Source organism: Mustela erminea, chromosome 4 (genome assembly GCF_009829155.1).
Source record: "Mustela erminea isolate mMusErm1 chromosome 4, mMusErm1.Pri, whole genome shotgun sequence".
Classification (NCBI taxonomy): domain Eukaryota; kingdom Metazoa; phylum Chordata; class Mammalia; order Carnivora; family Mustelidae; genus Mustela; species Mustela erminea.
The window spans coordinates 4,671,188-4,743,276 of NC_045617.1; the positions used below are offsets into that span (position 1 = coordinate 4,671,188).

At 42.9% G+C, this 72,089-nt stretch overlaps 1 protein-coding gene across 5 annotated transcripts; it reads left to right on the forward strand.

Moving 5' to 3' along the window:
* The first annotated feature begins 16,425 nt into the window (after positions 1-16,425).
* LOC116587697 lies at positions 16,426-38,326 on the forward strand. 5 transcript variants are annotated; one of them, XR_004284577.1, is made up of 4 exons: positions 16,426-16,755; positions 20,609-20,805; positions 35,561-35,784; positions 38,174-38,326. XR_004284577.1 is itself a non-coding variant. In XM_032338311.1 (3 exons), exons 1-3 carry the CDS (start codon positions 16,428-16,430, stop codon positions 38,213-38,215), a joined length of 567 nt encoding a protein of 188 aa, XP_032194202.1. In that variant the 5' UTR covers positions 16,426-16,427; the 3' UTR covers positions 38,216-38,326. The 5 variants fall into 5 exon arrangements, 2 of the variants coding, with proteins under 2 accessions (XP_032194202.1, XP_032194201.1); XR_004284578.1 differs by lacking the exon at positions 38,174-38,326 and adding an exon at positions 37,557-37,595; XR_004284579.1 differs by lacking the exons at positions 35,561-35,784; positions 38,174-38,326 and adding an exon at positions 21,703-22,923 and having other exon boundaries at positions 16,426-16,781.
* Positions 38,327-72,089: the final 33,763 nt, after the last annotated feature.

Below are 72,089 nucleotides of genomic sequence, written 5' to 3' on the forward strand. Positions count from 1 at the left end.
ACTCAACCTCTCTGTGCTAGGTTATGGGAGTCGTGACCCCATCGGCTCAGGCCTTCATTTTCCCACCTTCCCGAGTAGCTCCTTCTCCCACTGATTCTGGGCTGGGCCAGGGCCCGGCTTCCGCCCATGAGACAACGGTAAGGGTGACGCAGCTGAGACTTGAGAAGCTCTTGCTCATTAGGACATGCCTCTCTTGCTGCCCTGGGAGCCCTCCCACAGCCCTGCTGGAAGAGGTGGTCAAAGTGGGGTCACCCTTGTTGCCCATTCACCCATCCATGCCCTGAACAGGTGCAAGATGTGATCTTGCCGAGTGGACCAGAGAACCACGGGCTCTATCCGTGGTGGTTGCTGAAAGCCACTGAAGTCTGGGGGCATTTGCTGCGTGGCAGTCCACAACTGGCATGTTCTCTAAGCCTCAATATCTTCATTGCTGAACCGGGACAATGAAAGCACTTCCCTCAGAGAGCGCTTCGAGGATTAAGGGCGGTAATGCCGGGCGTGCTGACACAGGGCAAACCCTCCCCGGCAGCGAGGACCACAGAATGCGCATCGCATCTACCACAGTTTTAAAAAGCAAGTGTAATTAATCCTTTTCCTAAATCTCTAAGCTTTAAAAATGACCGAGGGGCACTTAGGAAATACCAACTGTAACACGTTAAAATATTTTTTCAGACCAGAGAAAGTTCTCCCACCCTGTCCTCCCCAGGGACCACAAGGGGCCTAGCATCCAAGGTGAACACTTCGGGCAGGTTGCGCACCCCTCCGGAACAGAAACTCGCCCCCAAGAAAGTCCGATGTCATTTGCTGGTGGCTCAGGAAACACAGTACCTGGACACAAGCTCACCTCAAACATGCCATCCGTGACTCACTTTTGTCACCAGCTTCCCAGCCCTGAGCAGGTGGGGGAAACCCAATGATGCAGAGGACCCAGACCAAGACTGAGGGAGAGGTGATGACTGGGGGGCAGGGGGTGGGGGGCATGTGAATAATCCACAGCCAGTCCCCGGAGCTAATTCCTGACCAACGGTGGAGGGGCAGGGGTGTGCCCTCTCCAGGAAGAGCCACGCTGCGGACCGATGGCAGCTGGTGTGTGGGGCTCTGCGCTCCTGGGCAGGTGATGCCAACTCACGCACTGCCCCTTTACTCACCCGACAGACGCTCTCTGTGCTGCATTGCAAGGAAATATGGGGAGGGGGGGCAGAAGAAGGGGGAACAGGCCTGGCATCTCTTGGGGGCCTCCTGGATGCCCAAGCACCCGCAGGCTGCCACGAGAGAGATACTGAGGGCAATTGTAGCTGAGGAAGAAATGTGAGCTCGGGTCTGCACCCAGCCTTTCTGGCTCCAAAGTCAGAATTCTTTCTGCTCGTCTGCACTAGTCAGAAAGAGGACTACAAGGGTGCCTGGGTGGCTCAATGGGTTAAAGCCTCTGCCTTCAGCTCAGGTCATGATCTCAGGGTCCTGGGATCGAGCCCCGCATCGAGCTATCTGCTGGGCAGGGATCCTGCTTCCCCCTCTCTCTGCCTGCCTCTCTGCCTACTTGTGATTTCTGTCAAATAAATAAATAAAATCTTAAAAAAGAAAGAATGAAAGAGAGAGGACTAGAAAGTGTGACGATGACGTGGTGGGGGAAACAGGAGCAAACCCACGGCGTCCTGAGGGAAGGCTTCAGTTCTTGCAGAGTGAGGTGATTTGGATAAAAGAAGTAGAAAACCCAGTCCCATCCCTGGCATGCACAGAGAATTTAGGAAACAGAAATCTAAAACAGAACAACAAAGCACTAGCATAATTGCCACGATAAAGCTCCGTCTGTAGGGATTATCTTTCTGGTATTAAGAGAAGCTGGGGTCTACCCCCCCCCATAAGGATTACTACAAGAGCCATTGGTAAGATCTGTTATTTTACAGAAAAACGGGTTTTGAACATGTTAGTCAGATTGTAGGGCTAAATCTCCTGAGTGTATGACTAGAGCTTCTGTTGGAATGACATTTTCATTCATTCAAGAAACAGTTATTAAACACTTGCTAAGAATAGTGCACAATTGGGCGAGGATGCGAGAAAACCCAGAACTAGAGGACTCTGCCGCGCTGGGAAGATGAGGTGCACAGAAGGGTGCATCATAGCCCAGAGTGAATGCCCCCGAACACAGACGCGAGCAGAGCCAGCCCAGATCTATCCAGAGAGAGCAGGAGAGGCGTGGAGGGGCTGGTGCAGAGTGAGCTCCTGTCAGGCTGGCACAGCAGGAGCCCACGCGGGGAGGAGACCTTGTCTTCCAGAACAAGATGTCCTGTGTGGCCTCCATGGATGTGCCCTGGCCACGGAGACCCTGGCTCTGGGGGGCGCACGGAGGGGCACTGAAGCCTCTCTGTAGCTCTCCAGAGAAAGTCCAGGGATCTGCTGGGTCAATCTCAGTGTTCAAGAAAAAAAAAAGAAAAGAAAGAAAGAAAAAGGTTAAGCTTGTTGTTTACTATGAAAAAAATTTTCATTTGAGTTACTCTTTCTCATCTCAGAATAAATGTTGTAGCTAAAAAATCCAGTGCAGGGAACCTCCAGATGAATTCAAATTTCGGAAAGGTCGCAAACACTTGCTTCAGAGAAGTCTGGCTGAAGTAGCCGGGGCGTCCTGTGCTGCGGCTGGGACCCTCCGTGGAAGGAGCCGGGAGGAGCAAGACATCCTTCCGGGATGGTGGGATTCGCCGCCTTTCACTCGCGAGAGAGCAGAACACAAAGAGGCCCGAAGTGGACCCGTGGGCATAGCAGCTGTGCGCCTAAAGAGAACCTTCCAGTCTTTTTAATATCCGTCATATTTAGAGTGACCAGAAACTTTCTGTTCAAAGGAATCAAATGCGTTTTCAGAGTAAGACTATTTCTGTAATGGGAAGAAGCAATTATCTAATAAACGTTTATGGATTTGATTCAAATCTGATTTTGGATGGTCCCTTTTCTTAAAGGAGAAATGCATGAAGCAAAGCTTCCTGACGATCAGGGCTCTGAGGCCCTGAAGAGATGACGGGAAGTGACTGAGAAGGCCGACAGCCGCCTTCTGGAAGCTTGGGGTGGAGCCCTCCAGGGCCCAGAAGGACAGACCGCCCACTCCTCCCCTGTCCCCATATTCCGAGGCGGAAGCAGGAGCCAGTGTGGTCTTCTGACCCGGAATAGCAGGGTCACCGTGGAATTTACAAGCAGCTTCAAGACGCGGCACTGGGATGGAACATTGAGGGCTGGAGAATGAATTTTCGTTTCCTCCTGAGTAAAGCAGCTCTTTTCCTAAAGCCGAGAATCCTTACAGAATGAATGTACCCAGCGGAAACGAGCCAGTAAGCACTGCATGACCCTAATAATTCCAATCACTTTGTGCCACATCTCGCAGTGGCCTAAATTAAGCAGAAAGGAATCCACATGACACGGTATTCCTGAGAACAAAGCTGGAGCTGCGGGTCGAACGTCGTTCCCTGGGGGGGCTCGGGCGCTCTCCGCCAGAACCTGAGAAGACCGGCCCGGCGCTTGGTTTGTGCAGGGAGCACTGTTTCCTGGGTGTAAGTGTTTTGGGCGAAACCATAACTGGAGACCAGCGACAGGGATATCAGAATAATGAAGAACACTTCTTCATTCAAATGGAATCTAAACAATTAGAACCTTGGAGCTATTTCACATAGAAGATCCGGCAAAATGACAATTTTCTCCTAAGATTTTGTGTTTTCAAGTACATAATCCCCTTACTCAGTTACATTTGCAAAAAGATACCCAATCTGCCTATGAGCCCAGAATATTTTTAAAGCAGGAAGTTCTAAGAGAAAACAATTGTAATAGTTATCAAGATAAAATACCTTTCTTTTCAAACGTACTTTGGTTTTCTAAGGAGGGTTTTGTCCCATAATACCTGTATGACCTCAGTTTTTTGTACACAGTATCAATATTTCATTTTCCTACAAATCTAAGATAAGAACAATTCTTCAGCTTTATTTTCAATCGCTGCACATTATTAACACAAAGCATGTCCATAGAAACTAAGGAAAAATAATCTTTATAAAATATGAACGAGCCTAGGTCTAAACAAAGATATTGATAAGGCTAGCACAAACATTAAACAAAGACACAGGCTTGACGTGAATTTATAAAGTCACAAATGCAAAGTGCACTGTCCCCAATATTTAAAAACAACAACAAAAAAAAAAAAAAAAGAAAGAAAGAAGAAAGAAAAGAAAAAAGAAATCATCAGAGGAGAGCAAAAAAGAAAAAGACACTCACACATACTGATAAGTAATAGTCTTCAGTTTTCTGTACTCTAGTAAAATTAAAATATAAGTAGCGTGAAATAGTCTTACAAACAAAACTCTTAGAAAAAATGAAAAAGGAATATCAATGGACTTCCTACACTGGTATTCTATGAAATGATTCAAAAAATATTAATAAATGTGTCACAGAATCAATACCCATGGTCAAACAAGTTTAGGGAAAGCAATCTGTGTTGTTTGAAATTCTCTTTTCATATTAAAGGCTCTGAGAAGTTCTGCAACAAGGAGTCATATTTAACCCACTATTTTCAAGACTTACTGGAAAATAGGACACCTTTTCTTCTTGCACACCTATCAACAACCTAAAGAATAATTTCTCAGGAAATACTAATTTGATAAGCAGTCAGTGATTTAAATAGATCAGGGTCTCTGCCTTTATTCCCAAACTTTCAAAAGGAAGTGAAGTGCTGTTGAAATCCTTTGAGATCATATTGACTTGTCCTGTCAGTCAAAAACAAGTCCTCCATTTCTCCACTGTGTTGATTATCTTCTAACTGGTCTCCCCGCCCTCAGGAGAGACCTTCCCCTTTGCATTGGAAATCGGATCCCCAGAACCTCCAGCAGGGGGCTCTGTTTGCTAGCCCTGACCGCCAGGCGCTTGACCCGTCAAGGTTAAGATGGCTCAACAAATAGCAAGCCAGGAATGTCATCTGGCCCATTAGGACACAGCATTACAAAAAAATGTAATCATGGTTCAAGAATGTTGCATGAGAGAAATCTGTGCTCAGAATTTTATTATTAGTTTTTATCATGTGTGCATTTTCAAATATAGCTAAGAGATCCCAAAGGGGGTGGGGGGAATAGAAACCAAGGAATATTTTTTATAAAATCGTTATCGAATTATAAAGCTTACTTTGGAAATTTTTAAAGGACTTAAAAGCTCCCCTACATAGTTGACAACTCAAGTATGCCAATTTCCCGTCAAAAATAGTGGAGGAAAACAAAACCTGTGAAAGTACAGTTGAAAGTAAGTGGAAATAAATGACTTCCATGGAGATGAGGAGCAGATACGTCTCTCAAAAACAGCCCCTTCAGCTAAGGAAAGCACATTGTGTTGGCAAAGTTGTACTTTGGGGAAGTTCAGAAGCGAATCTGGATTATCTTTTTCATAAACCCTTTCTCTCAGATCTCACTCAGCACACACCTACCCACAAAGGGACCAAAACAGAATAGAAAGAGTATTTTAAAAAACGTATAAATTGGGTTGTAAACAGATACAAGTATTTGGTTCCGGGTGAAAGCAGTGCCACTTGAACCAGAAAAGCTGGAAAGAGGAGAAATAGAGTAGCCAGACAAGATCAAGGACCAAAAACAGACTTCACGGCCGCACACGGCACTTGCTCTTGCTTTATTCACGGCAGACGGAGGCTCTTCGGAGGGGCCCATATTCCCACTGGGAAAGATATATGCAGCATGACAGGTGCAAGAGGCTAATTATGGGGCATCTATAAGGGGGGAGGGACTTAGTCGTTCCCAAGCCTTAGGAGGGTTTATATGTCATATGCACACGCGCACACACACACACAGGATCTCACCAACAAAACAGCCAGACTTTTGCCATTCTCTCATTAAAATGCCAGAACTATCTTTATAAATAAACCGTAAAGAATTCATAAGGTCGGCCCTCTAATTTCCCCACAATCATGTGTAGATGGGTCCAAGAATGTGATTACTCTCATCCTACGTTTTGATCTCGTAATCAAAAATCACTGTTCCGTTGGGACACCTGCGTGGCTTGGTCAGTTAAGTGGCTGCCTTCAGCTCAGGTCCTGATTTCAAGATCCTGGGATCAAGCCCTGGGGGTCGACCTCTGTGCTCAGAGGGGAGTCTGCTTGAAATTCTCTCCCTCTGCCTCTCCTCCCCTTTGTGTGTTCTCTCTCTCACTCTCTCTCTTTCAAATAAATAATTTTTTTAAAAAATTAGTGTTATGTACAGATGGGATTCCCACATACTCTCTGCTATCATGTCCTTTTTATTTTTCCCCAGACCAGTGACTCTGGAATGTGTGGAAGGCGCACCCTGGGAACTGTGTGCAGGAGGGTGCATGTGGGGCAAATACAACGTCAGGTACGTGAATAACCCTGAGCGTTTTCCTGCAAAGGGGATATTTGCTGAGGTGGTTCAGTCCTGCTCCAGGGGCAACCACTGCATTCTTCTGGGCGTTTCTCACCCAAGTGGGGCTCTGCAGGCCACACGGCGGCTATTTCTAGCAGACAGTAGTGAGAACCTGGCTGGAATAACAGGGTCCAGGAAAAGGAGAAACAGAACCTCAGAACTCACCAGAAGCCCAGGCATGCCACCCCCGGTCCCTTCACCAGTCACACCTGCCATGAGGGGGGGCTTGGAGACTAACCACGATTTTCCGGAGCTTATGTCACAGAGAAAGTGGCAACTGAGAGCTAAAAGCAAAGTATTCCTCAGGGTCAGATCATCACAGGGTTTTCAAATAGAAAGCGCCCTAAACATCAGCTAGAAACGGAGGTACGCTGCCAAGTACTCAAAAATAAACACTAAATCAGGGAATAAAGGCCTGGTTGGTACCATTTGCCTGTATCTGTGGTATAAATACTCCCACCCTGGCCAGTTTCAAGCCACCCAAGTAAGGTCATTGGATGAAGAGTTGGGAAGAAAGATGTCCAACTGGCCCATGGGAGCAGGTCTGCACACAGCACTGAGCTCAGACGGCCCCGGGCAGGGGATGAAGATTTCCGCGCAAGCGCAGACTCCAGGTCCAGGGAACAGAGTTAAAACACGAAAAGTATTAGGTTCAGGAATTTTGGGTCCCATGCTGGAATTGCTTCTCTTTCTCATAAATTAGAATTTGTTTAAAATAGTTACCTAAATCATATCCTGATGGTTATTAAGTCCTATAAGCAAACATATTTTGTATCTTGAGAAGTAGTTTTCTCTACCTTAAAAATAATTCTTCTGAAGCAAACTACAACGTTTGTTCAGTAATGGAATACAAAAAAGAACATCCGTACATTCCTGTACATTATTTTGCCATAATTTGGATAATGTGTACTCGATAAATTTTGAAGTCAATTTTTTTTTGCCTCTTCTGCATTACTACTAGAGACATCTCAATTTTAGCTTCACTTTTCTCCCTCAATCTGTCATTCAGCGCTATTATCCCTCGTTCAGAACCTTTCTGGACTATGGGACGGGGAGGCATGGGTGCCAAGTGGGGGATTCAGGAAGCGCAGACAAAAAAAGCGAGAAGCACCAGAAGGGTTTGCTGAGCCCCTGGCCCACTTACCAAAAACAAGGAGCTGGTCTAAGTTATCTCCATATGTTTCCATAAGGCTTCTATCCTCTCTTCCCTTACTGCCAAGTGAAAATGAAATTTCCTCTCGTGCCCAAAAGACGTAAAGCTCTTATATGGACAGACGAACTTCAAAGCATTTACATTTCTTATGGATCTTATGTGATTAAATATGCAGCCTGCCGAATATCGAATATGTAGCTAAAGAAAGAGCCAGCGTTGAGAAAGAAACATATAATGGCTCTAACGTACAATAGCAAAAAATTGGTTTGGACCAGTAAGAACCTTGATACTATACTTTTGGTGTGTGTGTTCTAATCAAGAACCACCAACGACATGGAAATTTGCAATAAGCCACCTCCAAATAATGAGTGTCCTAGATGAGTGAAGTTGAAAACTTTTCAAATTCCCCACTCATCATTTTTATTCATTGTGTTATTTCTGGGTTTATTTCATTACTTCAATCAGTAGAGTGCATGGAAATAATTCAAGTATATTCTTCTTTGTGTCTTGGAAAGCTCCCCAGCGCTCTTAAGCCTTTTTGTGCTTGGAAAAAATATTTAAGGTTGTAAATATTCTGAACATGCTGAGGTGATATGTTCTTTTTTCAATTTGACTATAAGTTGCTGATATAGACCAATTTTGTGAATTTTAACAATGTCATTTGGAATAAAATATAAATGTGATTGAGCTCAAAGGATTTTGCATATTCAAAGTGCTGTACTCAATAACTCCAAGAAAATGGAAAATCAGTCATAAAAAAAGAGCAAGATGAACTCTATAAAAATACAAAAATACAGTATGTAACAATACAAGCACTGAGGAATTAGTAAAGGTAATTAAATAACAAGAACATTTTCAAAGGCAACAAAGAAGCAAATCAGGGTCTAAAAAAACTAGATACCTATTTAAAGAGGAGCATCAAAATTAGATAATTAGATGAGTGTATTTGGGAAACATGATTGTTTTGCTCGTAATTTATTTTAACTATAATTTGAAACAACAGTAAAAATGCAAATTTAAAAAATACAATTGAAATGTGGTCCACAGGAGCCCAATGATACCAACTTAGCCAAAGAATTTTCCAATACCGTGCAAAAATATTAAGGAAAAAATCAATAAAAAGGAGATGCCAAGAGACAAGCACTCACTGTGTTGCCTCAGCTCTGAATAATCAGCAATAGAATCAGCTAGAGGGACAGACACAGATCCCCTCAGTATTTACACAGTAAAAAATAAATCTAACACAAGGGGCTTTGTCCTAATACCTTTTCCCTCTTTCTCTTTTTGAAGTGCATAAAGTCAATTGCACATCTTTAAAGACTCATTAGAAGATGGACAAACCCCAGCAAAAGGAGTATCGCTGACCACAGGGCTTGGAAAGAAGCTTCTGTTTTGTTAAACATCTCGAAAGCTGGACAGTTTTATGTAAATGCAATTTGTTAACCTCTGTTCTAAAAAAAGACATGCTGTCAACTCATGGGAGATGGTGGTTCTTTGTTGTTTAACAATGCAAACCAGCCACAGTAGCTCGAAAACTCTAAGAAACCAGAAACAGAACCAAAGGTAACTACTTATAACAACGGCTTTGTGCATGTGGAGAGGAAGTGTTGGAAGATGAGGGGCAGGTGGGGCGATCAGAGTGACCACTGCAAAACCAGGGTAAAATTTAGCCTGGATTCACTTCATCCAGCCTGTAACTTCGACAAGAGTGTGTTTAAGTCCAAGTGACAGCAGGTGAATCAGCAAAGGCAGAAGAGTCTGCGTGAATCGTAGGGTTAATGTAAACACACAACCTCAGAGTCATGTCCAGATATGACTCTTCCAATCCAGCGTTGTGGGAGATTACAGACCGGTGGATGTTTCGTACTCTAGGGAAGAGAATGCATAGTGTCCTGGAGAGGGCACGTGACCGATTTGGTGGAGTGTGTGGCTACTCTACAAGGATCTGATCTCATAAAGTCAGTTTGGTACTATATACAATATTTTCTGGTGTTGCCATGGTGATCGGGTGTCCAAACTGACCACCCAGACCCAACACTATTCCCCTCCAGCTCCGTTCCGTTCTGCCAGCACAGACATATTTCTGAAATAGCCACTCTGATCACGCTACTTTCTTACATATGCACCTCAGATGGTTCCAGTGTTCAGTCTACAGACACAAATAAAATGAGTGAAGGTATTTTACCAGATGGCCCCAATCTACCATTCCAGGATTGATGCCGTGCCCCCTCCCTCAACCCCAGCTCATTCCGTCTCCTTAGAAAGTTCTCATCTGCCTTCTGTACGCAGCTAACAAATCATCTTCCATTGGTTACTTCCAAGTGTCACCTCCTCAGGTCAGTGCCTCAGGCAGAATTAATTCTCGCTCTTTCTTGCGCCAAGAGCATCTCACTTGTTCAGAAGATTATACAGAGTCGAGTATGTATCACACCATATTCAAGTTTAGATCATATTTATTATTGTTAATATATGTGTGTCTAAGTTAGACTGAGGTCCCTTGTGGATAAGGACAAGGTTTTCCATATCCAGCAGCCCACCCACAGCAAGCACGTAGTTAGCAATTGTTAGTTCAATAAATAGGGTTTTGTAAGATTACAAGTTTGATTATTTAAAATCAGTGATTTTCCCTTTTGCAGACTCAAAATACAGACACAATGCTTAGACTCACCCAATGAGTTAGCAGCCATTCTATTAAATGATAGATAGATGGACATACAGATACATAGATTCAGATTGACCCAGATGTTATATATTCTTTCAAAGGTTCCAGAACTCTCAACTTTCCTTCTATAAGCAAGGTGATATATCAACCAGACTTGCTGTAGAAAAACTTTTATTTGCAAAATTCATAGCATAGATATTGCTACTGGGCTCATTTTTTACATGAAGAAACATCAGCATACAAAGGCTAGACTAATTTACAGGGCATTCTTGGTGAATTAACAACACAGCCCCAGCCAGGAGCAAGAGTCACTGAACCTCCAAGTTAATTTTAGTCCACTGAACCATTCCATGGCTCAGTGGAGCTAGTCCTAATGAGGAAGGATAAGGTTGAAACAGAACTCCCTCTGTTACCAGCTACTGGCAATAGAAGATGGCTAGAATCTACCTCATCCTTGTAGGGTAATGAGTCAACAATAGCCGTGTATCTCCTACTTATTTGAAGCAAGCATATAACAGCTGATCATGGCACCATTGAGGGCATAAGACCAACAGATAGAGCATTAAACCAACTGAAGTCTAACATTTTTGGTAAAACTCTACTTAGCTCCAATGCATAAGCATCTTTCCTGAGCACTAGATGCCTTGAAAATTATATTCTACGGGGGAAAAAATAAAACTTGCCAAGTTATGCATTGAATGTGACAACCTTCAGTACATTTGGATGTTTCTAAGAAATGTTTCCTAAATTACATTTGGATTTTCTGCATGCTAAGGGAAACAATTTGCATGTCATCAACAGATACATGAAAATCCCAAGCTGTGTTAGAAAAACTTTATAAACATAAACATTTGGTATGCCAAATTTTATGCCTAAGTATCAAAGGACTAGTAGCTTATTCATGGTTCTGCGTTTACAATATTGACTGGGTCAAATCAATGATGGGTGTGGTGCTCTCATTAAAAAGAGAGATGAAAATGGTAGGCAGATTTCAGAATGCATGAACAACCATACAGGGAAAAAAATGGAGAGAAGTATATGAGAGCATCTTAATCAACGTGAAATCACTTCTCTTTTGAGTTTAATGTTCATAGAAAAGCAGCACCAAGTAAACATACACACACGTGCGCGCGCACACACACCCACCCACCCACACACACACACACACATAACTCTAACGTGAAGTTCCACCTCAGAAACGTTGCAACTATGTGGCCTTGGGGAAGGCCCAGACTTTGAGCCTGGCTTCTAATGTACAAAATTAGAATGGTTATGTCTTCCTCTTCCTCACAGGACTCTTGCAGATATTAAATAAGTCCTTGAAAACTCATTAAAACTACTTTATAAAGAGGCATCAGAGAAAGCAACAAAGTTGACGGAACAAAGCCCAAAACATGAAAAACTGATGAGATGCAGACAAATGTAAAGGAAGGTGTCAGTGATCCATCCAGAGCGTAATGCTTTTGAAGTCAGGTTTCTGATTCTTGAATTATGACTTCATTTCCAGAAAGAAAACTAGATTATTGTTGTTTATACATAAAATGAGCCTATTAAGGCAGGCTTGTTTGCTCACTACCTGTTCTCAGGTAGCGAGCTCTCTTTGGGTCTCCGACCCATCGGCCCTACCTGTCCTTCAGAGGCCCATCCCCGTGCCTGTTGGTCTGCCAGCAGGAGCCACAAGGAGCTGCTGTGACCAAGTGTAGCAGGAAAGACAACCCCCTTCCGCCAGGAGCATCACTCAAAGACAGAGCTTCTGGAAGTGTCCTTCCGTTTATCATTCTTCGTGGCCATTGTCTGTCTTACCTGACTTTCCTGTTTTCTTGTTCTTTCTGCCATTTTCATACTTACATTCTATTTTTTGGTGAACTTACCGTATCATTTCCTTTGGGAGCTGTCCTCCCCCCAAGGTTACTTTCCTTTTTCTAGAATCTCTTGCCATGGTTCCCCTGTGGCTGCATTCTTCTCTTTCTCTTCTCCCAGGAGGAGGTGGACTTGGTGCCAAGGGCTTGATACTTCAAGGGGCCCATGAAGTGTTTTCATTTCTTTTCAAATCAGAAGAAACCATGAATTTTTAGGTCAAATAAAATGTGTCAGTAAACAATTTAACCTATCCATCTTTACGGAGACAAGCCATCAAATATAATGCTGCGTATGTTGTTTCTGTGGAAGGAAGAACACACAGACAACAGTCCTGAGGCCCACAAAAATCACAAGGTCACTCTACCATCTCCCACCACTAAGCCTACCAATCTGTCACTTTACTTTTGTAGTAAAACGCGCTCTGCCATTTTTGAAGTTTTCCCAACAACAAACTCAATGGCTAACATTCCTGCATTCCCACAGTGGCACGAATGTACACACCCATTTTTATTATAAAAATGATTATATTTTGCACCCATGATTATATCAACCTCAGTTAGCGTTGCGCGAACTTCAGCGGACTGGGAGCACTTTGGAAGCCTACACCTGTCTTATGTACCTTTCCAGGGGTTTAACCAATGTTCCACCTACTAACTACTCAGCACACGAATTGATCGATAGTCAATGACTTACTCTGTGCCCACTGGTACTGCTCAGTCACGAGGATGTGCCCACCCCGCCCGGCAGCCAAACACACTCTTGAGTGGGGAGGCGCCTGCAGGAGCAGGAGGGGCACAGCCATGGCAGAGATTCAGGGGAAGGAGGCAGAACCTTCCACAGTGTCACCGGCTGGGGGAGGACAGTGAGATCACAGAGACCTGCTTGCTCCCGCCGACGTGTTCACTGGGATTGTGAACATCTTGGTGTGTTAGGTCAACTCATGCCACATCCTGTTTGCCGATGAAACTTCCACTGGCAGATCCTGAGTACCCGGCGGTCCACAAACAAATGTGTATTTGGACCCAGCAAACTAACCCACATCCACACTCACTGAAGTTTGCTTGGCAGAAGCAGCGAAATGCCCAGAGGGGGGATTAAAAAAAAAAAAAAAAAGACCCGGAATTACGAAGTACTCACTCCAGCTTTATGTTCATAGAAAAGTGTCCCTGGTTCAGACGGAGGGATATTTACGATTGAAGAAGGAAACAAGAGCTAAAGTTAGAGGGAAACAGACCGGCGTTTCCAACATCTCCATAATTCCTGCAAACCTTGTCTTTAAGGCCAAAGTAACATTTCCTCATTTCTCATTCCTGCAGCTTGACATGGTCTAAAAGCACCATGTGCACGTTTGAATTGGATTGGGCACAAAGAAAATGTGGGTAATGTTACTGCAGAAAAGAATCCTAAACGATGATCTGGGACTCTTGAACTTAAGCAACTGTCTTGATAGGTGGATGGTTCAAAACTTCCCCGGGGAAGAACTAGGCATCACTAAATCAGGGCCCGTGTGCCCTTGTCTGCTGGAGAGCACAGTTGGGACTTTGAAAACTTGACTTGGATAAGAAAGAAAGTGCTATTTTCTCTCTAGAACTTTCGGTTCTCACAGCATCTTTTGTTGCTGTAAAATTATGTTCATCAGCAAAGCCCCGGGGAAAGCTGCATTCGCTGAGCAGCGCCCGAAGGAAGGCTGCAGAAAGAGAGTCAAATTGACCCAAAGATTGGCACAATCCCAAGGCCTCCAGAAGCTGGGAAATTAAGCAGCTAGGCTGGTTGGGCCACAGGCTGTGGTGCCGGGTCCCTCCCTCCCCACCCCGGACCCTGCCCCTCCCCAGGAGCCTGGCCTCCCTGCGCAATGTGTCATTGCAACCCTGGCCTCCAAGCAGGGTAGGGCTCACCCCGGCAAGCCTTCAAAGTCAAAATAAGAAAAAAAATGCAAGTCACTGAAGAGCCTTATCTTGCTATTCTGCTGAAACACTGAAAGCAGGAACTTCCCTTGATTTAGCAGACATCTTGGAACCCTGTGGGTCAGGCACGGCAGTCACGTGGGCGGAAGGAAATAAACCTAGGGAAGCAGTAACGACGGGCTCCACCACCGCAGGCTTGCACGCTCAACGGGGAGACGGAGCCTTAGTCATGGGGATGGAGAGCAGGTGACCCTGCAGCATAAAGACTCTGAGTGACAGAACCCCATTCCCAGGCTGGAAGCGGACAATGACATTGAAACTCTGTGGGCCCTTCTTCCTTCTGGTCTGTCTTCGGCACGCCCCCGCTTCCTCACGGTGACGCTGCCTTCTGGTCCACCACAGAAGTGGGGTTAGAGCTCACCCTCTCACTTGTCCTGCTGTTTCCAGGCCCCTCAGGAACTCACATGCTTACAGCTCCCTCCAAGCCCTGAAGGGCCTCCTCCGTGTGCAAAGGCGCCCTCTGAGGCGACATACTGCTTAAATGGAAATGGACGTCCATCCGGAGCCCCAAGTGTGTCTATAATCAGACCAAACATTCAGATTTGGAGGCTGAACTTTTCCCTCTCTTAAACCACGGATTTCGCAGGCTGGGCAGAGCGGACACCCACGGGCCTGCCCAGGAGAAGCTGACACCAATGTGCCATCAGAAGTCACCCTGAAATGGTCTCCTCAAATAACTAGTGTCTTCTTTTAGCTTTCTTCTTCTCTCCGGAAATGTGTCCCAAACCTGCCAAAGTCACTTTTTTTATGACTAGTATAAAAGTAAAAACCCCTCCTATGCCACTTCATTAGTTCCCTGGGCTTTTGTCTTGTTTTGTTCTGGTTAGCTCTGGACAAGGAATAGCCCACTGCGTTAACATATAACGACCAAGAGCTCTCTCGCTATAGAAACCTCAAAAATACCATAAAAAGAGAAGTTCTCTCACCCTGGAACACAATGCGGGACTTCTGCCAACACTGGTAAGAAAACTGTGGCCATATATTCACCCTTACCAAGAGATACAATGCCCTGGTCCTGTCCCTCAAGAATGGAGCTGCCTCATCCGCGTTTCTTGGTCGCTCCCTGACAGCTCTGGCAGGATCCCCAATACCCACCAACACCTAATGACTCTGCACCGATGGTGACAACTTATATCTGCCCTGGAGACTGGTCGGTACCCCTGCCTGTCTGAGGGCACTGATGCGGTGTCACCAGATCCCAAATGCAAGCAGCAGGTGGCTTGGGGAGCCACAAAATGAGTGGCTCAGCCAGCTAGTGGGGAACTGCGTGAAGGAAGACTCCGCACCAGCTTTTACCCCGGATGACGGCCCTTTGATCCGCAAGGGCCTCTACTCAGAATCTCAGAGGCAGGGAAATTACTGACGATATTTCACAGCGCAAAACTTAGAATCTTTCATTATCTAAAACATTCTACTGGGGAATTTTGATAAGTATGTATAGTCTCCGATTTTTAAATATATCAGATAAGAGAACAGTGTCAAATAAATTCAGCAGTTCTCACAGAAAGCTAAACTCTTATTTTTTTATAAGCAGATTATTTTGTTGGAGACTATTATAGTAATTTACTTTCCCTTTAGAAAGCTCCCCTGTTTATGGATGTTAGCTAAGCTCCATTAGCACAAAAGGTTGCCTGTCTTTTTTCTAGAAAAGGTAAAAACATCCTGTTAATAGTTTTAAACTCTTTAACAACACAACAACAAAGCCCTAACCCTCTCTCTCAGCGATGTCCTAATGAAATCGAACTGAAAAATGCTAAAGCTATAGAAATCCCAGGCTTTGAGGTTTTTTTTTTTTTTTAATTGCCATTTTCCCCTTGCACTGAGGCATTAATCCTTCAAGAATAGAAAGCAGACTTGCCAGTAACCCAGCAGAGCAGGGGCATGGGAGTAAGAGAAGGAAGGAAGCTCAGAAGAGTGAAGAGCTCCCTCCCCCTCTCCCTCAGAAGCCACCACGGAATCCTTCCAGAGGCCAGCCCTACCTCCTGCCCTCAACTGGAAGGCAGCCCAGAGGAGCATTGGTATTCAAATCAGGCTGCCAATCTCAGCCTGGCACAGCTCTCGGTGGCCAGTCAGTACAAGGCTTGAAGAAAAGGTACCAGATCTCAGATCCGGGGAGATCCGGCCAGATTTCAAACCCGCCTGGAATATATGTCATCCGTCTGTAAAGCAAGTCACCCTCGAGGGCGGAGCATTTTCTTAGCCACAGTCTTTGTTTTTATTAAAACAAAAATAACCAGTAGACAATGCATCTCCAAAAGAGATTAAAAAAGAAAGAGGAAGGGGCTCCACTGAGTCAAGCTACTCATTCAGCGAAACACTGGTTTCTATGGGAACAGGAGCTGCTTTGTGCGGCGGGAGCAGTGGCCCACTGTCCCCGCCCCATGGACCCGGGCCACTGTCCTGCTATTGTATTTGTGTGGCCAACTTTTCTTCTGTCTCATTCACTCTCCCCGGCCCCTTCGATCCCAGGCAACAACACCCACTGCCAAGGAAGAGAGAAGAAAAGGAGAGCCCGTAGCATCTGGGCTGGATTAAATCACGAAGCACAAAAGCGTCCAGGCGATTGGAAGCCAGCATTCTGGGAGAAGGACCACAGCCCTCACGTTGTTTCTGGTCTCCTGGCGGATCACTTCCTCAAACAGGTTATGAGCACTTCTGAACTCAATTCACACCCAGCACACAGCAGATACATCTGGTCCTACATGAAATGTGGGCACACTGGAGAGTATAGAAAGGTAGTAATGGTGATGCCCTTTGTGGAAAATGGCTAGAGAAGCATGATTTAGGACAGACTTCACTCAGGCACTCTTTTAAATGTTGCTATTTTCTGTGTGAGTGTATGGGGGGGGGGGGGCAGCTCTTAGATGGTCACCTCTACCCGCCTTGATGAGGCAGGTGGCCCAGGGCTCCGAGACCCAAGAGTCCAAGTAAATCCCAAGGTTCATGTTCTCCACTTGACAGTGACCTTTTTCTAATTTGTTTGAACTTTAAATTAAAAAAGGGAAATGTTTATGAATCTATTACTCAGAGACTGCCATGCAAAAACATTTCAGCACATAAATCCTCATCATCTTACTAAGTGTCAGGACTCCTCTCTCTCTCTCTCTCTCTCTTTTTATTAAAGGAACGGCATATTTCTTAACATTGTTCATAAATCACCACTAAGATATTTAGTGCTACAAATTCCTCGGGCTTTCAAAGACACTCTTTTCTTTAAAAGCTTTGCAGAATGCTTCAAAGTCTACCCCTGGCAAAGCCCCAATGTTATTCACAGGAAAGCTTTCAAAGACGTTTGCATTTTGTTTGTAAGTGTTTATTTAGGAGACCCGCAATTCATTTTCTTTTGCAAAGATGAAATGCCCATTTCCATCATTTAGATTCAAACTTATAAAAACAAAAACGAAAACAAAACAAAACAAAAAACAAGTTTCACCTAGTTATGTTTAACCCAGTTGCAATCCTACGTTTTGAAAGGTATCGCAAGATACATGGAATGAAAGGAGTTATTAAAGACTGAGGGCCACATCAAGCTTTAATGAGTCAGAAATGCGATTTGTTCATAAGGGCCAGAACCCATCTTTAAATCTGTCTTTACCCCCCTCATCCTTCTCGCGGATGCACTGTCTCTTTATCACAGAGATGTTAGGACATCCGCGATCTGTAGGGATTTTACGTTCTCACAGCTGGCCTCTTCTGTTCTCTCCCACAGAACCTCCTGGGAGTCTCTGAAAACGTTATTTCTCGAAATGTTAAGCACACTGAAAATCCTAAGTGGGCCCCTTTACTTTCCAGGGTCACATGAACAACTTTTTTTTTCCCTTCTTTTTTCTATTCTATTCTTCCCTTCTCTTTTTTTTCCCCTCTTCTTTTCTTGCCCATCTTTTCGCATCATCCCCCTCGCCCAACCTTCTGTTTTCTCTTCTCTTCTCTTCTGTCCCTAAGAACCTTCCCAGATGAAGTATTCAGGATCCCTGAAGGCCAGGGACTTCTTTCTCAATAATTAGAGTTTTTGCTTTCCTCCCACATTCCTGGAAAACTAATCATCCCGTCCATTCTTCTTCAAACGCAAGTATCTTTCAAGTCCCCAGTCAAGAATGCAGACGACAATGTCACCCACGTTCTCGGCCTACCTCAGACTCCACTTGACTTGGTCTGACACACAATCATGGTCAAAAGAAGTAGACCTGGAGGGTGTGCCTGAATGGAAATCCCATTCTAGGGCAGGGAGGCTAGTTAACAAAGAATTAAAGGGGTATTTGTGAGATCACAAGTGTGTTAAGTGGGTGTTTTTCTACAGGGGCGTGAGGAAGGATGCCTACCATTTCAGCTTTCCAGTGCCAGGGAAAAAAATCTCTTCAAATTAGACTACCTTGGTGTTCAACCTCCTCCACCCGCCCCCCCCCCCCCACCCCCAAGCACCATCCTTCCCTGCTCCGGAACTGCTGCTACTTCTTTTTTTTTATTATTATTTCTTTTCAGCGTAACAGAATTCATTATTTTTGCACCACATCCAGTGCTCCATGCAATGCGCGTCCTCCATAATACTTCTTTTAATTTTTTTAAGATTGATTTATTTATTTGAGAGAGGGAGACAGAGAGAGAGAGAGATGGGGTGGACAGGCAGAGGGAAGGAGAGAATCTTCAAGCAGACTCTGCGTGGAGCCCGACAATGCAGGAAGCGGGTGTGGTTCATCTCGTGAGCCCTGAGATCATGACCTGAACTGGAACCCACATCAATGGACAGAGCCACCCAGGCACCCCTCTTGTCCCTTCTTCGTACTGGCTCTGTGGCCTCTTCCTTGAAACACAGGTACGTCTCCAAAAACCTGGGAATGTTTCCACCAGGCTCGACAGCATCCTCTGTTCACCTTCTCTAGTCACACAGCACCACCCCCATTACCCCCGCAGAGAGGTCAGAGTTACCAGGCAATGGCAGACTGGTCGGATCTCGGAGTTAGACTTGGTCGTGTCTCTCCTTTGCTCAGAGAGGAAATCTGCAGTGGGCACGTGTCATTCCTCTGACAACCTCTCCTTTCTTTGTCCAGCTTCTACAGTCTAACTCTCCTCCCTCTAGTGCAGCAAGCCCACTTTCCAGAAGTCTCCACAGGCAGAAAGAGTTGCTTTTGCCTCTTTATTCTGCTGCTCCCTCTGCCTATGCTCAACACCCTGCTCTGTGTTTGCATGCCACTGACACGTTCTATTGCTTCTCCTACCTGTTGGACCTCGTCCTCTTTTCCTAAATCCAGATCCTCTTTATTCTTTCTTCCTTATTTTCCGTCTGCCCTCAGCTCTCTACATTTAAATTCAACCCCAACTTCAAATCAGTTAGCATGTTCTGCCTTTTCTTAAACGTCTACAACTTCCCTTCCATTACACACCAGTCGCTGTTTTTGTAATCAGACACCTGTCACCCCAGACCTGGGTTTCTACAACAAACAGGTGAATTCTAAATCCAAAAGTTCATGTGGGTTCCAAGTAAGAAACAGACTTGAAAATCACAAGAATATATGGTCCTTGAACATAGAGACTATCTAATTTGACTCTGAATTTCCAGGGATGTCTACCACCTCATAGATCCACAACAAATCCATGGAAATTCTAGGTTGGGTAGACTCTAAAAATAAGCCATCCATTTATTCAAAAACATCCACCATATCACTACTAAGCAGGAGAGACACAGTGATAAAAGACAGACATGGTGGGGGGGGCTCTGCATTTCTGGAACTTCTATCTAGTAGAGGCAAAGAAGTTGAGCCAATAATCATTAAAGGAATTAATTACCATTAAAATACAAGGAAAAAGTATAGGACGCTGTGAAAATGAACAATAGCAGTGCCCACCTGGGGTCGTAGAGCATAAAAAAGCTAATTGGGAAGGATGAGAAGGACCTGGAATGGTCTGAAGGAAAACAGGTCGGATGGGAATGCTGGGCAGCACGTGTGGGCATAGGCAGCAGGAGCTGAGGCACTGAAGATGGCCAGTAAGACTGGAAGGACATGAGAAAGAGAAGCAGTGGTATAATATAGGAAGGGACTTAGGTCCCTTGGGGCCATGATGTCCACAGCAAGAATACTGGGCTTCATCTAGAACAAAGAGATACCATTAGACACAAATCACAAATGGTGCCTTTAGAACTTCTTCCCATCTACATTGGGCAGGTCATACAGTATCTCTATACCTGTTGTCACCATGTTAAAATCTTTGGATAGAAGGTTGGGAAGCAAGTGGTTGAAATAAGAAAACATTTTCCCTTCTCATTGATGGAACAGGCATACCAACAATAGGACAAGTTCAAGTCACTATCTCAGATGGCCATTCAGTGCCGGGGGAGACAGGAGAGAGGGATAGTATTCCACATGTCACCACGTGACAAGACATAAATAGCCAAAGATGACAAGATCGTCTGTCTTTGGAAATGTTCAGCTCCAGCAGCTTCAGGCATGTGGTGGGACAGGACGACCTTAGCCCTGAGAGAAACTTGTCCTGTAGGACCTTGGGGAAATAGGCCTTTCAAGGGAGAGCTCCTTAAAATTTTGTAAACATCTTCTAATCGGTATGGCAGCAAAACTTCTTGAGCAAGTAGCCCCAGAGCTTTCTGACAATACGTTGTATCCAGTGAACTCTCAGGAAACTAGCAGGGAACTTTCTGGAATGCAGCTACCATTTTGTGACCATGACCTCAAAAATAGATGCAATCTTACAGAGAAGAAAAGTTATCCTTTATGCTTACCTTCTGCACCATCCACCATCCATGAACTGGTAAGTAAAAGATGGCAAGAGTTTATTTTGACCTTTTCTCTGAAGTAATTTGAGGTTATTTTAGGGGTTTTTTCCCCCTTTAAGATTATTTATTTATTTGAGACAGAGTGAGAGAGCACAGAGGGAGAGGGAGAAGCAGACTCCCCGATGAGCAGGGTGCCCAATGTGGGTCTCGATTCCAGGACCCCGAGATCATGACCTGAACTGAAGGCAGACACTTAACTGACTGAGCCAACCAGGCTCCCCAAGGTTATTTTGTTTTTACAAATTCCCAATGCACAGCTCCTGCTCTTCCAATATTGGCTCTTAATGATGGAAAGCAACCTTACCCATTAGTTGTATCACCAAAGGTTCCTCTCTTTCTGACATCCTCTTTTGGTTTGATTGTCCCCAGGGACAGGTTCTTCAACATTTACTCAACCAGAATTAGCAAGTGAAGTATAGTCATTAAAATTCATGTTTATTAATAATAATGCAAGAAGGAAGGATTTCTGATAAGCTTGACTCCCAGGTCAAGTTACAGAAGCATGCTTCAAAATGTTTACAACCCTGTTCACTTACTTTATTTGAGCCACCACTCACTTATTCAGCAGGGCTAAGAGACCTGTATTCTGAGATTGTGAATTTCAAATCTTATTACTCCATTTTAATTTAATTGAGATAATGTTTTAAAAGTTATCAATGTACATGCTTGTTGGGATATAAGTTTAGCTGCTCTTACAGGAACCAAAAATGACAGAATCTAAATTAGATGGAAATGTATTTCTTTCTCATATAATTGTGCGATGAAAATGACCAGGTTAGAAGGGCAGTGCATTCTTCTATCTTGTTCCTCTGTCCTTAAGGTGTTATGCTTAGTTACATCTGAAGTGGGCTGACACTACGTTTGTGTTTCAGGGCACAGAACGGAAGAAGAGGGAAAGAAACACAAATCCCATCCATTCTTTTAAGAGCACACTCTGGGGATTTTACACATCACTGTGCATACTCTGTTAACCAGGACTTAGCTTGTGGCCAAAATCAGCTACAAAGGAATCTTGGAAATGTGGTCTAGCTCTACATCCATGTGGCTGGCTAAAAATTCTATTACTAATGCAGGATAAGAAGATTGGATTTGGAGGGTAGAACTAGTAATCTGTATATATTTTTTTTCTTTTTCCCTTTTCAATTTCTGACAGCAAAATAAGATTTTGCTGATAATGAACTCAAAAGCCAAATATTGTTGAGAAAGAAAGGATATCAAACTTTATCTCTTTCTCGAGCGAAGCAAGAACCAGGCCTAAAGGACTTACATCAACTTAATTTTTCCTAGAATAGAGCAGGTTACCCTTTCGGTTAGGAGGTCGAGACCTGTCCTTCTACTACTGGTAGTAAATTATATAAGGCAAGAAAAAGAAAAGGCTGATACTTTTATGGTATAGGACATGGTGAGGGACACAGAGAGTACAGAGTGGAAGGTATGAATGTCCAGGCTGTCCCCTGAAAGAAGGAGCTTCAGAAGACCGTGGGTAACACAGGAAACAGAGGGAGGCTCGTGGCTCTACCCCCATGTCCCGACTTTCCCCCCTAGGCTCTGGGAAAAGGTTTTCTTAAAGACTTCTGTGTGTTAGTCCAGTGTCATTGGTGCAGTATGATTTCAGAGAGAAGACTTGAGTTAAGCTATCTGGGTTTCCCTTAGCTGCTTTATGTTGTGAGTACTGAATTGAAAATCAGTAGATAGGCCATGGGGCCGGCCATGGCTGGGCCAGGTGACCCACACAATAGCTGAGGGCACAGGTTGGCCCGAAGGAAGGAAGTAGACACGACGCAGGAAGCCAAGTTGAGGCTGAGTAAACCAACTCCATCCGCGCCGACAGAGGGACCACCGGAGTGTGCTTATAGTCTTTTGAAATCTCATGAAAAGAAAATACAATTAGAATTTTCCCCCAGACTTTCTCCCAACCGTGCAAGAGAAAAGAGATTTTAAAACAAACAAACAAATAAATGAAACATTTGTTCTCAAGAAAGGTATACTGTAGTTTCCTATAATACATTATATGCACCAAGCCTGAACCCTTGCCAAACATTTATGAAGAAAAGACAGGAAAGATTCCACCCACCTTCTGGTCGAACTCTTGCCTTGCCTGACTAAAAAGAAACAGAAAACCAGAAGAAGTCTTACAACAAATGCAATTATAAGCAATACATTTTTCAAATGTGACTGGTCCCTGAATCGTAATTATTAAGCATTCGCATACCCTCGAGCGTTTCTTTCTTCAAAGGTCCCTTACTTTCCAGCGCACACGAATGAATTCCGACTGAAAGCTCGCACGCCCTTCTTGGTCTTTTCTGCAGTAGAAATGAGATCTTACCGGTAAGGAGCCCACTCCATCACCTTCTTCTGTCCCGCCTGCGTCTTGATTCTCCCTGCTGCTCTGCTGACAGCTCCAGTCTCGTGCCTCCCGAAGAAAACAATCTTTCCTTGATGCTGCCACATCCAGCAGGGAATAGCTCATGTTCCTCTGTCCTCTCACACCCATGCTTAGTGGCTGGTCTCTCCTGGCTTTCTCAGACATCCAGTCCACGCTCGCACCCCCTCTCAACACACGTGGGTTAATCCCTTGGAGGATAATCCTCACTTCTCTATTTAAAGTTCTTTCGCGTTTGTCGTTGATGATTTTCCAACAAACAGCATTAGCTGCCTCTTTGAAGAGGTCATCCTCCTTCAACTTGGTAGCACTGAATACAACTCACCAGTCCTCTTGCCGAAGATTCTCTGTCTTCGACAGCACTAACCTCTGTTCTCTTGGCTCTTCTCAGTCTTTCCACATGTTGTTCTCCCTGCTCCTTTCCTCTATAGAGGTCCTGCAAAGACCCATCTTTCATGGTTTTTTTTGTTTTTTCCCCCTCTGTACCCTGTCACTTCTATGACTCATTGAGTACATGTACAAGTTTCGTTAGGTCCTAGACTCTAGGGTATATACCCAGAAAGGACATTGGGGACCACAAGGCTTGCATATATTCAGTATTACTACTTATGCTGATTACCCTTCAAAGTGATGCCACCATTGATGTTCTCAAGAGCAGGGTGTGAGGGTGCCTTCCCTCTACAGTTGTATCCCACAGCAATCATGGTCAGTGTGGGGGTATCTAATCACATCTCATTGTTACTTTAATCTATAGAGAGATCAAATGGTTGAAGATTCTTCCATATTTTATTGACCACTTAGAGTTTCTCTTTGAAAATGTCCTGTTTATATGGCTTGCTTAACTTTTACTTATTTCATTTATCTTTTCTGTTGAATTATTGAATTTATAAAATATTCTAGATAAGCATCTTCTTTAGGATCTCTGCATTGCAAATATCTTCTTCCAGTCTTTCCTGTTGCTTGAAACCATCTTCCATTGTAGAAAAGTCTTCATTTTTAATATTGTACATTTATTAGTGTTCCCTAAAAGTCTGTGCTTTGCATACCATATTCAGCAAATTGTTTTCTACCATAAGATTGGGAATATATTCTCATATGATCCTCTAAAGGTTTTGCTGTTCAGCTGTCAATCTTTAGTTCAGCACCTTTCATTGATTTTTGATGCACAAGGGGAGGTACAAACATAACCTCGATTTTTGAAATTCAGTAACAACAATGACTGTCGTTTGTTCATGATCAGTGAGTTCTGTCCTTTCCCCACTGATTTATAATGCTGTTTCTGTTTTTGCTTTGTGTGTGTCTGTGTGGGGGTCCTTCACTCTACTCTACTCTGCTCTTCTATCCCTCCCCTCGACAACATTCCATTTGAGAAATGTTCATATTGGAACCTTTCCTTTATGTGCACGTCTTCAGTGGGACTCTATTGAGGGATTGTTGTGGGACCTTGGATGAAGGTATATAACTACAGGTCTCTTGTGTTTAATTTTACAGATGTTCTGGAAGTATAGTGAGCCCCGCATGAATTTTACATCATTGTTTGGCTTGGGGGGCCCCTGCACCATATAAATAGAATACATTTCAACCCCAAAAGTAGTATGAGGCCACTCCTGTGGTAATAAAACCTTAGAGGAGACTTTTTTTTTTTTTTTTAATGCAGAACTCTCAACAAGAAACATAAGCTCCTGAGTGTTCCCTTTCCTTGTAGGCACATTTTAAACTGTGAGTATTTTAAATTGTTCATTTGAGCATCTCAGTGTTATATGAATGGTCCCACTTCATTCATCGGAGCATAGTGTGTTGTGAGCCCAACACAGGCCTCATAATTTGTATATTTTGTATATAATCAAGATTGTCTAGGTGTTTCTTGAAGGGGGAATTCTGGACAACTTAGTCCAAAACATCACTGATAGGAAAGTGATGTGTATGGAGTGACCACTAAGCCGGGAACTGGAGCCACACGGAGCCCCTGCATCCCCATGTCACCTAACTTCAGCAATGTGACCCACAAGCAGCTCGAAATCAACAGAACTTCTCATCCCCTTCCAAAATAAAGTTCTGTTAACGGTATCACCATCGCTTTATACTCATAGATTCAAAACGTCAATCTCGATGCATTGATTCTGTGTCACTTTTACTTCAAGAGAGTGGAAAAAGTCAGGAGCTTTGTGTCTTCCTTCTTTACCTTCAAAATCCAATAAATTGTGAACTTTTGTTCAACTGACCCCTAAAATACCCGATGTCATTGGCTTTCCAGCTGTAATGCAGTGACTGTGAGTCTCTGTGCCTCTGTGCAGACCACTGCCAGAGATGCCCCTTCAGGCCCACCCGTCTTCTAGCCACTGTTTGCTCTGGGGCCAGATGAATCTGCCTGAAGTGGAGGTCAGCTTCTGCCTTCATTCTATCCTCAGAACATGAAATGCCTCTATGATTTGTGGAACAAAATTCAAACTGACCACCCTAGAATGGAAAGCCCTGCACGATCTGATTCTAACCTCTGAGTCTGACATCCCAAAGTCCCCTTTTCACGGTAACAACCTCTACACACAGATCAAACTTCCCACATCCGTTCTTTCCCATGATGGGGAGAGCACAGGATGAACTCTGGAGGATGAGATTTGGGCTTGAATTCTGGCTTCGTCCCTGACATGTAATTTGGAGAAGACCTTTTTCTATCCAAGCCTCATCAGGACATATTTGAAGACATGGCAGATATGACGAGCTGATGGATCAAACATGGAGCGTGAAGAAAATGAAGAGTCAAAAATCAGGCCAAGGATTATGGCCGGAGCTGTGGGAAAGACGCGTCATCCCTGAGTGACATGACGGGTCACCCCTGAGTGACATGACGCGTCACCTCTTAGGGACATGACGGGTCACCCCGACTGACATGACGGGTCACCCCTGACTGACATGACGGGTCACCCCTGAGTGACATGACGGGTCACCCCTGAGTGACATGACGCGTCACCCCTGAGTGACATGACGGGTCACCCCTGACTGACATGACGGGTCACCCCTGACTGACATGACGGGTCACCCCTGAGTGACATGACGCGTCACCCCTGACTGACATGACGGGTCACCCCTGAGTGACATGACGGGTCACCCCTGACTGACATGACGGGTCACCCCTGAGTGACATGACGCGTCACCCCTGACTGACATGACGGGTCACCCCTGAGTGACATGACGGGTCACCCCTGACTGACATGACGGGTCACCCCTGAGTGACATGACGGGTCACCCCTGACTGACATGACGGGTCACCCCTGAGTGACATGACGCGTCACCCCTGACTGACATGACGGGTCACCCCTGACTGACATGACGGGTCACCCCTGAGTGACATGAGGAGCTCCATGGGAGCTGGAGGAAGGATCTCTAGGAGTTTGGTTCTGAACAAGTGAAGTCTCAATGTCTATTGATGAACATTGTTCAAGACACAGCTTAGATGCGCGCGCCTTTGCGTAGCTGTCACAAATTCTGCCTTCAGCTGGGGTTGCCATCTCTGCTTTCCCGGCACTGTCTTTCTTCCCCTCCTACGTTATCACCTTTGCTAATCAGAGGATTCGCATCTGAGTCGCCTCTGTCCGCACCCCAGCTCGTAGGAGTCTACGTTACACACTGTGGAAGCTCAAAAATACTTCTGAATGAAAATGGAAAATGTATATGAAACTGCCCAATATTTATATCATGAATATCAATATTGATGCCATCCGCACAGTCTCCTATAGTCCAACAACATGCCGAAACCTTTATCACAGGCTCCTAGGATTTCCCCCCAGAGTGAGCTCTTCTAAACCTGCTTGCCATTTTCCATGATCTCATATAAGAATTTCTGATTATAGATAGCTACAGGTCAGCAATCCATTTCTGAACTTAGTCCTAAATACCCATTAATAGAAACCTAGGTCTGCTCTCCGTTCGTACAATAGAGGCAACACATTTACCAAGCAATTAGAGATAAGAGAGTGAATTGGAAAAAGAAAAATCACCACAGAGATCTAAGCATGGCCTTTCTAGCAGCATGTAACCATGTGACGGGTCCATGGAAATACTGAGCACCCCATGCAGAAAACCTTCAATCCATCATCTCGAAATCCTTACCACAACCATGCTTCTGCAGAAAAATATGTCATTAGTGAGAAGTTCGGCATTCCCTTTCTGAGCTCCTGTGAGTCTTTGTACTGACGGACACTCTCAGGAAAGAGTAAGAGTTGGAAGAGGCAGACAGGGGTCCCTGAAATCGGGCGTCTCAAGGCTGGGGTGAGGGGCTGTTCCATGGGGAGGGAGGAACCTGTCCCAAATTCTGACTCTGCGTTTAAGAAGGCACGCGGGCTCTTCTCAGACATAAGGGGCATGTGTTCATTGTTGTCTATTTGCTTAATTGGTTGCTTATTTAAAGTTTTGTGGAAAATTGCAAGAACAGAGCTATAGTTCTGTTATAATCTCAGCTGACTTGGGGATGTCCTGGGTAAATTCCAGAAACCACAGGTGTCTCTGGGCCCCATCTCAGACCTACTGGGCTGGAGTCACTGTGAGGACATGGAATGGCATTCAACAGCTCTGCAGGAGAATGAAAGGCCCCTCTGTGGAGCTCTGAGCTAAGACTCCTGCTCCAGTGGGCCCACGTCTGAATCCAGCTCCGTCCCTAAATGGCTGGCTGGCCTACCCCAGGGCCCTGAGGGTCTGCACTGCAAGGATTATAATGTCTGCTGTCCTAGAGATCAGAAATAATGCACCAAAAGTACCAGTATTGCACAGGACAGTCACTGCCCACCATCGGAGGGCCACCTAAAGCTTTAATTACTGATCATCTACAAATCTGTTTTTATGACAGAGCCCTACATGAAGAGCTTCTGCCCATCTTTTGATCCTGTTCCATACCTCCCTCTGCCTTGGCCCAAGCGCCCCAGCTGGGCTGGTCTGCGTTCTTCGGCTCAAACACAATAAACTGGTTCCCATCCGAAGCCTTCGCTGCGGCTCTCACCTGTTCCTGCTGCCGGCTGCTTCTCGCACATTTCACACGGCACACATCTTCTCTTCCCCTGCCACATGGCCAGAAGTGGCCACCAAAGCACCTTCTACTGCATTCCAGACACCTTGCGTTCTCTGTCAGCTTCTGTGATGGGCTAAGATTGCATTACATTGATTTATTTCTTTACTGATTTCTTTGCTCTTTCCCTACTGGGCCCTTATCTGTCTTATTCTCTGCTCTCGCTTGATCCCTAAAGCAAGAGGAGAATAGGTACTCAAAGAGCACTTGCTAATCAAATGAGTAACTTTGAAAATCAAATATTACTCAAGCATAACCAATTCAGAGAGTCTGTTCTTTAACTCATCCCTCAAATTCTGGTCATAAACCAAGACTCCTGTGAGGAACTCCAAGCGTAGGGAATCCCTCTCTTACTGCCAACCACAGTAAGTCCTGAGTTCGGGAAAGGCTAACAACCATACAAGGAAAAAGGGCAAGGATAAAGCCTCCTTAATTTTCTTCCTTCCTTTTTAGGTTCCCTGTAACTTCTTTCTTCTCCTACTGCCATCAGTTTTTTTGTTTTGTTTTTTTTTTTTTTTTTGTAAAATAGAGCAGCACTTAAGTGTACAAGGACAATGTAACCGTGCCCACTGCCATAGCGATGGTGACCAGAAAGAGAGGATGGGACGAGGATGCTGTAGGACCTCCCCTGCCCAGTGTCACCTAGCTGTCAGCTTCTTGGGGTCTATCTCAAGAAAATGATGGAGATGGGAGCTGACGGCAATCTGGTCAGCTGGCGTGGACAGAGCTGGAACCCCTAAACACGGCAGCTCCGTACCGCTCCGGGAGAACACCCGCAAGCCAGAAACTGTGACTCTCCAGTGTTTTCTTGACTCTGGAGGGGCGCCCCTGAGGTTCAAACTGCACTCTGTCCAGTGGAGTTAGGGATGCAAGAATCACCTTTCTCTTCCATTTTGTATGGGGACATTTTGAGTAGATCAGATAAACACTGAAGCCTTTTATGTTCCGGAATCACATCCCCACCGGAGTACTGGACAGCAGGAATGTGGACACCTTGGACTTGATAGGGGGTTGGTTTTTGGTTCAAAGGAGGCCTTTTTATCAACAGAAAAAAAAAAAACTTCAGCTCTGCATTGTGTATATTATAAAGCAACTGTATGCTCTCATTGTTTTAGGGTTTCTTTTTTTAATTGGCTTTTTGTCAGCCTAATTCTTCAGACACGATTTTTTCTTAGTGGAAGTCAACCTTTCCTAATGAATTCTTTTTCTACATTGATTGGCTTTTCTGGAAAGATTTCCTGTCTTTTCAACATGCTGTTTACCTATTTTTTTTTTCTTTCACGTTTTTTTCTTTTATGATTTTTCCTGGTTTATTATAACATTTTCTTTTCTCTTGAATGGCTTTGTTAGTGTCGGTTTTTGAAGCATTTCTGGGGCTTCTGGAAGAATAGACTTGACCATCACAAAGAATTTTGTATTTAATTACATACTTTTAGTGAGTGCATGAAAAATGTGGATTAAGGATCTTTCGGGAAAGGGAAGAATGCCCAAATTTGGGCCATACACATTACCTATTTCTTGCAAATGAGTTTCCTGTATCATTCTGTTTTGAAGGCTAGAGAGAAAGCTGACAGGATCTTGAATTCCACCATGGAAGAATAAATACCCCTTTCCAGGTAGTTTTTAGGAGAGAATTGGTTGGAGAAGAGGTCCCAGAGGGAAGACCAAAGGCAAAGTGGACCATTGGCCCCACTGTACACAACTGATTCTTGGATCGCCTCCGTGATTGAGTCTGTTGAGCATCTGACCCTTGATTTCAGCTCAGGCCATATTCTCAAGGTCATGGGATCAAGCCCCGATGGGCTCCACACTCAGTGGGGTGTTTATTTTGTCTCCTTCTCCCTCTGCTTACTCTCTCTGTCTCTCTCTCTCAAATAAATTTTAAAAACCTCTAAAAGAATGACTGATACTAAGGGCGCCTGGGTGGCTCAGTGGGTTAAGCCGCTGCCTTCGGCTCAGGTCATGATCTCAGGGTCCTGGGATCGAGTCCTGCATCGGGCTCTCTGCTCAGCAGGGAGCCTGCTTCCTCCTCTCTCCTCTCTCTCTCTCTCTGCCTGCCTCTCTGCCTACTTGTGATCTCTCTCTGTCAAATGAAATTAAAAAAAAAAAAAAATCTTTAAAAAAAAAAAAAAAGAATGACTGATACTAATGTATACTCAACTCCAAAAACAAAAAAAGCCACTCGCTGCTGAACAAACCACAACAGAAGGAAAAGGATCACAGAAGAAAATCCCCAACCCACTTCCGCTTCCACACCACTGTGGAAGAATCTGTAAATCCTGGCACATAAACAAGGACGTAGTTTTCAAATTTCTTCAAATGAAGGACAAACAAGGTAAGCGGTTACCTTCTAGAGCCTACAGAGGCTTTTAAAAAATGGAAGACAAGCCAAATCAGACTGTGACCCTGCAGATCTGCCCCTGGACTGGCTGGTGGTCTCCTGCGAGGCAGTCAGTGCGTTGTGGGATTGGGAAATCTCTTCCTTCCTAGCAAAGCCAGCTGCCCCTGGCACGAAGTGACTCAGCAGTCGTGAAAAGTGCCAAGCAGGCAAACTCTAAAGCTGCGTTTCCTGCCAGCCCGCAGTGGCCTACAGAGCTGGACAGAGGCAACCACAGGACAAGAGCATGCTACTTATTCCTAAAGGCATCCTAGCCCCATTTACAAGAGAACACCCTGTGCGCTCTGTGACCCCCACTCTTGCCCCCTTCGCAATCTAGCCACAGCAAAGGGGGAATGTCCTGTGATTCCCCTGGGGGCCTGGAAGCACAGAAGAGTCCATTTCCTTTTAAGAAACACCTGCAGCATGTTAAATCTTCATGGTTCACTTATCGAATCCCATTTCCAAAAGTAAAATATCCTCTCCTTGCTCATTCTAGAGTTAATAAAAGCTGATATATTTGGGCTCAAGGACAACTCATGGAATGTGTCTTTAAAGACATAAAATTATGGTAAAATGAAATTGTGGCTCCCCCAAATTAAGCTAAGCTGGGTCCTTGTCACTACAGATCAGCTGGGCATCTAAGAGACTCTTATAGAAAGAAAATAGGGAAAGTTTCTAGAATGTAGAGTGAAATGTTATTTCCAGAGAAAAGATATTTAGTTTTCCATATCTCATTTTGGTGTTGACGGAATCTCTTCATTGATAAAGCTTTTATCAAATAAAGCAAACTAAGCATTTAATTCAATTTGACTCAAACAGCTCTCGAGCACCTACTTTATTTCAGGTTCTGGGATAGGCAGTTTACACCCCTTACCAAACCTTCTGTGGACAGAGGTTGTGAGCACTGGCCTGGTTTTGCACATGAAAGGACAGAGGCTCCCAGAGCCTAATCATTTGCCCCAAATCACACAGCCATTATGTGGATCAGATGAGGTTTGGCTCTGGACCTCCTAGAGCCTCTGCTGTTGATGCCCTTAACCATGATGGCTCTGGAACATCACTTTTCGTCCCAAGATCTCAGAACAGGCATAAAGAAAGGAGGACAGAAAACTCTTAAGTAAATAAAGTGATTACTGTAAGTTCCATGACAGAAATCCATGCCAAGTGAGGTAAAAGTATAAAGAAGGGATGAACTAATATATTTTTTTAAAAACAATCTAGTTATTACAGTCAGAAACATGTTGGCATACCCCTGTTGCTTCTTTGCTGTTGCTATTGGCATTTGTTTTTGCTTCCCTCGGTGTCTTGGAAAGGGAAAGAAACGGAGCTCGTGCAATGGATTAGCCGAGGCCACCTGAAAGGCATTCGAAGGCAGCCTAACTTCATGCAATCCCTGCCTCCGTGGGGCCATTTGGGAGTTTAAACTGCCACATAAATGTACATAATTCACCAGTGGGAAAGAAGAGCCATAATGAAGCATTCAGAGAACCTTCACTATAAATGCATAAAATTATCCAGCTGCTCAAGACTCAGAGATGCCTAAGCTCCATGTTTAAAAATAAAATAGTGGTGCAAAGTTTGCTTTGAAGTGATGTCGAGCCTCTTACCTTCAAACAATTAATAACATTATTTCCCCACACACACACCTTTTTTTTTTTTAATACCTTACAGGAACAGCTCCCAAAGCAGTCAATTGTCTGACAATAAAGCGTGATGGGGCATGTAACAATTATGTAACAGCTGCATAGACATAACAGATATAATTTAGTATCTCCTACTACCCTAGGATATAATAAAAGTAACATTTAAATATATATCAATAAAGCTGATAGAGCAACACCAGAAAAGGTAAGTTTCAAGGTCTTTTTCCCCATCATGCCCCTGATGAGCTTAAGAAAAGAGGAAGAGGAGGAGGAAGAGAAGCAGAGAAGCCCTGTTCCGTGGAGGCAGGAAGCCAGAGAGAGCACACAGCTGCCAGGCTCCCACCGAACTTCCACGAGCTGCTGGGGGGTCCAGGCAAGCTAGTCCCACCTTGATATGGGCACTTAAGAATTTCTGGGCTTCTGGTCCATTTGGTCTCCCAATTTACACCTGCAGATAACTCGAATTCTGGCTCTTTGTTTTCTTTCCCAAATGAAGGATCATTTTTCTGCTTCGCCCCATCTCCATTTGAGACCTACTTTATTCCTTTTCTTTCATTTTCTCCGCGGTAATCAGACTCTCTCACTCAGACTCACCTCTTTTATCTAAGCAACCTGACTTTCTTCTCTCTCGGACTTGTGATCAAGGCTGGAAGCCAAGATGTTGCATCTAATGTACAAGCTAATATTTTAGCCAGCTTTTACCGAGCTGCTGAAAATCAATGTGCCACAAAAACCGCTCTTATAAATGAAGGCAAGATGGGCTCAACCTGGCCTATCTTATTTATGCTACACGTGGAAGACAGAGAGACAGCGAGAGAAATGCTCTCATATTACTGATGCTTTTACAGATTTGTTATTATCTAGTGAGGCTTTTTTCAGTCCTTTTTAAGATTATTTAGATAAATCATAAGATGCCGAGGAGCACAGAGCTCCCAAAAGAAGGAACATCTCTGAGTCATGCTTTACTTCCACTAAAAATGTAAATATTTCACAAAAGTTTTGAAATCTCAGTGGCCTGGTCTTAGGAACCACCAGGCCGTTGACTTGTCACCTCCTCGGACCCGAACCACAGAACCAGAGAGTCCCGAACTGAGGGAGTCAGCACATTTATTAATGCAACCCATGGCAAGCATCTGAATGAGCAGAAGAGGAGGGGGAGGTCACCGTTTCAGAAGTCAGTGTGAATGAGTTCTGTTATTTGTCGGATGTTACACCAGGGGTGGTTCCCCTTGAGGCAGAGGTGGGTGGCATAAGGCTGCAGGGCTGAACAGACCTCGGGAGCTCAGAGCGGGCTCGGAAATAAACGAAAGGACCATGAGAGGACCACAGGGCATCTCCAGGAAGAAAAATGCTTCCTATTCTCTAAGAAACTTGTGAATAAAGAGAGAGGCAGTTTCCTGTGCCCGGTGATTCTGAAGGGAGAAAACAGCCTGAAACCTCCAGAAAGCTGGTTGGAACCCTTTCATCTTCAGATGCAAGGCCACGGAGCCCACTTTGGGTGGGAGCCCTACCCTGGAGATACAGTAAAAGCCTCCCCCCCCTTTTTTTTTAATGCTGGGAGCTATTTGAGAGTTTGTGCTCTGTGAGTTCAGTATCCTGCTGACCCCCCCCCCCCCACCACAGCCCCTTCTGAAACAGGGCTCTTAAGCAGATCGTGCTAGAGGTGTGGGTACCTCCACAAGGCCCCCTGAAGGCTGGACGCGACCGCTTGGCTTGTTTGCAGTTAGCACCCAGCAGTCAGGCAGGTGAAGGCAGGAGAAAGGGCTGCATTTGTTAGGAAATGCAGGAAACAGACAGCCCACGGCAGCGTCCGAAGCCCAGGAGAGTGCCCTGGGCACACACCAGATGTCTGCGGGGGGGCAGCCCCACCAGCTCTGGAGCCACCGTCTCTTGTTTAGTCCTTACTGAGCCTCACTGTGCCTTCTGCTGGCCCTGGGCACTGCGGCTTTCACGGATCCTTCAAAAAATACTAAAAAGTACATTTTGTGACTACACTGGTATAAAGACAGATCTATGAACATTATATTAAAACATTTTCTTCACCTAAAAAAGTTTATTTTTCTATCTTCTGATTTTAAAAAGCATGAAAATGTTTTCATGGGTCCCTAAAGTAAGGCAGACAGTAGGCACTGCCTCTACTAGGCCAATGGAGCCACCCCTGGGTGCATCTGTACTCCAGACATGAAAGAGGACAGAGAGGACCAAGGGGGAACACCTCCCTGCTAACATCCCACTTTGCACCTTTCTGGAAGACCCAAACCAATTTGCCAGAGCATAGTCACATGACCACCCACTGTGGCAAAGGAGTCTGGGAAATGTAGTCTCTATGCTCAGTTCTGAGCACCCAGAATTAGACAACTAGAAGAATCTGCCAAAATGGTCAATGTAAACAGACAGATACCTCTCTTAAATGAAAGAAGTGGCACCTACCAAACAGTGAAGAACTCATAAAAGCTTAATCTGGGGCGCCTGGGTGGCTCAGTGCGTTAAGCTTCTGCCTTCGGTTCAGGTCATGATCTCAGGGTCCTGGGATCAAGCCCCCGCATCGGGCTCTCTGCTCGACAGGGAGTCTGCTTCCCTTCCTCTCTCTCTGCCTGCCTCTCTGCCTGCTTGTGATCTCTGTCTGTCAAATAAATAAATAAAATCTTTACAAAAATATATTTTTTTTAAAAAAAGCTTAATCTGTTGGACATGTACTCAAGATTTCTTTCAAGGCAGCCTATATAGAAAAACAAAACTAGACAAAAATGCTCATGTCTATCTGCTTATGTCTTAAACTCCTGGACAGGAACTCTATTTTAGCCTAAGCTGAGACGCGCGTATTTTCCCCTTATCGTCAGCATTCATCCTCTGTGCCTTAATTCTGACACGTGTAGTACTTCTTTCCCCCAATATTAAGGCTCAATTCAACTCTCTTCTTCTAGAAAAGCTCTAACAGCCCTTTACAACATCTGCTCTGCCTCGTAAGGGAACTGCTCCTCACCCAGCACCGTGCAAGTAACCCCTGGCGAAATGTATGCCTCCAAACACATACGAGGCATTACTAGCGCGTTGTTGAAGGAATATAGAAATGGTGTATTTTAATGAATTGCGGGTTTGTCACACATGATTTATTCTCAGATAAATCTCTATATCTACAGCATCTAAGAGTGGGTAGGTACTTAGCAGATGGTTACCAAATGAAAAAACAAAATGGAAATGGCTCGATAATTAATAATTTGCTCTGTTGAAATAAATGATGGGCCAAAATGCCATTGTTCCTTTTCAGGTTTCAGATTCTTGCTACCAAAAGAATGCTGGGTGGATGGGCTCCCTTCAGAGCCCAGGCCAGCCTCCCCGCTTGTGGAAGCCGGCACTCATGTTGTGCGCTCCCTGCCTGGTCATGTAAGGAACTTGACCACGTTTGCACTGCCTCCAGCAGTCCAGGGTTCTCTGAAATAAAGGTGAAAGAAATATGAAAATAATGAATTGAGGATCTTATAACACTCAAAGGTAAAACTATTATCTTCTTTAAAATATACATACTTTTTCTCTGGACAACTTTTTTTTTAAAGATCATGTTTATTTATTTGTTTGAGAGAGAGAGCACAGGTGGAGGGGAGAGGCAGAGGCAAAGGGAGAAGCAGGCTCTCCGCGGAGCAGGGAGCCCGATGTAGGCTCAATACCAGGACCCAGGATCATGACCTGAGACCAAGGCAGACGCTCACCCAGCCCTCCCAGGTGCCCCTCTAAACAACCTTTAGAAGAGACTCTCCTGTTACTATACCCTCCAGGTACTGTGGCAACAAGGATAAGCAAACTGTTTAACAAAATGGATTTTCAACCAAGATAAATGAAGTATCTAACACAGTGCCCAAATACATGTACACACAAATTACTTGAATGAATAAATGGCAATTAACCAATCCATAAAGTAATTCGTCACTTTTTCAAGATAACTCCACAATTAGATGCTTTCATCAGACCACTTTTGTATGATTTAAGTGATTTAATTTATAAAAAATCCAATTTACATTTACTTTGCAAGAGAAGACTTGGTTTTTAAAGCCAGTTATGACTTCAGGTGTATCAGGTAATTTAAATTTATAACTCATAACCCTAATTACCCTCTAATGCCAGGATGAGACACTGAGAGGTGACGGTTTTGACAGGTTCGCAAAGTGTAGGTGGGGTGTGGGGATGCGGAGAGGCAACACCACACGGGGAGTGCGGGTAGGCAGCAGGTAACAGAGAAGCTGTGCCTTAAAACTAAGACGTAGAAAATCAGAAATGGAGAGCAAGGAAATAGCAGATTTCATTTACTCCACTAGTTTCTAAATAAGTCAGCTCCTTATCAGTTTATAAGGGAAGACCTCATTAAGCTCTTACAAACATTAGAGAAACGTACACATTAAAAGAAAAAAAATACCTTCCTTCTTAGCAATAAGGTAGAGCAGGCCGAATTGTGGTTTACAATACATATGAAACCTGCTTTAAGATGAAAAAAGCATTGGGGCGCCTGGGTTGCTCAGTGGGTTGAGCCGCTGCCTTCGGCTCAGGTCATGATCAGGGTCCTGGGATGGAGCCCCGCATCGGGCTCCTTGCTCGGCGCTTGGCGGGGAGCCTGCTTCTCTCTCTGCCTCTGCCTGCCTCTCTGCCTGCTTGTGATCTCTCTCTGTCTCTCTCTCTCTCTGTCAAATAAATAAATAAATAACCTTTTAAAAAAAAAAGATGAAAAAAGCATTTATTCTCATTAATGGAGGCCAAGTTCCTCTTCTTCGAAGTTAGAATGTCGTTCCCTCCTTGAAACCCAATGCCATGTGTGGAACAGCCGAACTCCTCAGCTAATGTCAGTGAGCAGGATCTGGATCTACAGTCACTACTCAGAAATGTTTTCTTTTCCAAGCCCCTATTTGGTGGTGGAAATTTTCATTGAAATTGTCAATTCAACAACATTCAACCACTTGGCAGTTTAAACAAGTCTCTCCTGTGTGGATCGTCAACTCAAAGACCCCCCCCCACACCACCCCCCCGTCGTTATCTTTCCTGCCATCTCCCACCCCACTTCTTGGAGGCTTGGGTGTGGCCCCCACATCGGGAGAGGCTTCCTGCCCCCTGAGCCGCTCCCCTCCAGCCTCCACTGGCTGCTAATGTTGAACCCGCTGAGGTTCAGCGTGACCCTCCCAGCCCCTGCGTGTTCTGCTCTGGCATCTCCTCCAGCCTCTCCATCCTCGTCCTGACCCCAGGCAACCCCCATGTACTGGGTTTCTCAACACTGTTTTCAGCCTCTTTGGAGAGAGGGGTGTTCAGATCCGCCATGCTGGGGAGCGCGGAACACCTCCCCCACCATCAGTGGGCTAGTTAGAAGACTCTCTCAAGAAGCATTCATTTGCTCTTTGGATCAGACACTCCATAGTTCCAGGGCTATTTTGAACATGAAGTTTCTCTATAAGAACGTGAGTCTTCCTCGGCATTAGCCTGGAAAGTGTGGCGTGGCTTCTGGCTCTTGCGCCCCCCCCCCCAACCAAAGTCTCCGCTAGGTTCTGGCCTCCCCAGGGCTAGTGGATAATAAATGAGCAATGAAGACGTTCCTGGGCTCCCCTCCCTCCTTGCTTCCACGTTAGCTAACTTTTGAATCATATCTCCTTTAGGGGAGGAAAACGATTATAACGTAATCAATCTCCCGTTTCCTCTAAAGAGTTTCTTAGATCTCCCATACATAGTGTTCTAAGCATGGCCCTTGATATTCCAAATCCTAAATTTTTTAGTCCCCCCAAATCTTTACTATTTTCACAGGAAACTCAAATTTTTATAAATCAAAGTCAGTTTCACTTTCTGGCTATTGTATCTGCTACTTGTCTAAGAAAACCATCCAAAAATTAAATTTCCCTTTTTGTTCTAGGCTGAACTTCTCTCTGAGACAGTGCCTATCACTGCCACGTGAGACCAGGGGAAATACGGGAACAGAAAAGAATGAAAAAATGCATAATATCAAATCAATGTCACAAATTAAATATGGAAGTCAAGGAGCCTAGTGGCGTGATGCAATTCATAGGCTGTTGATCAGATAATGACTGTGCGGGCTAAAAAAAAAAAAAAAAAAAAAGGCAAAACAAAGCAAAAACCAAAACGAAACCAAAGCAGATAAATATAACTGGCTTGTCTTATTAATCGTCATGAGAATGTTTGCTACTTAACAAATTAATTACACTTTAAAATGCTTTGCCAAATTCATGCTTCCCCAAATAATTGCTAGGTTTGGAGCTCCTTAAAGGCAAAGATCATACCTCGTATTTATTTTATGTGTCATAACAACTATCACAGGACTCAGTGCTCACTGAGCACTCACTGCTTTGCCCTCAGCTAGAGAAATGTAGCCCTGTTCAGAGTTCCCTGTCCAAACAGAGAATCACACAAGGGAAATTGGGGTTAATCAGTTGAGAGGAGATGGGGAAGTTTCCTATTACTGAATATCCGATGAGCACTGCGTGTTTAGGGGGCAACTGAAGCAAGGCACGAAAGCCATCTCCACAAGGATGAGTTAGGATCACTGTGTTAGGGGAGGTAACCCTGTCATTTGTTGTTCAGAGTGGGAAAAATGTTAAAGAAAAAGGGAGCACTATTAATAATTAACTCATCTCACACATAGTAAGATGCAAAGTTGCCCCAAGGCTGGGAGATTTTAGGACCCAGTCGAGCCACCGAATATTAAAGCCAGGAAGGTCTTCGAAAATCACACAGTTCACAGTTCAAGATGGAAGGACAAAAAAATCTGTTCCCGAGAACAAGGGTTTCTTTTTCTCAGAAACTGGCTTTGTTAATACTAAGAAACATCCCCTGCCCACAAAAATTTTAAAAAAAAAATGTATTTTGCAGCAGATAAATTTGGTGCAGATTCTGAGAGAATCATGGGCCTAGGAACACAGGAAAGGAGAATTGTTCGGTAAGCGTACCTCTCAAAAATGGCATTTCCCCATCTAACTGTAGACCAACATACCCCACTTTATTTTCTGGTACCATGGTCATTGTCCCCGTGCAGGAAGAAGCTCGCATCCGCTTCTAATTACAGAGGGGAGAAGAATGTCCAGGGGGTCAAGAGCTGGATCCAAGGTCACGTGGTTATTCAGTGAGGACGGGACTAGGCGCCATAGCAGCAATGGGAGGGGCAGGGGCACCGCCGTGGTCACCGGTGGGTCATATACATGGGAATAGTAGTGGAAGCAGAAGTCATTACACCAGCACTTGTAGCAGCCGCCATGCTGGTGTCCCTCCCCTTTCTGGGCACCTTCTCCCAGGCACATTGTAAGACTGCAAAGCCTGCATTTGTCCCCAGTCTCCCCGGCCAGCAGGTAAGCTCTGTGAGGACAACTGTCAGCATTGTATTCTCAATATTTGAGCCCAGAGCCTGACTACAGCAGGGACTTCATACATATTCATCGACTACAGAAGGAATAAATGCTTACAAATAGTCCATTTCAAGCCTAAAAAAGAACTGCTCCAAAGGGCCAGAGTGTTCTCTATTATTGTGAATCAACAAATGTCTCTTTTTAGGTTTTTTTGCCCCCCTCTTCCTTAAAGGTCCAACCCCACTGTGCAGGGCGTGTTGAGAGCAGCTCTGTGAAAGTTCCTGAGTTTCAGGAAACAGAATTATGAATGACAGTTCCTCCTATAAATGAGCAGGGACACATTACAACGGTTCTGCAAATTACCTTGAAATATGAACAACACACACAAAAGGAAAATTCGAGCAGCGCTGTGCTATTCACCAGGGTCACACATTTAAAAGATCCCCACTGCCAACTCATTCTGTTAACAATAATCCAAAAAAGGTAACAGCAGGTGTAGGCAGGCAGGAAGGAAACTGGTCTACAAAATGAGGGCATTACCTGTAATAAAGGAAGTTAAGGATTTTAATGAGCCTACTGGGAGTCACTTGGTAATCACTGTTTAATAAGAGGAAAAATAAACAAAGAGGAAAATGATGGATGTTGCAGAACCAGAAAATATCTCCGATAAATTCCTCGTCTTCGATTTCAGTGCATTGTTGGACCATGGTGCTCTTTTTTTTTTTCTTAAATCTGCTTAAAGATGTTTATTCCAAAAAGGTTAGTGGTTGTTTTCAGTGTAAGGGAACAGTTGAGAAGACATAGTGACAGGATGGCTATCTCAGGTACTCAAGGGGTGTGGGGCAAGTGCCCTAACACCTGTTACCTCCAAGGGGCAGGACAAAGACCAGTGGGTGGAAGCGACGGGAGCCACATTTCATATGAATAGAGATCAGGACTGTCTCATAATTAGAGCTGACCAATCAATAATGGGTCCTTTTGCCTTGAAAAACACAGGATGAAACATCCCACCACTGGAAGTGTCTGGGCAAATTTGAGACCACTATTTGTCAGGAGAAAGAGGCCATCCAAGTGTCCTTTAATATCTGGGACCCCCACTCTTTGTGGAACACGGGAGATGTTCATTTCCTTGCTATTCGCCAGTGCTGCAGAACGCTTATGAATGTTGCCAACCAGTGTCAACTTTCAGAGGGTTATTAGTTCCGATGTCATCATTGGAACAACCTGAACTGAGCACCCAGGTGAACCTTAACCTGCTCCTATTTGTTTCAGGCAAGCAGAGAAGGCAAGAAGTGAGCATCCCAGGGAGACTACTCTTTCTCACCTCCTCCTAGTCCTGGTCCTACCATGGAACACACCCAAAATGGTAGAAATATGTTTAACTGCCATCCTATAGAGGTTCCAGAGGGCCCTCAGGAACAGTGAAGGGCTTGGGCAAGTTCTGATCTGCAGCTACACTGAATCCCGTACACGGCGTACACCCATCAACATTATACAGAGAACACACCGTAAGAGACCCCTAACTCTAGGACACAAACTGAGGGCTGCTGGAGGGGAGGTGGGGGGGGATGGGGTAACCAGGTGACGGGCATGAAGGACGGCACGTGATGGAAAGAGCACTGGGGGTTATATGCAACTGATGAATCACTAAACTCTTCCTCAAACTATAATACCCTGCATGTTAATTAATTGATTTTAAATTTTAAAAAAAAGAACTCTTATAAACTAACAAGAAAAAGACAGACAATTAAACAGAAAAACAGACAAAAAAAACTTTCTCAAAATAAGATATCCAATTGGTCCATAAATAGATAAAATATCCTTAGTCACTTTGTCATCAGAGAAGTGCAGATTAAACAGTATAACAAGTTACTACTATATAACCACCAAAAAACCCTAAAATTAAAAAGACTGCCCATAGCAAAAGTTGGCAAGATGTGGAGTAACTGGAACATATACATTGTTGGTGCGAGTGTTTATTTATTTGTGTATCACTTTGGAAGACTATCAAGCAATAGCTACCAAGATTGAACATATGGATACCCTAGGACTCAGAATTTATACTGCTGGGTACCACAGAAATGTGTGCTTTTGTGCAAAGACCCATAGAGGAATGTCCATAGCAGTATTATTTACAATAACCAAAAATCAGAATCCATCAAGAGAATGAATAAACAATTTTGATCGGACCATAAAAGGAAATACTATATAGCAAGGAAAACGGACCACAGCTACCTGCCACAGTATGGATGAGTCTCCTAATACTGAGGAAAGGAACATGAATAAAAAATAGGAAGTCTTGTATTATTCCGTTTATATAAAGTTCAATAGTAGCAAAACCCATCTACGGTTCCAGAATTCAGAATAGCAATTGCCTTTGGAGAGGCAATAATGATTGAGAGAAGCACAGAGGAGTTTCAGTGATGCTGACAGGGTTTTGTTTCTCAATTTGGGCTGTGACTAAACAGATGTAATCACATTGTGAAAATTCGCTGAACTATATGGTTATTATGATCTGTGCACTTTTTGCATCCCATACAACTGTAAAAGTTTTTGCATCCCATACAACTGTAAAAGTTTGTTAAAATAGATTATTAGATTGAAAAATTCTTGCAACCTTGAACTCCTTTGGGTTGTTTTTACTTTTACTCAATGATAAATAATTCTAAGATTTAGATAGACCACATGTGAATTCTGAGAAAGGGAGGGAATCAAGTCATGAACCAGGAGAAACTGGTGTTCCAGGTCCAAAGTAGAGGACAGTATTAGGAATAGAATGACATTCTAGTAGAAACCATGAAGGTAATTATGGTCACCTTGATCTGGAGGACTTTAATGCTTGGCTGGCAACCAGATGCAAAGAAATTTATTGGTTGGTTTCCAAGAAGTCATTCATTTCAGGAAAAACCCTTTCCACTCACACACACAACTCACAATGCACATACTAAATGCACAGTTCACAGAGCTTAGGTTCTAGTTCATGCGTTTGCACTGTGCAACCATCTAGACTATCTTGCTTTTCAAAGCTGTTCTCTCTCACACAAACATATCAGTGTTTCTTGCCATTTTAAATTTATTATTAAAGATCCACTGTCTACTACTGTGTTTAATACGGTATCACATAGCATAAAGACAAACTTCTATCAAACTTAATATATTTTCTTGTGATTTAAACAGAATCTATAAAAATTTGTGAAGAAAAATTTCTCCAATCTTCATTTTGTACTCATTCATCTCAATTAGGACTTATTTCAAATCCATGTAATGGGTCTTACTTAACCAGTCTTATTTAACTGCCAGGTTGGCTCGTCCATTCCACAGCCAAAATCTTGAAACAATTCTCCTTTGAGCTCTATGTAATTCAGAAGCAAACTTTAGAAAGGCTACTTTGTGAAAGGCAGCAAAAGAACTAAGAAATATGGCCCCCCAAAGAAAATGAGAACTATGTGTGCTATTCTGGACAGTGACCCAAAGCCCCATTTCGTATGTGTGTGTATGTGTGTGTGTTTAGATATCTATATGCGTATCTCTATCTTGACTTCCATCATTATTCATCTATCTATATTTATCTATCATCTGTCTATCTATTTATCTATCTGTCTGTCTATTTACCTACCTATAATGCTTCTTGTATAAATGTCAAATCTCCATTCGTCAGAGACTTGATGAAATCTGTAGTGGGTGTCCTAAGGGAAATTTCTGACCAAGCCTGGTCTAATTTCACACTTCTCCCATGATGGGCTCTGTCTCACCCTGCCACATCCCATGCCACCTTCATGGACATTCATGGGTTTCTCCTTTGTAAAGAGAATTATCAGCCTTCCCAGCCATAGTTACTCAAAGATCACAACTTTTCTGCACATTTCAAGAAATTTGCTTTCCTGGCATATTTGCCTTTTGGAGACTACGATGCTCTCTCTTCAGTTCTAAACATTTACCTTACTCACATCAACCAGCATTAAAATTTCTGGTACTTTATAAAGTACTTTGTAATTGAGTATTCCTTATAAAGAGCTCCATATTGTATAGAAAGTATAGTTCCTTTATTATTTCCAGATTCAAACATTTATCTAGTATCTTCCTATTTTTCCCTAGGAATTTATCTATCTGGGATTTTGCTATTTAATAATTGGCAACTTTCATTTGGACCAGCCCACAAGAACACATGTTATTCCAGTGGTGAAAGATGTTCTTAAGCAAAGGATTAGGACCCTCTCCCTTCTGTTTTCCAGTTCTGTTCACCTTCATAACTTAGGATATACCTTCCTGGTTTTTCTGGGTTTTCAGTATCTTGAGAACAGTCTTCCACATCTAACTCATCTTAAATATTCATCCAAGCAAATCTTGTATCAGTTTTTACAAATTATCTATTCAATAAATTTTGTAAAAATCATTGCATGAATAAATACTTTAAATATCTTGGGATTTACCATTTTAAGACCCTATTTTTAAAAATGCCAGATCACACATTTTGCAACCCAACTCCTCTCCATGATAACACCCTTGACCTCTGTTAGTTCTGTGTATAAAATAACCCACATCATTAAAATTGACCAACCACCATCATGTTCTATGCAAATTACAGAACCATTCAGAGTCATCAAAATTTAATAAAAAGGAAGTAATGGAGGATTTCCATGGTCAGATTACCCTTTTGCAGACACAGTTAGAAAATACAGACAAAAAGTTTTTTAAAATACTAAGACATCAGTAATGACAAAAAAGGGTAGTTACTAGACTGAAGTCTACCCTGAAAAGATAAAAACACCTATAACAAGATTTGTGAATTTGTGGCTTTTTGACCAAGGATACACACCACTCTGTGCAACTTGTGCAGCAGGAAGCCCTACCAGCAAATAGTGTCAGAGGATGGAGAAGACAGATGGCAGAGCAGTTGCAAAGATAGGAGGAAACTGTGGAAGGGAAAGAGATGCAGAGGGCTGGACTCTGACTCTAAAGCTGTGTGTGCACAGAAACCTCACTGATCCCCATGAGAAAAGAGATGCTGAAAGCTTAAATAATAAAGCAGGGACTTCAGCTTCTGCCCTCTGTGGGGAGACAGAATTAAGAGTTTGAGTCCAGACAAGTTAATTGCCAGAAGAACAAAAATCAATACTCTTCAGAGGAATAGAACAGAATCCATGCTCTTTGTAACATATTCCTATGTCTAAAATTCAACTGAAAATCACTATACATATGAAGAAATAGGAAAACTGACCAAAATTAAAGAGAAAAAGCAGTTAAAAAAAAAAAAAAAGTCACATCCCGGATGACCTGGATGTTGCAATTAGCAGAAAAAATTTTAAAACAACTAACACAAAAGTATTCAGGGATTCAGAGGGAAGTATTCTTATAATAAATTAGTAAATGGTTAATCTCAGGAGAGAAATAGAACTGCAAAAAAATGGGCGCCTGGGTGGCTCAGTGGGTTAAGCCGCTGCCTTCGGCTCAGGTCGTGATCTCAGGGTCCTGGGATCGAGTCCCACATCGGGCTCTCTGCTCAGCAGGGAGTCTGCTTCCTCCTCTCTCTCTCTCTCTGCCTGCCTCTCTGCCTACTTGTGATCTCTCTCTGTCAAATAAATAAATAAAATCTTAAAAAAAAAAAAAAGTAAATTCCACCAAAAAACCCCATACATAGTGCCTATAACAGCTTTTTTTCATCATTACCAAAACTTAGAAGCAAACAAAGTATCCTTTAGTAGGTGAAGGGAGGAAAAACCTTTGGTCCCTACAAAGAAATAAGCAATCAAGTCTTGAAAAGACATGGAGGAAGATTAAATGCATATTACTAAGCTCAAGAAGCCAACCTGTAAAGACTCTATATTTGTCTGATTCTAAGTATATGACACTAAGGAAAAGGCAAAACTATCACAGTAAAAAGACACTGATCACTAGAAGGAAGAGGGGAGGGATGTGTAAGTGGGATGCAGAGTAAATGCGGCATGTAAATGTTCCGTATGACACCAGAATGGTGAACACATGCCATTATACATGGTCCAAACCCATGGAATGTGCAGCACCAAGACTGAACTTTATGGAAACTAGGGACTTTGGATGGTTACGATGTGTTGTTTGTAACAAATGAACCACTGATGGGGGATGTCAATAAGGGGGCAGGTTATAAATGTCTGGGGGCAAGAGGCATATGAGAAATCATTCCATCTTCCCTTCAATTTTGCTGTGAATCTAAAATTAATTTTTTAAAAAGTCTTAAAAAATACAAATTCTAGAGCTGAAAATACAACTAAGTTGAAATTTTAATGGCCATGGCTGAATAACATTAGAACTGGGTGTGGTCAAAAATAGACTCAAAATGGATGAAGGACCTCAATGTGCGAAAGGAATCCATCAAAATCCTTGAGGAGAACACGGGCAGCAACCTCTTTGACCTCAACCGCAGCAACATCTTCCTAGGAACAACGCAAAAGGCAAGGGAAGCAAGGGCAAAAATGAACTATTGGGATTTCATCAAGATCAAAAGCTTTTGCACAGCAAAGGAAACAGTTAACAAAATCAAAAGACAACTGACAGAATGGGAGAAGATATTTGCAAACGACATATCAGATAAAGGACTAGTGTCCAGAATCTATAAAGAACTTAGCAAACTCAACACCCAAAGAACAAATAATCCAATCAAGAAATGGGCAGAGGACATGAACAGACATTTCTGCAAAGAAGACATCCAGATGGCCAACAGACACATGAAAAAGTGCTCCATATCACTCGGCATCAGGGAAATACAAATCAAAACCACAATGAGATATCACCTCACACCAGTCAGAATGGCTAAAATCAACAAGTCAGGAAATGACAGATGCTGGCGAGGATGCGGAGAAAGGGGAACCCTCCTACACTGTTGGTGGGAATGCAAGCTGGTGCAGCCACTCTGGAAAACAGCATGGAGGTTCCTCAAAATGTTGAAAATAGAACTGCCCTATGACCCAGCAATTGCACTATTGGGTATTTACCCTAAAGATACAAACGTAGTGATCCAAAGGGGCACATGCACCCGAATGTTTATAGCAGCAATGTCCACAATAGCCAAACTATGGAAAGAACCTAGATGTCCATCAACAGATGAATGGATCAAGAAGATGTGGTATATATACACAATGGAATACTATGCAGCCATCAAAAGAAATGAAATCTTGCCATTTGCGACAACATGGATGGAACTAGAGCGTATCATGCTTAGCGAAATAAGTCAAGCAGAGAAAGACAACTATCATATGATCTCCCTGATATGAGGAAGTGGTGATGCAACATGGGGGCTTAAGTGGGTAGGAGAAGAATCAATGAAACAAGATGGGATTGGGAGAGAGACAAACCATAAGTGACTTTTAATCTCACAAAACAAACTGAGGGTTGCTGGGGGGAGGGGGTTTGGGAGAAGGGGGTGGGATTATGGACATTGGGGAGGGTATGTGCTTTGGTGAGTGCTGTGAAGTGTGTAAACCTGGTGATTCACAGACCTGTATCCCTGGGGATAGAGTATGATGCCTCCATCAGAAAGGATGAATACCCAACTTTTGTAGCAACATGGACGGGACTGGAAGAGATTATGCTGAGTGAAATAAGTCAAGCAGAGAGAGTCAACTATCATATGGTTTCACTTATTTGTGGAGCATAACAAATAGCATGGAGGACATGGGGACTTAGAGTGGAGAAGGGAGTTGGGGGAAATTGGAAGGGGAGGTGAACCATGAGAGACTATGGACTCTGAAAAACAATCTGAGGGTTTTGAAGGGACGGGGGGTGGGAGGTTGGGGTACCAGGTGGTGGGTATTATAGAGGACACGGATTGCATGGAGCACGGGGTGTGGTGCAAAAATAATGAATACTGTTATGCTGGAAATAAAAATAAAAATAAAAAAAAAAAAAAAAAAAAGAACTGGGTGTGGTGAAAAAATAATGAATACTGTTATGCCAAAAGTAAATAAAAATGAAATTTAAAAAAAAGTAGCAGAAAATTCAGTGAATTTGATAATAGATCAATAGAAACTACTCATTCTGAAAAAATGGAAAAAATGATTGAACAAGTACGAACAGACCCTCGGAAATCTGTTGGACAATAGCAGATATATATACTATGTATGTGTGTATATATAGATCTATAATACACACACACACTATATATATACACAATAATATGTACAAGAATCACAGAAGGAGAGAAGAGAGGATGAGGCAGAAGTAAATAATGGAAAAAATGATGATCAAAAATTCCCAAATCTGGTAAAATGTTTAATGAACAGGCCCATGTCTATTTAATAAAGCATTTGCTATAATGCAAATATCAAGTTACTAGTGCTTGTCGTAAACCCCCAAAACATTTGAGGTATTTGGGCCTTCCAGGCAAACTAACAGTTCTGTCCTTAAATTTGAAGTTGATCTCTTCTTACTTATGTGCTGTCTGAATTACACTTGACCCTTGAACAGCCCAAGGTTGAACCATGTGGGTCCACTTATACATGAAATAGAGTACAATACTATAAATGTATTTTCTCTTTCTTATGATTTCCTTGATGACCTTTTCTTTTAACTAGTTTCTTTATTATAAAAATACAGTATACAATACATATACAAAACATGTTAATTGACTGTATGTTTTCTGTAAGGCTTCTGGTGAACAGTAGGCTCTTAGCTAAGTTTGGGGAGTCAAAAGTTATGTGTGGATTTTCAACTGTGCAGGGGTTAGTACCTCCAACCCTCACATTGTTCAAGGGTCCACTGTATTTTTTAAAGTTTTAAATTACTCATTGCACCCCTATCAAAAAATGGATCTGTTTCCAGAAGTGAGCAAAAAGTATGAAACACAGAAATACTGTTTGCTTGTGGTGTTGTCTTGCCACACATGGATACCTCTGTTCAGACATGTGTTTTTCTGGGGCAGCTCATCAAGACTTCCCCAGATCCACTGTTTTAAGTCTTTAGGAAGTAGCATTCCTGTGTACAATTCTATACTACTCTTAACTTCTCTACCTCAACAGTGGAATATTACATTTTATTGTGTTTTTCCTGCCTAGTGAATGGCTATTTATGTCTTAATAAAACAGTATAGTTTGTTTTCTCCATGATTATTTAAGACTCAGGTGAGAGACAAAAATAATAAAATAAAGAATTAAAAACTCACTTTCAGGAGTCGACTGACTGAATTGGATGAAGTGACTATTCTCTTTAAATTTCAACATCATTTTTTCCTGATATATGATTTTATATTTTCAGGATAATGTCTATCATGAACATTGTTATAATAAAAGGAAACAGTTACTATGAATTGAAATGAAATTCTCTTAACTATGAAAACAAACTAAAATAAAAAAAAAACCAAGAAAGAAAAAGAATGTTCTGCAGTTAAGACAAATAAAAATATGAGCGATATTCACTTAAAGTGGAAAAAATGTTGAGAGCCTACAATGTGCCAGTGATATTGTTCTTGTTATTAAAAGATGTTTACAACTAGGGTGTGTTTCAATGCAGTGTGATTTCATATACATGTGTTTTAGATGTTATTCAAGCAAACTAATGAACACACTGCAGGATTCAAAAAAATACCGTAGGAGGAAATAGGAAATAGCCTAGTGATATTTTCGCAAATTGAAGACATAATACCTCACTGCTTCAAATGCCAGCCTTAAGTTACAAGTTTGATTCATGGAGTTCTTCACTTATCAGCCGTGTGTAGGCAATAGAATTGGCATTGATAAATGAGTTATCAGCTTTCTTTGCCATCATTTTTAAATTATTTTAAATTTTCTTCCCAAATTCCAGGGTCATAGCCCTTGTAATTTGTGTAATTAAACAACAACACAAGCTCTTGAGAGGAAAGTTGTCAGAATCAAAGTTGTGAGCATATCACAAAAGAACGAACGGTCACCCACAGCAGAGCAGTTAGATGCTGGGTTGAGTGCTAGCTTTCTCTGCTAGAAATCTGTCCAGTTAAGCAAGGAGAACTTTGGGGAACATGGGAGATGTGCTGTCGGCCAATAAGCCCACGTGAGGGTTGTCTAGGAACCCGAGGAAGGTCTCTGGAGAATGCATCACTTTCACCCACAGAAAGATGGTATCAGGTGGATTTCCCACTAGATCTGTGTCATTTATATTATTTGTTAACAAAATAACGCAAACGCTGCTAAACCTCAGCATATCCTGAGCATTTGAGCCCAAGGGTAAAATTTTTTCCATCAGTCTTTGGATATCCCCTTTTTAGGTCATTCCATCTCTATATAAGTAATCGCTGGGTGAGCACATGAAAAGAACAGCTACGTCAGGCTTGGAATATAAGAGAAGTCTTTTGATGGAAAAGAAAGCTAAGATGAGAAAGAAAGTGTGAGAAGGAACTACCTGCACCAGTGGAGGGAAGAATATTTCAGGCAAAAGGAACCACATGTACAATGTCCCCAAAATGAGAGAAAGCATGCCCTATTCCAGATGTAAATACAGTTTCCATCCCGGAGTGTTGTGTCCCAGGCACTGGAGTCTTGAGGGATGAGACTGAAGAGGGAACAGGTGCATGGCGTACAGGCAGAGTAAGTTTTGTCAGAAACTGGGGGCACGAGGTACAGAAACACGACTTGATATACTCAGCACAGTGCCCTGACCACATGGGCTCTTTCAAAAGACCAGTCTGTCTGCAGCCCTGAATACGGTATGAAAGGAGCAAGACCAGATACAGAGCAGCAGACTCAGGTCATAACTTGGGAAACTTTCCATGGTCTCACTGAGGGCTGATCTGGAAGGAAGGACAGTGACAACAAGACAGATGGGAAGGATGGGCATATTTAGGAAATTCAGAAATAACAGACGCTGTGAGTGATGGTGGGAAAAGAGAATGAAACAGAGGTCTCTAGGAAAAGAGAATGAAACCAGAGGTCTCAGCTGCAATTTTTGGCAAGGACACGTGGCAAAGAGGAGGTCCAACCACTGACCTCATGAGGTGGACCAGGTTTGCGGGGAAGAGAAAGGGCTGAGTTTGGGTTTGGTAGAACATGAAGCATGTGTGAGACAGTAAGGCAGAGATAACCAGCCTCATCTGGGTCTGAAAGTCACGACTGCCATTTTGAAAGATGCAACGTGAATTTGTGGGAGCAGGTGGCCTCCCCATGAGTGAGGGGTGAGGATGCCCAATAAAGAATCTTGAGAACCTGGGTTATCTCTGAAGAACACGCAGAAGATCAAGAACCCATAAAAGGAACTGACAAGAGGCCAGTGGCCAAAATAATAAGGAAATTTTGTCAAGGGTCCCTAAAAAGGAGAGACAACCAAGGAGGAGGGATTATGGAAAATGCCAACTCCCACACCCACCGGGGAGCAGGTGCACTCTCGGATAGTTCCTCCAAGCTATTGACTAAAGTGTTGAAAACAGCAGGGGTGCCTGAGTGGCAGTTGAGTAAGCATCCAACTCTTGATCTCAGCTCAGGTCTCGATCTCAGGGTCACGAGTTCATGCCCCACACTGGCTTCCATACTGGGCATGAAGCCTACTTAAAAAAAAAAAAAAAAAAGTGTTAAGGGGTCCCTGAGTGACTCAGTTGGTTGGGTGTTCGTCTCTTGATTTTGGTTCAGGTCATGACCTCAGGGTTGTAAGGTCAAGCCCCATGACAGTCTCTGTGCTCAGAGGGGCATTTTTTTTTTTAAGATTTTATTAAGTGACAGAGAGAGATACAGCAGAAGAGAGAATACAAGTAGTGGGAGTGGGAGAGGGAGGAGCAGGCCCCCCACTGAGCAGGGGCCGGATTTGGGGCTCGATCCCAGGACCCTGGGATCATGACCGAGCCGAAGGCAGACGCAGACGCTTAATGACTGAGCCACCCGGGCGCCCCTCAGAGGGGCATTTGCTTGAGATTCTCTCTCTCTCTCCCTCTGCTCCTCCCCCAAACCCCTGCTTGTACGTAGTCTCTCTTTCTCAAATAAATAAATAAAATCTTTTTTAAAAAAAACGTATTGAAAACAGCAAATAGTTAAGAATAAAACCTGCCCCAATATTTCAATCTGCCCATCAATATTTCTTCAATCTATTAATCAATTTCACTTGGGGTACAATTATAGAAAGTTCTAGAAATCATCACCAATCTCTACTTCTTTACGTGCCTGTAAGTTTATTCTAGGAATTTGTTAAACTCCCTGAAAAGTTCTAGTTATATGGTGTTTCTGTCATTTCTCAGACTGGCCTATACGTCTGGTAACACTACCTGCTATCCCAAGATAAATGGGGCTAACTTGACATGACCTGTCCTCACTGATCCCCGCCCCCGGATCCTGGTGAGCACTCCTTTCTTTCCTGTCTAGTAAGCTGGAGGCTTAGGGATAATTTCCCCGTAAGTCACATGAGGCTCCCCAAACCTGCCCAGCCCAGAGCCCTCTGACCCCATCAGCACAGAAGGATCACTGTACACAATCCCACGTCTGCGGGAGACTTATGATGTAGCCCTCCTTACAGTGTGTTCGTCAACAAAGACTTGTGTGGGAAGGAAACAGGGATTTCAGAGCTAGAGGTGAGTTGAAAACCTGGTCTGGCCTGGAAGCATGACCCAGTGACCCAGGGTGAACCGTGGATCTCTAAAGCATCAGTTTCCTCGTTTATTAAGTGGAGATAAAAATGTCTATGAGGTCGAAAGGATGTGCTGTGTGCACACTTCTCACAGTGTTGGCACGGAACGGGCCAGGTGAGGGCACCGGGCTTCTCCAAACAGCCTGCCCCATCCTGGAGGGCAGGTAGCTGCCCCTTGGTTCTGTCAATCCCACAGTCTTGCTATGAAGATGAAACTCCTGTGTTTATCCAAATTGCACTAAGTCGGGACCGCCTAGCATGGCAGCATTTTACCCTTAGGGAACGTGGGCAGCTTAAGGAGAGGAGCACATTTGGGCCGTGAAACTCCCGTGCTCAGCGAAGGACAGGGTTAAGTATTTGTGGAAGGATCAGCAGGACCCAGGCACAGCACCTTGGCGAGTGTTAAGAAGGCCAGAATGTGCCCTGCTACCCAGATGCTTGCTAATGGAGTTAGACTGACGGGTACATCCGCAACTATCACAACGCAGCAGGTGACATGCTTCATGGGAGGGCGGAGACCGGGAAGCCTTGGAGCCAGGCAGCTGGGCGCGAGCCGGGCCCGGTGCTGGCTGTCTGGGTTAGCTGGCCGAGCCAGTGACTTAGGGAGTCGCTGAACCTCTCCAGGCCTCCAGTTCTCTAAGGATGTGGAGATAATTCAGTGAGATGTTTTAAACACTTGGCCAGGCGTATAGAAAAGCAGTCAATAATGGCAGCTGGTCTTGTCATTATTGGTGGCTTTGGGTAATTCACTGTGTTCCCGAACTCTAGTTCCCTCATCTGTAATTCTGGACGACTGGACAAAGATAGCGGAAGCCCCCATCGATCCTAAAAATCTATGAATGATACGAATGAGAAGAAATCTAATTCCAAGCAGGAAGTGTTCCCTTGGGTGGCATTCCAAAAAAGACTTCTTGGCAGACACGGGCTTTGCTGTAGGTCTTGGCGACGCGAGGCTGGCTGATAAGTGTCTCACGTTAGAGGCCTTGAGTGATCCAGAAACAGAGCTGAGAGATAAGGCTGGAAAGGTAGACAGTGGTTAACTAAGAAACACAGCAAGGGGTAAGTATCAGACTTAGAATTTATCCTGTACGAAATAGGACGACAGGGAAGTAGTCGGGTTGATTTGACATCTCAGCACTTTTCTGGCTACGGTATGGAAAAAAGATTGGTTAGGAATACAGATTCTAAAGAAAATGAATATAGTATCTATTGTAATCCTTCGGACCCAAAGGAACAGAGCTCTGGACTAAGGCAGGGGCAACAAGCTGGCCTGGGAATGAAAAGAGCATGTACCTATCCAAGCCTGCATTGCCATCCCAGCGCCCAAGCGAGGACCTGTGTCCCCCCTCCAGCAGGGCACGGGGACCCCAGCCGGATCATCTTCGTGCTCGGCTTTGTCCTCTGCTTGTCTGGAGAAGGCTGCGTGTGCTCAGATTTTACTAATGGACAACAAGAGGCGTGTCTTTGCTCTGCTCCTTTTCTTGTCTTAAAATAAACCACAATTCACCAGTCACAACTGCATTTGCACAAAGAAAGGAGGCTCAGACTTCAAAGGGTAACAGCAGAGAAGGGAAAAGACAAACAAAATTGCAAGATCTGAGATTTTGTGGGGCGTGAGAATGGTTTTTTAAAACCGTTTCATACCCTGAAACGTTTCCTGTCTCATTTGAAGGCATCCCCAGTGGGCTGCTAATGTCCCAGGCAGGGGGAAGGTGCTGTGCAAGGAAAGCCTCGCCCTCCAGACAGCGGCTCTCGTTCCCACAGACCTCTCCTGGCTGCAAAAGCAAACACCTATGCCATTCCCTATCTATGAAAGAAAACACTGGGAAAAGTGCAATAATTTGTGGAAAAGTTGAAGATTTAACTGCTTGAAGGTCAGGGGCTTTATGGAGAAAGTCACAGGATGCTACTTTTCAAAGGGCAACAGGAAAAAAAGATTTTCCTCCTGACCTTCTCTTCCTATGGAGTAACCAGATGTCACAAACATCGATAAATTCTGGGGACAACTCTCGACACAGAACGCAAGCCTTCATGTGGCCTGATATTGGGGTGGTTCCAGCTCGCACGCACTGTGGAAGGGCTGGTCCCTCCCTGGCCAGGAACCAGAGCTGCAGATCGAATCGACCCCATACACCTCTGTCCACCGGCCCTGCTCTTAGTGCAGGAGTGGAGAGATGAATTACAATTGGATTTTTTTTAAAAGATTTTATTTATTTATTTGACAGAGAGAGATCACAAGTAGGCAGAGAGGCAGGCAGAGAGAGAGGAGGGAAGCAGGCTCCCCGCTGAGCAGAGAGCCCGATGCGGGGCTCGATCCCCGGACCCTGGGATCATGACCTGAGCCGAAGGCAGAGGCTTAACCCACTGAGCCACCCAGGTGCCCCACAATTGGATTTTTTAACCCCTACCATGGCAGGAGGAGACAAGGGAAGGTGGTGAGGCAGAGATCAGCCGAGAAAAACTGGCTAGACCCACAGTGGGGATCTCATTCTGGAGGCTGGTCTCTGCCCCAGGGATGTGGGTGGTGGGCAAGTCGACCCTGCAGGGTACCTCCAGACGAGCGTGGCTGTCCTTCTGCTCACTGCCTCCCGCCTCCATCTTGTTGGCCATGGATGCCATGAATCCTGATTTCAGCGGTCGAAAATCTATTGATGACGACCCAGCAGCCCAAATGCCAGCTAATCCCTTTCCTTCTGGAACCATCCTCCCTGCGAAGTCTTTCCTAGCCAGGCTCCTATACACTGGTTCTCCGTCCTCCAAACCTTTGCATCACTTGTGTTTGGTATTTATTACGAATTCCCTCCTGGCAGCTCTGTTGTTGTGGTTCTGTTCCTTACCTTCTCCTAAAATCTCCGAGTTAAAAGAGGCACCTCAGGCTGGCTCTTCCTTTTATATCTGAATGTGCAGCCAAGAGGTCAGTGGTCTGGCTTCCAGACGTGAGAAGAGCCTCGGAGACAGAGCTCTCCCTGCGTGCAGAGGAAGTGCCTTCCAACTTCGGACAGATGGGACCCTGGGGAAATTAGAAGCTTCCCAACACGCCCATCTGTTCCTGACCGGGGTATCAGTTTTGATCTTTATGGAGGATAGCTCGACAAAACAGGTACAAGTATTTTACAGCATTTGTACCGTTTGACCCAGAAATTCCACTTTCAGGGACTTACCCTCCAATCTTAGCACGGATGGTCCCAGTCATGCTAGAGTCCACTCGTGGGGGCTTGTGGGACCCATCCGCTCACACCTCACGCCTCCCAGCTGCAGTCAGGGTCAGCACAGCAGCCGCTCGAAGCTGCTCCAGGTGGGAGAGGGGCACGAACCCCTCGGAAAACCCACAAACACTGCAATCAGGGCCCTCATCACCCCTGCAGCTCCAGGAAGCATTTTCAGCACATCATTGGGCATATCTGAATGTTTAACTAAAGTATGTTTATTGCAGAATATTATAGATGAAGTAGAGAAAAAATTAGACACAACTTAAATACCTATGTGTAGATCTCACTTAAATGAATGAAAATGCATCCACATTATGGACTACTATGCAACCTTCAAGTAATCGTAAATAAACACACAGAAATAGGTACATATGTTTAGTAAAAAATAAAAGCAGGTTGTAAGACAGTCAGCCATGATAAAATCCCATTTTGCTGCAAGGGATGGGGCAAGGGAAAAAAATCAGCAGGGACTTTCAGCTGGATGGTGGAGTAGTGGATTTCTGTTGTTGATGATTAGTGTGTACCAAGTCTACTGTAATAAACATACTTCCCTTTTGTAATATTAAAACAGTAAGGATTCATTTTTAAGACACACAAATCAGTGCCTGTACTTAACTACACAGTTGTGTTGTTTGGTACTATTGTTTTCTGTAAAGACGTTCACTAATAGAATGCATGGTTGAGAGGGCCGCGCTGGGAAGACCCAGGATAAAACAGGAGACATGCAGGGTGCAGTGTCCAGGAGTCCTGTCCTGCCTCATGAAGTTCTTAATTTCATGCTGATTCAAATTTGCACAAAGTCCAGGAATAATCAATGAAACATGAGGCCAACCATCTAATCAAAGAAACTAAATTTCCTGATTTTTCAATTTAAAAAATTGTCTTTATTTCATTTAGGAGCACCAACACAGCTAAGCTGAAAATCTGCCTTCTCGCCTTTTCTGCTGGCCATTTCTTTCAGTTTGGAACATGTTTCCTTTGCGCCCCAGTTTGGGCTCTCCCGAAAGAGCCAGCCAGCCCAGCGCAGGGGCATCTGGCAGGGAAGGTCGTTGATACCACCATGGAGAGGTCCTCCCAGCTCTGCTGAAAAAGAACTGTCCCCGCTGCTGCGCTGCATGGGAACGTGCTTTGGAATACCGAGGGAAGGCAGACCTGGGACGGAAGCTGGGGGAAAAGCCCAAGAATGTTTACGTAGGATGCTCCTCTTAAAGGTGATGCACAGGAATCCACCACCATTTGCTTTGACTCCATCTGTCGGGGTCTGGGTGAGAGTCTGGGCGCTCGCTGTGCCCAGGAGGACGGCTGCCCTTGGCCACCCGCTTCATCCTCGCTCTAGGCAGCTGCTTCCCATGGGTCGGACGTGCGAAGGGAAAGGTAGGCAGGGCAGCTGGTGTGGACGAATGGAGGTGATAATTAAGCCTTCCGCTCCCTCCAGAGCGCTCGCTCGGACAGGACAGAGCGTAAGCAGGAGGGGCACTCTAGAATCCCTTATGAAGCTCCGAGAGTCTCCGGTTCCTAGCCCCTAGATCAGGAGTTGTGATTTAATTGGCCAGATGAGGAGGGCTCTAGGTGTTGGTATTTCCCCGACATTTCCCCAGCGGCACTAAGGTGCAGCTGGGGCTCAGAGGAAGCCTCGCACGCTTGGAGCTGCGCATGGCTGAGCGAGAGGAGCCTGCTACTCTACCACAAGTATTTCTCCCAGAGACCAGAAATCGGAGCGTTAATATTTACTCTGGCCTTGGGAGGTGGGGTATTAAGAATGCCCCAGGGTGCATCCCGAATTATCCGAAGATCATCTTCTGGCTGTTGAAGGATTTCCAGCCCCTCCTCCCAACATCACCACCAACCTTTCTCTTTCAAAAGAGACTGGTAAAAGCATCTGTGTTTGCTTCAAAGCGAGCAAACGCCACAGCCAACCCATGACACCATTACGGAATTCAAAAGGTCCTGGGAAGAGGCAAAACCACAGATTTGAAGGGGAATTTCTCATGAGGTGAAATCTTAGAGGCATGTGGGGAAATCTTCTGATGTGAACTCTTCAAAAGATTAAAGTGTTCAATCTCCCCCTGGCAGGGTGAGATGAGCTGCCAGAAACCCAGAGAGAGGAAAAAAATGTTCTTTGTGATAGAGAAACTGTTTGATAAATTACCAGATATAATGGGTCCAATCTCTCTGCCCTTTAGATCAGGAAAATAAAAATCCTAATGCTGTTAATGCAACACTGACCCACAGGGGTGGAGTAAAAATATGGGAGCAAGAGACACAAAATGGGAGATTCATGTTCATGTGAAATGTACTTCTTCTTGTAAAAGCTTTGCAAGACAAATTTTCCCTCATGAATGTGAGGGTAAGAGGTTAAAAACACGGTACCCACATAATTCCACTAAAAGATTTCCATTAACACCGTTCATAAATTTTAATGCTTCGAATGAGGACAAATTAAGGTTATAAAAAAAAATGGTAACTATTGCTATTTCCGGTGTACATTTTGTGCCATAAGAAATGAAAAAGAATAATGTGTGCTCACCAAAGCCGCCTTCCCTTCACTTTTTGCTTGATTCTGGGGAAACAAGCAAGCGTAATTATAATTCCTTTAGCAATTCCAAGACATTGTTGCCTTGATGCATCAAGCAATCATATTCTTCCCTCCAGCACTCGGCTACAGATTCAGATGCACGTGCTAAGTCTGAATGTGCCATCTGTCCCACCTCACTGGCCAGGAAACCGTCTGAGGAGAGCACTGCCCACGATGACCATGCTCTGCCTGAATCACTTGAGGCCACAGTCGTCAAGCAGTAGCCTATAAGGAATGAAAACCGGGGACAACAGAGGGCAAGGAAAGCGGACTTAGGGCTGAGCATTCTGCGCTAGGCTCAAACTTCCTGTCCCCCAAATCTAAGTAGGAATAACTCTTCCACCTAGATTAGAAGCATATTGGAAATCTATGCGAATACTGGAAAGCCGCCATGAATATTCATCATTAAGATTAGCCACTGACATCCGTGATACAGAAACAAATACTCTGCCAATTCCCCTGTTGAATAAGGAAGTTGGGCACTGAAAACTTTTGCAAGGCAGTTAGGTGCCTATATTCCATATGTGTTTTGTTTTGTCTCTGCCATTTACTGGTAATACCATCTCAGGCCTGTTAGATAACCTTGCTAAACCTCAGTTGTCTCCTCTGTAAAGTGGGGATAATCATTACAGTGCTTTGGGAGATGAGAGAGTGCTATTTGTGGACTCTTGCATCTCTCGTGCCAAGAAAAGAAAAAAGAAATCCTGAAACTACATGCGGAATGAGCAACAAATTCCGCTGAGGATTAACTTGAGGAAAGGCAAGTAAATCGCTTAGGGCACTACTCATCCATACTAATCACTCAGTTAATGTTGGTTATGACCGTTGTTTCCTAAGTTAGACAATAAAAGACTTAAGGTGGATTTTCATTCTTCACAGGATAGGCATTTTAGCTTCCTGAAAGGAGCTAGGAGCTACTTTTACTTAGAGGGCAGTTTCAGCAACCCTACGCTGGCTGCCAGCTACTAGCCCAGTGGAATTATCACCACCTGGTGAGACAACATAGAGCCAAGTGGCTAAATGTGATCACCCATGTGTTCACATGGGGCCTCAATAAACACGCTGTGATTCTCATCCACTCTTGTGATTATGTTCTTCTGAGGTTGGACCTTAGGGGGTCTGCAGGGATCACGGGGTTTAACTCTGTTCCTTTGGTAGATGAGGCAAGGTGTAGAGAACTGCCAGGAACCTCACCACCATCCCAGACACGTGCTCTTGGGCTTCTGGCTCCTTAGATCCTACTCCAGCAGATGTGACTTATGTGCCATGTGTCATTAGTAGACCCCAAAGGTGGCTTTGGGACAGATTCGAGATCCCAAGGTCCTAAGATGTCAGAAAGAGAGAGAATATTAAGCAAGACTAATTCCGAACCTTCCATTTCCATGGGTGATGGTGACAATAGGGACCCCTTGCTGGACATAACCACTACTGAAAGCTTACACTGTAAAGAGGGCCAGTATTGAGAAGACTGAAACATTAGAAAATCCATGAATGAAGAGGGCAGTGCATCTGCATGGGAGGATAGAGTGAGAGCAACTTCGGAATACATAAATAAATTTCCATTGCAGTAATCAAGTTCAAGAATGATAGGGCTTTAACTAAAGCCATTATACTTGGCCTGTAAAGGGATCAATAGGGGGGAAATTAAAGAAGCAGAATCAATGAGATGGTATTATTTTCCTAAGGCTGCTGTAACAAAGTACCTCCAACCGAATAGCTTAAAATAATCAAAATTTATGCTGTCACAGTTCTGGAGGCCAGAAGTCCAAAGTCAAGGTGTCAGCAAGACCATGCTCACTCTGAAGACTCACAGAGAAGAATCCTCCCTTGCCTCTTCCAGTTGGTGGTGGTGGTGGGCAATCCTTGGTGTCCGGGGCTTATGGCTGGCCACTGCAATCTCTGCCTCTATTGTCACATGGTCTTCTTTCCTCCACGTGTCTCTGTGTTTCTCTAAATCTCTCTTACAAGGACACCAGTCATAGGATTAGGGCCCACCCTAATCAAGTATAACTTCATCTTAATTTAACCAATTCTTCCACAAAGACCCTATTTCCAAATTAGCCCAAATTTTGAAGTTCCAAGTAGTCATGAATGGAGGTGACAGGGTATGGGGAGAGACATTAATGAACTCAGAATGGGGATTTATTGACTGTCTAGCAGAATGCAGAGAATAAGCAAGAGATGATCAGATTAACTTCTGGTTTAAAATACAGGTTGGATGGAGAAGACATGTGGATTGGAGATAATTCTATTAAATTGTTTATTTTGGGCTTAAAGTGGCTATGAGCCATTCAACAGTCAGTGTGAAGCCAGGCCCAGCAAGAGGTTCTGCAGAGCAGACTAGCCTTGGACAAGTAAGAGATGTGCCCCCTAGGTCTCAGCAGAGCAAGAAAGCACGGGCTCGCATAACCACTCCATTTCTATCCCAGAGGTCTTGATTCACAATCGTTTGAATGATTGACAGTGGTTTTTTTTTTCCTTTTAACTTTAAACGAAATATATAAAAGTGGGGAGGGAGCAGAAAGCAATGCCTCTATGTGAGGTCCTCCCCAGCCTTTAGCCCACTGATGAAGTCAGGAGCCACAAGGCATCTTGCAATTCTCCAATCCTCTTCTACCATCCAAACCCATTCTCATGTGGAGCTTAGGTCACACAAAGTGTCCACAAATGCTGAGTGAGCCCACAGGCAGAGTGGAGTTTTAGCAAGAAGACAGTTTGTACAACCTAGGTTTTAAGTAGTTCAAATAGTTAAAATGAAAGTTTGCACAGAGGAAACACTGAAAACACATGAAAGATTAAAAAGGCTATTTTGGAAGATGGAACACAGATAAAAGAGTAATAACCAATTCAATAGAGTAGAGAAAATAAAAGGCTGGATGCCTGGGGAGAGGGAAGCCATCAGTAAACAAGCTACAAATACAACAGAAAATGTAGACACCAGGTAAAGGGAAGGAGGGACTGAGGTTTGAGGCTGGAAACAACCAGAAAAATGAAAACCTGTGTGAGGAGCACTTAGACTGCCCAGATCCTCTCTCCAATGCCATTTTTCTAGACAACTTCTTCTCCCTCTCCCTTCAACCTAGTAGGAGACATGTACTTTTGGGGAAGTTAGATTTGAGGTCTTCTGGACTCCAGATGTTAGATACAGAGAGGATGGAGAAGTAAAACAATGGACTGAAAACAAGACGACTTGCATGGAAGTCATTGTTTTGGATGGCGAGGCTCCCAGCCCTGCATGTCCTCAGAACTCATAGTCATCCAGGTTTAACCTTGCAGTCTGACTAGAAGAGTCTTCTTCGGGGAAAGCAACTAGCCCTGGAGAAATTCCTAAAGATATTTGGCCATCCACAACAAAATAGCCAAGTACTGTTTGATCACCCTGTAGTGATGCCCACCAGATAATAACTTTACCCAGTAGACATAGCTTCTAACATACTTTTTATAGGTTTGTTCCTACATATGATGGATAACTAAAGATGGTCACTCATTGAAGGAAGACTGCTAAAGCAAAGACAGAGAATAAAAAGAAAAAAATCAGGAAAAGAAACTTGGAGAAAAGGAGACTAGACAGAATATAAGAGAAACTTCAAAGTATATGTACATCCTCAAAGAGACAGAAGAATACCTATACATCACTGTAATAAAAATCAGCTGCTTTTAGAAAAGGGAAACTGTAAGAATAAGAAAGAACTCTTAGGAATTAAAATTATTGTATTTTAATAATTTATTAAATGTAAGGCAAATTGAAGCAATTTCCTATAAAATAAAACTAAAAGAAAAAGTAAATTGAACTAGGACAAAAATATACAAAAATTAGATAATCAGAGAGGTCTATGTAAAAAATTAAAAATAATAAAAAACAACAATTAGTTAAAAATTAATTAATTAAGACAGAAAGAGAGGTCCAACATCCACATAATAGGAGATCCAAAAGCGAGACGCTGGAGAAAATGGTGGAAAAGTAATTGGCAAAGAAAAATACCAAAAAAATTCTCATAATGGAAGGATAAGAATTTCCAAATTCAATGACTCCATCAAGTGTCTAGCACAAATAATTTAAAATTTAAAAACAAGAACTTACATCAAACCACCATGAACAAAGACTCTAAAGGATTCTAGAGATTGTAATTAAGAAAATAATAATTATTATGAATTAAAATTATATATTTCTCCATAGCAACACTGGAAGCATATAGACAATGGAGCAATTTGTTCAAAATCTGAAGAAAAAACACTTTCAAATTGAAATTTCAATTTAGGTAAAGCATCTCTCAAGAACAGATAAAAGATAGCTTCAGACCTGCAGTTTTCCAAAAGATTTTCTCAGAAAGCCAAAGTTCAATTAGTTGTACCAACACCAGAAGGTAAACTAAGAAAAAGATCCAAGAGGCAGAAGGTCAAGTTTGGAGATGAAGCATGTAGAATTCTCCAAGTGCTTGTAAAGGGGAATCCATGACAGGGGTGCTTCACCCCTGCAGGACCCAGAGGCCACTGAGCTCCAAGGGGGTAAATTCCAGAGCTGAAGCCTCCAAGAAAAATATGCAACTCTCCTCTTTAATTATAGAAAGGAGTTTTATTGATTGACTGGAAAATTTGGGGGGGAGTCGGTGATGGAGAAATAGACAGCCAAGCAAGTCGATATTGAAAACAAATATGATATAAGAAAGGAATCATAATCATCTGTGAACCAGTTATAGTAATATAAACACTGAATATTCAGAAATCACCATAAAAACTTATTATCAAAAGTCTGGCGAGAAGGTCAGGAAGTTGTCTAAAAGAGCTAAATATTTATCTTCCACTTTTTTTTTTAAAAGGAGTCCACATATATAGTGTCTTAAATTTTAAAAATAAAAAAGTTATGAGATTAAGAGTCACTTATGGTTTGTCTCCCTCCCAATCCGAGGGTTGCTGGGGGGAGGGGGTTTGGGAGAAGGGGGTGGGATTATGGACATTGGGGAGGGTATGTGCTTTGGTGAGTGCTGTGAAGTGTGTAAACCTGGTGATTCACAGACCTGTACCCCTTGGGATAAAAATATATGTTTATAAAAAATAAAAAAATAAAAAAAATAAAGACAAAAAAAAAAAGTTATATATAATATAATTTAGAATATGGAGGTAAATATTGAAAGCAGTGCCCAAAATAGCAGAAGTGGGGGCTAGGGCTCCTGGGGAAAGAGGTCAGGGGGATGCTTGCTTCTACGTTTTAAACCTTTTAGTGATATTTGACTTTTAAAAACAGGTACCCTTGTTATTTGATAAAATTTAAATTTAAAAAAAAAAGCGAAAATCCCATCTTTAGGCCCAAGAAGGCGTTAACGGAAGATTCACAGGAGCAAATCCTCAAGGCACATCTGGGGTGCATCTGCCTGCTCGGTGGGCATCAGAGAGATGGCACCATGCAAGGATTCCTCACCCGTGGTTTGGCCTGAGGACCTGGGACTGACACATGAGAGGTGAGTGATCCCTACAGTCCTGAGGAGAACACGATTTCTGCCCGTCATGATCCCTGAGGATGATTCCTTAGTATCTGTTACTCTTTCTTTTTTTATTAATTATTTTTATTAACAGACAATGTATTATATGTCCCAGGGGTACATGTCTGTGAATTGTCAGGCTTACACATTTCACAGCACTCACCATATCTGTGACTCATTTTGATGTAACTTCATACACCAGGGCAGTGGAGTCATGGTAAGTAGTTTTGGGGGAAAGAGATGATGTTTTCATGACTTCACTATAAAGCCCAAACAAAACGCAGTTTGCTTGGAGACCATTAGGCTCATCAGAGTTTTGTGAAAGAACTTCCCTCAAGAAGGAAAAACTCAAGACAAATAGAAATTTAGAAGGGATACAGGGAGCATTTACTGCCTACAAATTACAAAAAAAAAAAAAAAAAATGCGTATTTCCGTAAATCGAAGACCATGTTCGGAACAGTAGGTAAGTATCCTCTATCTGGCACCTATCCTGGATGTATGCCAAGGTCCGCAAGGCACTTTATACTCACTGTCTCATCTATCACAATAATCCTAGAAGATTCGTGTTTTCATTTCTATTTTGTAGATAAGAAAAGTAATGCTCAGAAATTTTGTGGAGAACTGAAGAGAGCACACACGCCTAGGTTTCACTCCAGAGTTAGTGAACTCAAACCTCCAACTATGGGATGCATGAATCTGTGATCTTACAAAGCTCCCCAGGTTAATCTGGGGATGTGGCCAGGCTTGAAACCACAGCATGAGCCACGGAATTCAACGAGGTGTGAGTTCATTATTGAGATCAGCCAGCTGAAAGCACCATTCGAAAATTCAATTCATTCCGTTTTCTTTTGCTATGTTCTTTTTAACTGTGCTTTTATGTGTAGTGTTGGTTTTATCTTCAAAAATAAAAATCTTATAAAGGAACATTCAGATAATAGGAAAGAGCCTTTGAGAATTAAAATTGTGATATTATATAAATGAAACGGGCTTCTCTATAAAAAATATCCTCACTGCTTTCCTGAGACTAAAATGAGAAATTGCCTACAAGGAACCTGCCACAGAGAGGCCCAGTAAGTGACTGGGAGGCAGGATGGTGTCTTGGAAAGAGTGTGGGCTTTGAAATCTGACAGACCTAAATTCAATTCAAGTTCTGGTTCCACAGCTTCGGCAATCGTGACTGTTGGGGATATTATCTGCCTGGCAAGATGTGTTCTGAGAATCAACATTTAAAAATATATCCAAAGGCCCTCGTATAGACTTTGGAACCTAACTGTGCTCAAAATAATGTTAACTTCCTCCCTTGTAACCTCAACAATCTACTATATTGTGTTCACTCCTCTCTTCTCTTTACTTAGACTATCTCCCGATTGGGCAAAGTACCATTTTCCCTTGTGGGAATGCCTCCTTTCCTAACCCAGTTAGTAACATAAAACTTCTGTTTTCCAATCTCACAGACTTTCTATCATGAGGCAAAGAGGTATTTCTTCAAAAGCCTCCATGTTTCCTAGAGATTATTTACATAGATTACAATTAATCCTTTTTGGTTGTTTTCCTCTAATGAGACCTGTGCGGTTTGACTTTCCTAAAATAAGATGATAATTTGCTTTAGTTCTTTTTCTGACTTGGGCTATAAGGCTAAATCCCATGGTAAGTATTACATAGTAGTTCATGCATGGATATATGCCACACTGATTTACCTTCCATTACTAAACTCAAGACCACAGGTGGTGATTCTATGTTCTAAATTTGCCAAGTTAATATTGAGTAATTTTGTTCTTTTGATCATTGAGGATTATTAAATGTACAGCTAAATGTAAATTCAACATCACACCTTCATATAATTTTTCAAATAAACAATTCATCTACTTTTTGTGTTAAGAAACTATGCTATTTTTATAATATATTAGTTCATTCATGTTAAAGTCTTAAAGTAGTATAAAATTAGATAATGATTACTTCACACATAATAAATCCTTTTAATTAAAATGAATAAAATTATAAAATTATCATAAAATTGGAACTGTCTTGGAAACACTGGAACATATGATCACAATAAATATAGTTTCCTTCCATTGGGTACTAGGAAGTAGTCATCACAATGGTTTCACGTAAATTAAAGAAACTTAGCAGGAGCAAAATTATAGAATAACTATATTGTGCAGAGAAAATCTTTCAGTTCGACAACAAGCGGAAAATGTTAACAAAAAATATTTAACATTGATAGCATAATAATTTAAATATATGAAGACAATGTTGACTACTCGGTGTTCATAAGCCCAACAAGAAGGGCATCTATAGCATATGCTACTCATCACTTTCCCTGTTTAATTTGGTATCGAAAATAATCAAAATTGCAAATCTAGGAAACCATAAGCAAGTAGAAATAAACTACAAAACGGAAAGGCCTCTTGTACTAATACATTTGAAGGACTAGCTTTATAGTCTAGTATCCAGGTCAACAAAGACTGTCATAGAAACTTAACTCATATCATCAAATTTCTCAATTGACTGGTTTTCTCTCTGCCAAGATTTAGTCTCTGGAACATTTAGCACATTTTCCCTTGTCATAAGTATATGTTAAATACAGTTTCATAAGCAAGGGAGAACATTCCTTATCAGGACACACAAATGATATCCCTACAACTATTTATCCAGGAGAGCACCACCCCCTTGCCATCTTGGGGGCTAAATATCCCTATCTAACACTGTTTGTGCCTTATGTTCAGTGGTACATTGGTCAGTCCATTCTGTAGGGCAGAGGGAAGATGCTTACCTGTCAACTTCTGTGGTGTAAATTCTTCCACCATAACCAATTTCAAACTATCAACAGCTTAACAGTTGTGTTTGAAAATCAGTGCAAAGTGACTCTTGCACCTGACTTACATGACTGAATTAACAGTGAAACAACCAGGTAGGTAATTCTTATCAACCTCATGTTCTAGACAAAGACACAGAAGCTTAGAGAAATGAACTAAGTTGTCACTAAGATACCAAAGCTGATAAGTGGCCAAGTTGGGATTTGAGTGCAGGTTTGCCCAGATCTACAATCTCTCCATTCAACTAATAAATTTAAGAGCAAAATACTATTTTATACGAAAAAAGATAAAACAAACTAAAATCTTTACATCAATCCACATGCTTAAACATTTCCTACTTCTCCCTGCATTACAAGTACAGGTCATCCCAGGAATGTGCAATGAGACAGACCAAGAGACCCACCAACAGACAATCTTCCTACATTCAGCTGGCATCAGGCAAGGTTTGTTGCATTTTTCCTTTTCCATGGTGCCTCTGTTTTTTTTTTGGTATCTCTTCAGCACAGCAAAGTTATGAGAAACTGGTTATAAGAAAACGTGAGACGTCCTTGAACTGGTCACTACACACTGACTAGAGAGTTATGGCTAAACCATCCTGTCTTAACCAGTGGGTTCTCCACAACTTTCTCTAGGCATCCAGAAAAAAGTCGGGTCCCATCAAGGAGATACCCATGCCTCCAACCTCAGGGAAAATATTAGCCTGTGTAAAAAAATCCCCACGGCATATGGAATCCTGGGCTATGGACGCCCTGGAAAAAACATGAGGGAGAGAGACTTCAACTCATATTCACCCAATCCCCACCTCGGTGAAGAAGCTTGTAAAACATAGACCTTACAAGATTGGTAGGTGACTCACAAAATGCTTATTTTAAAGTAGTGTGACATTAGTATTTATATTATGCAATATAGTCTAATAAGGAATATGGTTTGATGATCCAAAGATGACTGAGCCCTGCTCCCTGCCTCTGCGGGACTTACAGCCTAGTGGGTGTGGGCCGTGTGCAAGGGAAACTCCCTTCTTCTGTGGTTAGAGAAACAGCTGTAACGATAAGACACCAGAGCATCAAAACCAAACCAGTGGTTCGGAATGTTTCTCTGCTCTGAGTTTTGAAGGAAGGGTCAGCCTCAGGATTCTCAATGTGGGGTGATCATAAGAATCACTGTGGAGCCTTGTCAAACCACACTTGCCAAGATTTGACCCAGTTATTTTGGTCTGATAGATCTTGGGTAGGGCTGAACATCTGGATATTAATCATCTGCACAGGTGATTTTATGCAGGGGTAACTATGACCTATATATCTTTTATCAGACAATTAGAAACTACGTTTATGATATCAATCAAATGAACTGCAGTCAGTCCTCAATATTTGTCAGTATTTTGCTGACATCCAGACACCAGAAATAACGCTGCTACCATGGACTCAGGACACATTTCTACTCAATGTCTTCATTTTTAATTTTAGAGCTCCCTTCCAAATGAGCCAAGCTAGATTTTTAAATAACCTTAGGACTGTTTAATCATATCCTATTTTTCCATTTCTCATAAACTCAAGCTCATAATTTAGGCCGGCCACATATTTCTGAGCACTGAGAATGTACAAGCACTCTAAGTTTGCCTCTTTGTCAGGGTAGATAGTAGAAACCGTAGAAAATAGCTCCAGTCAAAATATCATCTAATAAACAACTCACTGGAGACTGTGAAAGCTCCCCACAGAATTCCATCATAACAATAGCCGTAAAGATAACACTGCATCCCCGGATCCTGCTATGTGTTTATTCATCCAAAAAACACTGAATGTTATCGGAAATGGCAGCATCTGGCGACTCCTATATGTTGATGTATCTCCCCTCATTTAGTCTGTGACAGCTTGAGAAATGGAATAGAATGCTCGACACTAGAGGTTCTACAAGGGGACCTATTGCCTTCATAGGATCTCAGAAAGCCCACCCCTCTCGTTCTACCAATGAGGAAATTCAGAGGAAGGGAGCGAATTGAGTTAATTGACACACGAGGAATAGGGTAAAGCCAATACCAGGCTTCACTCTCTTTCTATCCAAAACCCTTCCACAGCCCAAAGAACCCTGGTAGATAATTCAGTCATTTTTTTTGATGAACACTGTGATTTCTTCATGCAGGATTATAATTTCTGGCCATAAATAAATCACTTCGGTTCAAAAAATAAATTCCTTGCGAAAAAATAACTCCTATAACCTATGCAAAAGGTTATATATGCCATCAAACGTTTCTACATGAACAATGATCTGAATGTAAATAGAAATTATTTTTATTTGAATTCAGAGTCAATTGAAAGTTTAAAATCTACTACACACCACTGTCAGTACTTTGAGATTATAAGGAAGTACTTCCACCCCGAGTTCACCTCTGAAGGAAGAAGAAAATTGTCTCTCTATGAGCTTCAAACTAAAAATACCAATGTGAAATAAATAAAAGCAAAGCTATGGGGGAAAGTACTGGCAAAGAACACAAAGAACGGGTTAAAGTCAAAGATGAAGGTGGAGGAGGAGGCCGGGGAAAGGATGGGAAGGGAGAGGGAAAGGAGGAAGGAGGGCAGAGGGAGGGAGGAAGGGAAAAAAGGCCAACTCGATCTATAAAATTGTGCCCCTGTCTAATGAAATATCTGAAGCATTGAGAGTAGACATCAGGAACCTCAATCCCTTTGGCAATGATGCCATGTTTTCTTAGAATAATGCCATTAAACACATGGTTCCTTTCACGGGCTGACTTTCACTCTGAAGCTGTGTTCACTGAGCTGCTCTGTCGTTATTGCCCTGCCGTGATTGGGGCCTCGGAGGGAGAGTAGACGGGTCATTCAGCTCAGGTATTCTGAAACCTATGATGAAAATACTGCTGAATATTTTTCATTACAAGATGCCAAAATCATTAAAAATTTATAGATACAGCATGACGACACCCAACACCCAACACTATAGTTTATCAAATCAGACCATGTTCATGTTAGCTTCAGATTTCTTTTTAGATAATAAAATATTACAGTAGAGTTAATTCTCTCTTTGTCTTCAACCAAGCAATCTCTCTTCCTCCCTCTCGGAATTAATGCTTATTCTGACTTGATGTTTGTTATTCCCATACCTACACACATATGGTGGAGATCCATAAAACATTATTTTAAGCTTTAGAGACATAGTGTTATGTGGCAACATGTCTAGTACAAATTACTTTTTCTTACCAACATGATTTTTGAGATTTCTCCATGTTAATACATGTAGCTTTAAATTTCATTTATAAAAGTATCCAGGTTTATTGTTTCTTGAGCTTGTTTTGGGTCTTCATTAGTGTGTGAGCTACAACCTTTTATTACATATTGGCTGCTGTAGTAGCAACGTCTACATATAATCACAGCCTGTCTTCAAGTGCAATTATCCCATTTTGTATTTAGCATAAGAAGGTTAAAAATAGTATCCTGAACTTTCTCCCTTCCCAGTCTTTGTCCTATTTGTATTGTGTATGTTACTTACACACATTTTGTAGACCCAGTTTCGCCATCTCATGAAAGTCAACTGTATGCATCCCTTCTCAAATCCACCTTCAATTTGCTTACTTGTAATCAGCCAGCCAGGGACATGTGTACTGTGGAAATAGGCAACTGCTACACATTAAGGTTTCTTGGTTTTTGTTTTTGTTTTGAAGATTGAGTATTTACCAGAATATCATTTTATAAACCCAAATACATAGCGTTAATATGTTTGCCTTAAGCACTTAATTATCTGTTAAAGAAATGTTCTCCAGTTATATTGAGATATAATTGACATTCAGCACTATGTTACAACAAAATTTGGCTTACATATATTGAACAGTGATTACCAAAGTAATTTTAGTTAATACCCATTATTAAAGAGAGGTTTTTTGAGGGGGCATCTGTGGCTTAGTCACTAGAGCATGTGACTCTTGATCTCGAGGTTGTGAGTTCAAGCCCCATGTTGGGTGTGAAGATTACATAAAAATAAAATCTTTTTTAAAAAAGAGAAATTTTTTTTTATTAGCCAACAAAAAACCAACCCTATGTTTTATATTCACCCAATATTTACCATTTTCAGTGGTCTTTCTTTCTGTCTTTGTGTAGAGTTCCATACGCTAACATTTTCCTTTTGCTTGAAGGTATTTCTTAACATTTCTTATGATGTAAGTCTGCTGGCCATTAATTCTTTGTGTTTTACTAACTACAAAAGTCTTCACTTTGCCTTTGTTTTTAGAAGATTGGTCATTCAGCAGAGAATTCAAGATTTACAGGGGCTTTCCCCCCTTTTAGTGATTTAAATACACTCTTACAATCTTTTGTCTTGCACTGTTTCTGACAAGAAATCTGTTGTCATTCTCTTAGTATTCCTCGTATACAGTATGTATTTTATCTCCCTCTGGCTGCTTTTAAAGTTTTCACCTTATCATTGGTTTTGAGCAATTAAATATAATGTCTTGTGCTTTTCCTCATAGTTTTCTTCTTTTGGGGATTTGTTGAGATTCTTGGATACGGAGGTTGACCATTTTACTCAAATTTTAAAGTTCTTGGTCCATATTTCTTCAGGAATTTCCTGTCCCCCCAGCCTCTTTTGGGGATACCAACTAAACTGCACCTAAACTGGGCCACTTGAAATTATCTCTTAGCTGACTGATGCTTTTTTTTTTTCCTTTTTGTGTTTCATCTTCGATATCTTCTATTGCTATGTCTTCAAGTTCACAGTCTTTTCTTTCATGGTGTCTACTCTGGTGCTAATCCTTCCCAAAGTAATTTTCATCTCCATCATTGTATTTTCCAAGAAGTTCAGGTGTAATCTTTTTGTCTTCCATATCTCTGCCTAACATTCTTAATCTTTCCTGCACCTAATTAAATATATGTAACATAGTTATAATAATCATTTCATTTTCCTTGTCTACTCATTCTACTCTATTAATTGGTTTTTCTCCTTATGTGATTGTATTTTTCTGCTATTTTGCATACTGGGAACTTCTTTATTGGATGCCAGAAGATTGATTTTTATTTTGTTGGGTGTTGAATATTTTTTTTTCTGTATCCTTATAAATATCTTAACCTTTGTACTAAGACACAAACTACCTGGCAATAGTTTACTCCTTTTAAGACCTGCTTTCAAGCTCTGTTGGGCAGGAGCATAGCAGTCTCCATCCAGTTTTTCTGAGTAATCTATGTGCCCTGTGAATCCAAGGCTTTTTCCAGTGCTTGGGTGAATGGCACTGCTCTTGATGCTGTGTGAACCTGGAGATTGTTCCTTCTCCTGCTTTCAGGTGCCTATGACCTCAGCTTGGAACAGTTTCCTCACATGTGTGCTGATCAGTCTTAGCATATGACTGAGAGGACACTTCTGTTCATCTCTGGATATCTTTCTGTGTGTAACTTTCTACTCCTAGCACTTTGCCCTATAAACCCCAGCTGCCCTGGTTGACCTGGACTCCTAGCTTCGTCTCCTCAATGCAAAGAATCCTTCCCACCCCACATGGGTTCTTTTCTCTGGGCATGGCCTAGAACAATCTCATTAGTAAGCTGGGTACATCATAGGACTGCTATGTTTGCTGCCCCTCCTTAAAGGATTACTGTTCTATGCTTCCTGCTGCCCCATATCTGAAAAAACACTGCTTTATATATTTCCTCAAGTTTTAGTATTTTCTTTCAAGAAAGAAAAAGGTCATCCCCATTGATCCATCTTGGTCAAAAGTGCAAGTATCTATGTTACCTTTGGACATTTTAATTTTTTATTATAAACTGGACTTCAGATTTTGCAACTAGTCTCATGGCTTGGTGAGTGTGACTCTGGCTCTAAAGTATGAAACACTGTTTGTGTGCCAGCATATTAG

Excerpts from the sequence above, each read along its gene's own strand:
- LOC116587697 (XM_032338310.1), top strand. The coding sequence starts at position 16,428 with ATGGACCCGGGCCACTGTCCTGCTATTGTATTTGTGTGGCCAACTTTT. Across the intron at positions 16,756-20,608 it reads CATCTGGTCCTACATGAAAT|CAAAACTTCTTGAGCAAGTA; the intron begins GTGGGCACACTG and ends TCGGTATGGCAG. Across the intron at positions 20,806-21,702 it reads CATCCACCATCCATGAACTG|GGCACAGAACGGAAGAAGAG; the intron begins GTAAGTAAAAGA and ends TTTGTGTTTCAG.